We start from the raw sequence: 72,089 nt of genomic DNA, 5'->3' as shown, positions 1-72,089 counted from the left end.
GAATTTCCAGCCTGGGGCAAGATACGGAGGTTGAGTCTAAAAATAACAGTTAAATAAAAAAGAAAATATATAGGATTGCAAAAGGAAAATAATTATGCTGAAATATTATTGAAATTTACAAATTAAGTTCATGGATGCCAGGTTAAGAATACCTAGTGGTGGCATCTTTCTTAATCCTTCAAGGTTCACCTCAATTGCAATGTTGCTTCATTCATGTTAGCAGCCTTAGCTCCTTCTCCCACTCCCTTCCCCCAAATAGGAAGAGTAATTCCTACATTGAATCTCTCAGAGCACCCTATTTGACCATGCCTGAAAACTTAATAATTGTCCAACTGTACAAATTATTTGAGCATATTTCCCACCCCATCACCCAATTTAAGTAGCCCAGTTATCTTCCTGCATGATGGATATTAGTTGCCTAGTGGAATGGGAATGGCACTTTAAAGATCTCCCTTCAATTATAAGCTTTTTGAGGCCAAAGATGGAATTGCAATAAGCCTGTGCACCCTGTACCTAGCATAGTACAATGCATACAATTTGGGGAAATTAAATATATGCTGAACCAAAAGATCCTTTCTGTTTTATAGGTTCCATAATAGGATGGTGAAAATGGGAAATAAGACAAATATTGAAGAATTCATCTTAGAGGAATTTCCTGCTGTTCAGCACCTTAGGAAACTCCTCTTTGTGGTCCTTCTACTGCTATACCTTGTGTCTGTCATAGGAAATATAGTCATCATCACAATCACCTGGATAGACCAGAACCTCCAAACACCAATGTACTTTTTTCTCAGTGGTTTCTCTTTCCTGGAATGTTGTTTTACAACAAGTGTTATTCCCAAATTGCAGGCAATCTTTCTCTCAAGTATGCAAACCATTTCCTTTGCTGCCTGCCTTGCTCAAGACTTTGTCTTTCTTTTTTGTGGGATCTCAGCCTTCTTCCTCATGGCTGTGATGTCTATGGATCAATACATGCAATTTGTAAACCTCTGCATTATCCCAGGATCATGACAATGAGGGTCTGTTTTCTTTTGATCCTGTTCTGTTGCAGTATGGGAGTCATCGTGACAACTAGTGTGGTTGTAAAGGTGTCTCAGCTATCCTTCTGTGACCCAAATATCATCAAACATTTCTTATGTGATCTTGGTCCTCTGACCCAACTTGCACGCTCTGACACAAGTTTTATTGACTCATTGGCTTTTTTTCTTGCTGTGTTTATGATTCTGTCCTCTGTTGCTGTTACAATCATATGTTATATCAACATTACAATCACAATAATGCATCTCCCATCAGCCAAGGAATGTCAGAAAGCTTTCTCCACCTGTTCTTCTCACCTCATTGTCCTCTTTCTAATGTATGGCAGTTGTATTTTTATATATATAAAGCCCAATCAAGTCAACAGATTAGACACCAACAGAGAGGCTGCTCTCATGAGCACTGTAGTTACCCTTGTACTGAACCCCTTCATTTATACTCTATGAAATAAGCAGTTCAGACTGGCTTTGAGAGATGCTATTTACAAGATGAAATTGTTGAGATAGTCAACACCTTAAAGTTGGAAGACAAATTATTTCAGCTAATCTTGCATACATTCCATTAAATTTCAAATGATAAGAAATTCATTTCCTCATTAGACAGCCCACTGTTGGTGACTTCTCATGAGATAAAACAACCTTAATTTTTAAAGCAGGTATCTCTGATAAAAGCCTCATTTCTCAAATATATACAGAATGCCGTCCAATTCATAAGAATGCAAGCCATTCTCTAATTAATAAATGGGCAAAGAATATGAACAGGCAATTTTCAGATGAAATCAAAGCTATCTATAGTCATATAAAGAAGTGCTCTAAATCACTTTTGATTAAAGAAATGCAAATTAAAACAACTCTAATGTACCATTTCATATCTATTAGACTGCCTGAAGTGAAAAATGGAAGGAAAATAATACAAGTTGGAGAGGATATTGGAAAATTTGGACACTGATATACTGTTGGTAGAATTCTGAACTTGTCCAGCCATTTTGGAGAGCACTTTGGCACTATGCTAAAAGGGCAACTAAACAGTTCATACTCTTTGATCCAGCAATGCCACTGTTAGGTCTATATCCCAAAGAGATCATGAAAAAGGAAAAGGGCCTACATGTACAAAAATATTTATAGTAGCCCTTTGGGTGGTGGCAAAACATTGGAAATTCAAGGGATGCCTTGTCAATTCGGGAATAGCTGAACAAGTTGTAATATACGAATTTAATGGAATACTATCATGCAATAAAAAACGATGAGCAGATTTCAGAAAACCCTGAAAAGACTTGTATAAACTGATGCAAAGTGAAATGAGTAGAACCAGGAGGTACACAGTATCTACCACATTGTGTGAAGATCCACTATGAATGACTTAGCTCTTCTCAGCAACAAAATGATCCAAAATAATTACAAAGGACTCATGATGGAAAATGCTATCCACATCCAGATAAAGAACTGATGGACTCAAAATGCAGATCATAGCATACTTTTTTCCCACTTACATTATTTTTTTGTGTCTCTTTTCCTTTTGATCTATTTCTTCTTCCACAACTGTGAGTAATATGGAAATACATTTTACATAATTGCACATATGTAACATGTATCAAATTGCTTACCATTTTAAGAAGAGGGAAGGGAAAGGAGGAATAGAGAAAAATTGGAAAAGAAAATGTTTTAAAATAAATACTAAAAATCATCTGTTGATATAACTGGGAAATATAAAATACTGTTTAAAAAAGATAGAAGTGCCTTATGTTAAATAGAAATCCCAGGCTCACATATTTTTAGATGGAATAGACTCCAGAACATCAACTCCCTTATTTTATAGTAAAACTGACATTAACTCACCTAACATTACTAATATTTTTTTGAAACTAACGTATTTATTACATGTATATTTTTTTAAAATATAAAGATGTAAGCAATAGAGTTACAGTTTCATATCCAATCCTCTTCTGTTTTCTTTAAATAAGGAAATGTTAGTGCTTGTTAGCATTTGTTAAATTTTTTAAAAAATTATTTATTTATTTTTAGCTTTCAACATTCACTTCCACAAGATTTTGAGTTCTAAATTTTCTCCCCACCTCCTTCCTCCCCCTGCCCCAAGATGGTGTGCATTCTGTGTACCCTTTCCTCTAATCTGCCCTCCCTTCTATCTTTCTCCCCTTCTCTTATCCTCTTCCCCTTCTATTTTCCTGTAGGGCAAGATAGATTTCTATACCCCATTTCCTGTATTTCTTATTCCCCAGTTGTATGTGAAAACAATTTTTTTAACATGTGTTTTCAAAACTTTGGGTTCCAAATTTTCTCCTCTCCTCTCCTCCCTCCCTACCCACCCTCATTGAAAAGGCAAGCAACTTGATACAGGTTATACATGTGTAGTTATGCAAAACACTTCCATAGTAGTCATGTTGTGAAAAACTAACTCTATTTCCCTTAATCCTATCCCGTCCCTTCATTTATTCTATTCTCTCTTTTGACCCTGTCCCTCCTCAGAAGTATTTGCTTCTGATTACCCCCTCCACCAATCTGCCCTCCCTTCAATCATCCTCCCGCTCTCTTGTCCCCTTTCCCCCCTATTTTCCTGTAGGGTAAGATAGATTTCCATACCCTATTGAGTGTGTATGTTATTCCCTCCTTAAGTCAAAACCTGTGAGAATAACATTCACTCATTCCCTCTCACCTTCCCCCATTTCCCTTCCACTGTAAAAGCCTTTTCTTGTCTGTTTCATGTGAGATAATTTACCTCATTCTACTTCTCCTTTTCTCCTTCTCCCAGTATAATCCTTTCTCACCCCTTAACTTTATTTTCCAGACATCACCCCTTCATCTGCAACTCACCCTGTGCCCTCTTTCTATCTATATACTTACATATAATTTTTTCCCTCAAACTACCCTAAAACTGGCAAAGGTCTCATGAGTTACACATATCATCTTTCCATGCAGGAATGTAAACAGTTCAACCTTAATAAATCTCTTATGATTTCTCTTTCCTGTTTACCTCTTCATGTTCCACTCGAGTCTTGTATTTGAAAGTCAAATTTTCTATTCAGCTCTGGTTTTTTCATCAAGAATGCTTGAAAGTCCCCTATTTCACTGAATGACCATTTTTTCCCCTGAAGGATTATACTCAGTTTTTCTGAGTAGGTGATTCTTGGCTGTAATCCTATCTCCTTTGCCCTCTGGAATATCATATTCCAAGCTCTGTGGTTCCTTATTGTAGAAGCTGCTAAATCCTGTGTTATCCTGATTGTGTTTCCACAATACTTGAATTGTTTCTTTCTGGCTGCTTGCAATATTTTCTCCTTTACCTGGGAACTCTGGAATTTGGCTACAATATTCCTAGGAGTTTTCCTTTGGGGATCTCTTTCAGGAGGTGATTGGTGGATTCTTTCAATTTCTATTTTGCCCTCTGTTTCTAGAATATCAGGGCAGTTTTCTTTGATAATTTCTTGAAAGATGATGTCTAGGCTCTTTTTTTGATCACGGCTTTCAGATAGTCCAATAATTTTTAAGTTCTCTCTCCTGGATCTATTTTCCAGGCCAATTGTTTTTCCAATGAGATATTTCCCATTGTTTTCTATTTTTTCATTCTTTTGGATTTGTTTTACAGTATCTTGATTTCTCATAAAGTCACTAGCTTCCAATTGCTCCATTTTAGTTTTGAAGGAAGTATTTTCTTCAGTAAGATTTTGCACTTCCTTTTCTATTTGGCCAATTTTGCTTTTTAAGGCATTCTTCTCCTCATTGACTTTTTGGACCTCTTTTGCCATTTGAGTCACACTATTTTTTAAGGTGTTATTTTCTTCAGTATTTTTTTGGGTCTCCTTTAGCAAGCTGTTGACTTGTTTTTCATGATTTTCTTGCAAAACTCTCAGTTTTTCCTCTACTTCCCTTACTTGCTTTTCAAAATCCTTTTTGAGCTCTTCCATGGCCTGGGACCAATTCATATTTTTCTTGGAGGCTTTGGGTGTAGGAGCTTTGATTTTGTTGTCTTCTTCTGGTTGTATGTTTTGATCTTTTTTGCCACCAAAGTAAGATTCTATGGTCTGACTCTTTTTGTGCTGCTTGCTCATGATCCCAGCCAATTACTTCAGTCATAAACTCTTTGTTAAGATAGGAGTCTGCTTCCAATGTGGAGAATGTACTGTCCCAAGCTTCAAGCATTTTGTGCATCTGTTTTCAGAGGTACTTCTAGGGATCTGCAAATTTTCAGTTTTTCCAGGGTGCTATGATCAAGGGCAAGGTGTTTACTCCTTTCTTGGCCTATGCTCTGGTATATGAGTAACCACAAGCACTCTTTTCTGCTTTGGAACTGTGAGGAGGATTTCCTCTCCACCACCACTACAAGCTCCACCATGCCAGCACTCCTTTTTGCCCTAGAACCGCCACCCAGAACTGTGACCCAGATCCAAGCATGGGCAAAGCAAGAGAATCCTGTACCAGCAGAGAGATCTCTGCAATCCTCTTCTGATCAGCCACTGGATTTCCCCTCAGTCTTTGGGCCAGAGGCTCTGGAGGCAGCCACCCCAGGGCTGCGCTTGGGAAATGGGGCTGGAACCCCACTCTTCTCTCTCACTGTCAACACAGATGTTTCCCACTCACCTTCTAAGTTGTTTTTGGCATTTTTGGGTTGAGAGGTCTGGAAATTGCCACAGCTGCCCACGATTCAGTCCTCTGAGGCCTGCTCCAGGTTGGCTGAGACCTGCCTTGCCTGCACACCCATGGGAACTGCACTCCTCTCCCTGGTGCAATATACCTTTCTGATCAACATCCAGGCTTTCTTGGGCAATAAATTTATTTCACTCTGTCTTTTTGTGGCTTCTCCTGCTTTAGAATTTGTTTAGGGCCATTTTTTATAGGTATTTGGAGGATTTTGGGGGAGAGCTCAAGCAAGTCACTGCTTTTACTCTGCCAACTTGGCTCGGCCCACCCAATTACTAAGATTTATAGAGCACATTAATGTTTGCATAAACAATCTCATTTGAGTCTTATAATAACTCTAAGATAGGTGTATTAAGTATAATTATTCCAATTTTTGCAGATGAGGAAACTGAGGTAGAGACAGACTTAGTGAATTATTTAGCAGGCTATCCAGGGTCAGAGGCAAGATTTGGACCCAGATATTCCTGATGCTACAAGTAACACTCCATCTGCTTCACTATTCACAACTCATACTCACTAAGTATAGACCACTAGTCTTTGGACTGCTTTCCTAAAATAGAGGTGGCTTAGATAGTATATGTCTTCTTTCTCAACCAGGGTAATTTTACTGTTGTGTATTTGCTCTCAACTAGGGAACCTAATAATGGCACATGTGTTTGACAGAAAGCCTGGAAGCATTCTCTGATCTGAGAATTAGAGAGTAAGCTATAAGAAAACTTTAGGAATACATATCCAAAACAAATGTTAGTGTCATTTGTGGGACTAGACAGAGAGACTTTGATTAATTGTTTCTAATTCAGAGTAAATAAAAACCTGAGAGAATGAATTTTCTCTGAAACCACTTTGTACTCCTCTTGTAATGCTGTTCTACTAAACAGAGGGTTCTTGAAAACTTAATCACAAGGAAATAGAAAGCCATCTCCCCAGAAGGAAAGAAAGTTAAACAAACAATAACCATAAATCATCACACAATGGGTGATGTGCCTGGGGGAATTATAAAAAGGATGAATATGGGTTTTGGTAAAAATGTATCATCACTCCTTATCAACATGATTATTCAGTTTAACAGGTAGTTCAGTTCAGTTCAGATTTGTTTGGAAATAGTCTCATATGAAACTTCCATCTAATTTTGCTCTTTAAAGCCATACAAAACCTGTCTACCTTTTGAATACACAAATTAAGAGGCAACGAGATACAATGGAAAACCTGCTGGATTTTGAGACAGAGGAACTGGGTTCAAATCCTGCTTTATGAATTTCTACCTGTGTGATCTTGGGTAAGTCATTAACCTCTCTGGGTCACTGTTTCCCTCTCTCCAAAACAAACAATTAATCAATATACTTTTTAAGCTCTTATGTTCCAGACATTATGCTAAATACCAGGGAATATAAAAAGAGGCAGAAGATAATCTGTGCCCTCAACGAACTTACAATCTAATGGAGAAGATGACACACAAACAAATATATATGAAGCAAGTTATATACAAGATAAATATGAAATAATTATCAGAGGGAAGGCATTGGAGATGACTCCTTGTAGGAGGTAAGGATTTTAGTTGTGAGTTAAAGGAAGTCAGGGAGGTCAATAGTTGGAGTAGAAGAGGAAGAGCTATCCAGGCATGGGAGACAGCCAGAGAAAATGCCCAGAGCTGAGAGATGGAGGGTCTTGTTCATGGATCAGTCAGGAGGTCAGTGTCAGTGGACTGAAGAGTACATGTTGGGGAGTAAGATGTAAGAAGACTGGAAAGGTAGGAGGGGGATAGTTTATGAAGGGCTTTAAATATTAAACAGATCATTTTGTATTTGCTCTTGGAGGCAATGGGAAAATGGAGTTTCTTAACTGTGGTGTGTGTGTGTGTGTGTGTGTTGATGATCATTTAAGATCATTTGAGCCCCAAAAAGAGCCAAAGCCTGAACTAATCAACCAAAAGAAATACGCCAACATAATAGACATGTTTTTTCTTTGTTCTCTGAGTGAACTTAGAATGCCCCTTCCTGTGTCAGCAACTATAAGACTAGATGAAGTTGACCAGCATTCTTCTGTTTATGACGACAAAGGCACCTTAGACTTGGACACTATCTTGAATAATGGGATTTTTCTTATCTTGGTATTTTGTGGACATATACTATGCTATGTCATGTTAATTGTAAAAGAAACACAGATATGCTGGATCTATAATTTCAATCAACAATTTGACATTCTCCTGTCTTATTGTATTTACAACCTATTCAGTGAAGAAAATTCTTTTCTCATGCTATGGTTAAAAATATATGGAGACCATAAATCTGAATAACACAGACATCCTGAGTTAGGGTTTAAATGTCCTCCTAAAATTGCTTGATTCATTCAGAGTTAAAACTCTGACTCTATGTACATGTCACTATCTTAAAGGAATAAGCAAAATGAATTTACTTGTCACCAGCTTGTTACCTCTTTAATCAACTTTCAGGTCAACAGTGTGTGTGTGTGTGTGTGTGTGTCTGTGTCTGTGCATGTGACATTATTGGATGTTTTTGGGGGAAAATAATTTTAGTGACTGAATGGAAGATGGACCAGAGTAGGGAGAGACTTGAGGCAGGCAGTCCCACCACCAGACTATTGGCAATAACCAAGGTTTGAGGTGATGAGGGCCTGCACTAGAATGATACCAGTGTCAGCAGAGAGAAAGGGGCATATCTGAGAGGGACTTATACTAAATTACCTCTACATTTTGAAACAATTGTAAATCTATAGTGCTAGGGATGGAGAAAGAAGGGTCTATGAAAGCAATCATACTATCCCTAAATTTCGTCCTTTACAGCATAACTATTGTTGGAACCTTTCTTCATGTTGCAATTTATTGATCATTGATCATGCTCATATGTCAATATCATTCCTTAAACTCAGGCCTAAACATTGTATTCCAGATGCAGACTGAACAAGGCAGTGCACAGTACAATTCTCCCTGCCCTTAAGGAGGATGTTTTTGCATCTATTGATATAAATAGAGTTTGCATTATCTGTTGGGAAGCTACATTGTACTGGTGAGACCCTCCCTCCATTCACTCTCATTTATTTGCTTATTCCAGTCTACTCTGTCCTCTACTCTCCTCTATACTGTTGATTCACGTTTAGTAATCTGAAAGCCCTTTGCAAACTCTGACCTGTTAAATCAACTTTCACACCATAATTATGCAGTCTTTTAAACCTAAAAAAGTCACCCTATTGAAAGACATCTTATCATTTGTGGCTCCAGAAAGGTATTGCTCTGATACATGTTCATTGTATGGGGGTGACCTTGGGTTCTGAAAGATTATGACAGGCAAGAATCACTTTGGAAGATCTTACAAAGATCTTCAGGAAAGTCTTTCAGGTATGAGCCTGGCCATGTTTGGGGAACCTGCTATCCAAGAACTAGCCTTGTTTAGTTGGAAAAGATACATCACCAGAAGGCTAGTCATGAAGTAATGACTTTTTTTGGTCCACAGCAATGCATGTATCAATTGACTATGACAGTGAAGGAATTGGATCATCACTAGAGTGAGATATCCCACACTGAGGAAAGAATAGGCCTTTGGCAATATTGAAGTAGTTTCAGCTCGTTGTTCTGTCTCAAATTCACTGTGCCAAATTGAAGAATACTTAGAGGATAGAAGATAGTAGGATGTGCACGTGTGTATGTTCACAAGTGTGTGTAGGGGAGGGTGCTAAGCAGTCTTTAGTTTTGTGCGTGTCAACACATTTTAAGCTCAATAGAAGAATTGTGCTACAACATGACTATTATGGATATATTTTACATGACTACACATGTATAACCTATATCCAATTGCTCGCCTTCTCAAGGCAGGGGATGGGGAGGGAGGAAGGGAGAGAATTTGGAACTCAAAGTTTTAAAATTGGGGAAAATAAAATACTAAATAAAACTAAAAAAAGAATTGTGCTGTATGCCATTTATTGTCCTTCAGGACACAGTTGATGTTACTTAGTCCATGAAACCTTTTCTTCTGCCTCCTGTAATTAATCTTTTCTCCTTACTCAAAATATCTTGTATTTTCTTATTTTTGTACATGATAGCGTTTCCATCTCTCATTACAATTAAGATCTCCAAGTTCAGGGGCAGTTTTATCTTTTGTCTTTGTATGCCTAATGCCTAACAAGTGTTTTTCATATGGTAAATTAATAGTGCTTAACAAATATTTATTGAATTGAATGGGAAATTTAACTTCATCTTCATTTGGAAACCAGAAATGACAATCCTGATAATCACTTATCCTTTCCCTACTTCATTACTGAAGCTTTCCATGCAGAACAGTGAAAGTTCTTTTCTTCCTTATTTTTTAATACATTTATGCACGCGCACACACACACACACACACACACACTCACACTCACACTCATTATCATCACCATCATCATCCCAATAATTTAGGACTAGAAGAGAACTCTGTAAACAGAGAGACAACCCTGCAACTGGCTAAGGCTGGGATGGTTAGAAAGGAGGCCTGTCCTTATGTATTGGACATATTGTCCAATAGCCAACTAGTTATCCAGTTTTCCTTCAGGTATGATACTCTACATGTTGATGAATGTACTTTTACCACAGTAAAAAAAAAAAATCACAAATCTATTCTAATCACACGTCTATTTTAGTTCTCTGGATCCTGGGCATTGACTGCTCTCGTACTCTCAGTCTGGTCTATTCTGCTGTTCTCAGCCGCATTCTAGTCTACGCTGCTTTGCTCGGCTATGTTATGGTGTAGTCTAGTATATTTTGTATAGCTGCGTTACAGTCTACTTCTCTCTAATCTAGTCTGCTCGGTGGTACTTTCTATTCTGGTTTACTATGGATATCTATATTCTAGTCTAATCTGCTCTGGATATCTATGTTCTAGTCTAATCTGCTCCAGATAGCTATGTTCTAGTATGTTCTAGACCTGCTCAGCTATGCTCTAGTCTAGACTTCTCTGCTCAGCTATGTTCTAATCTAGTCTACTCTGTATAGCTCTGTTCTAGTCTACTTTGCTCTAATCTAGTCCACTGTGTTCTCTGTAGCTATAATCTAGTCCAATCTTTTCTGTTCAGCTATGATCTAGTGTCATTCACTCTGCATAGCTACATGCTAGCCTATTTTGCTCTTTATAGCTACATTATAGTCTAGTCTACTCTGCTCTGCTCAGCTATGTTCTAGGCTAGTCTACTCTGATTTTCTCTACCCTTTCAACTGTATTCAATTCTCTAGATGAATGGTTCTTATTCTTATTCTATGTCATGGATCCCATTTGCAATGTTTGGTGAGAACTATGAAACCCATCCCAGAATCACGTTTTTAAGTTTATAAAATAAAAGGAAATTCATTATATTGAAAGAGCTATCAAAATATTAAAAAAATAAAACAAGTTCACAGACTCAAAGTTAAAGACCCCACTAGACTGACCTGAAACTCTGTCCTTCTTTAGACTCTACTTATGTCTACTTAAATGTCTACTGACACAGGAATTGTCACGGGGCTGCGCCCTGCCTATCGGAGTCCTGGCTTCTAAGCAGGAAGTTGAGGGTCACAGTCTGTTGTGTGAAAGCAAGGAAGTCTTAACTGACCTCTCCTCTGTGGACACGCAGCAACCATGGCTGGTTCGGCTCTCCTCTGAATGGCTAAGCGTTCCCCTGCACATCCTGTGCACAACCCTGACAAGAGGCATGCATGCTATGAGGGGATCTATTGACTGGCTGTAGGGCTCTGATCACGCAATCCCAAGGTGCCTTGAGGGCTATAAAGGTCACACCCAGCTTACAATAAACAGGAGCTTCTGCCACCTTGCTGTCTCCCGCCTCATCCATGCGTCTCTGGGTTGCTGAGCACTGAGCTGGTCTCATGCTCACCACTGCAGCGGCCGCGACAGTCTACTTAGATGTCTACTTAAATAGACATATTTTGTCACCCTTCCTCCTCATCCTCTTGCTGACCTCAACGTTTCCAAATGTTGCCAATGGATATGGATTATATCATGGATCCATATGCCATTATCAGAGACATTTTGAGGGTCTGGATATAAGGTTGGGAACTTTCCAGGTAAGAATATTCAAGGTAAAGGCAATGCATTGTTCAGGGTAGTCCAATAATGCTTTGAGAGGTAACTTGCAGCTTAGAAAGTATAAACAATATTTGAGGTTCAAAAGCTCTGGAATAAATGCTTAAGAGGATTTGTGGATGCATCATTGTGGGTGCCTGACACAAATCACAGTCCTTTCCATTTTAGTAGATTGGTTCATGAGTTATTGTGGCCAGTTTCACAATCTCATGGTCAGTCTCCCCATTTGGCTAGGCTGGTTCTTGAATATCAGATGCATATTCAAATCTTTTCCAGTTTTATAGAATCTATTAAATATTGTACTGTGAAAGTACAGTCTTTGGGAAAATAAGGTCCACTCCTTTGCATGACAAGATGTCAGAGTAAGACATTAGTGGAGATCTGTAACCAAATCCCAGGGAAATAAACATGCCTGAGTAATGCAGATGAAGGAAAAGATATTTCTTCCTCTCCAGGGACCTACATATAGAACAATGTGAAGTTTACTTCTAAAAAGGAATGGTAAAAGAGTAAGTGTTGAGGGCAATATGCAGGTGACTGCTCAAGGTTACCTTGAGGGCAACATGGTTTACAAAAAAAAAATAAACTCACTGTTTTTGCAGATTAAAAAAAAAGTACACAGGAATCTCTGTAGTATTCGATGATAGAGGACATCCAAAATGAGGTCTCAGGATAATGTCCCTAGGAGACACCTTCCAATAAGAGAAGGGACCTGAGCTGCCAGAAACCAGAATTCGTCTTGATGAATTTAATGCTGAAGAAGGAATGGTCAGCTTTCTCACTTTCTCCAGCCCTCAATAGAGTACCAAAATTATATTCTCTATTATTTTCATGACCCATTCTTACTCTTTCAGCATTAAATAATTATTTTTTTCACTGTAAGATTGTTGTCAGCCCAGTATGAACATGCCTGGTGACCTTGGGTAAGTCACTTATCCTCACTGGGCTTAAGTTTTGTCATATATAAAATGACAGGTTTGGATTAAATATCTAAAGTTCCCTCCAGTTGTATGAAGATATTGATTTTATTAACTCTACGTCTATGTTGAAAGAATTTTTTTTTTAAATCTTTGGAAGCAATGAAAATAATTTTCATACTCAGAGGCAGAATGGCAACAGAAACAAGAAGCAGAAAAATTAGCACAGAGAAAAGGAAAATATTTGGAGACCTAAAAAAAACTACTGGAAGTTTCAGAAATCGATTGAGGGAGAATATGGGAATTAATAGATTTCTGTAAAACTGAAGAAGGAAATAACTTAATCATTCTCTATGGAAATTGTGTGATATCATTTCTCAGAGGTATTAAAACAGATATAGATTATAAATATATCCATCCTTCACTACAAGTAGAAAAGGCATTCTACAAATCTAGAATAAGAAATTCATTGTATTAATTTTTCTTTTTTTTTTTTTTTTTAGGCAATTGGGGTTAAGTGACTTGCCCAGGGTCACACAGCTACTAAGTGTCAAGTGTTTGGTCTGAGGCTGAATTTGAACTCAGGTCCTCCTGACTTCAGCGCTGGGCTTGATCCACTGCACCACCTAGCTGCCCCATTGTATTAATTTTAATGAAGAAAATTATATTGCTATCATATCCCCCCCCAGAAAATCCCTGTCCATCACCATCAACATCATCATCATCATCATCATCATCATCATCATCATCATCATCACAAACATTCATACAGCATTTACTGTGTACCAGGCACTGTGTTAAGTGCTTTACAATTATTATCTCATTTGATATGCTAAAATGATAAACACCTAAATGCCTCTGTAATTGATAGCACTTGCCAAAAAGGAGAAAAAAAATGATATGTGTGCCTGTATGTGTGTCTATGTGGAGAGAACAGTTTGGCCAAGTGAATAATTCTGCTTCCAAGGATTATAGAAAACACCAAATTGAAGATAATATCTAAGAACTGCTTCACACGAACTTTCATAGACTCATCTTCTTTCCCTAATTCTGAATTAGTTTATATTAATGCGGCAGGAGGAATTTCAATTCCCAAAGCACCAGATACAATTTCAGTGTTAGTTCAAACAGCTTTGCCTATGATGTCCAGGTTGTGAAGAAATACTTTGCTTTTGAATCTTACAAATGAGGCACGGCCACACTTGAGTCAGAACTCCTTTCTATTGATATCTTCCTGCTTTGTCATCTTCTATAGTCACCTGTGAATGTGTGTGTGTCATGCTTACAATATAGAAGCATCTGTGTAGTGATGGATCTGTATCTTTAGAACTTGAAGGGCAACAAAAGTGAGAACCCTAAATGAGCAGAACCAGGAGTGCACTGTACACAGTAACAGCATTATTGTATGATGCTCAACTGTGGATAGCTATTCTCTGCAATATAATGATCCAAGATGTGAGAAATGAATATTTCTCTTGTATTTAATAGCTAATTATTGAATCAAGATGAAAGTTTTTTTCCCCCTTTTCTACATCCTCATCCAGAAATCAATCAGTGTGGGAAATCTCTCTTAAAGATTTACCCAGGCTAATATCTAATCAGATAGTAAAAGAAATTCCAATTTTAGTCTAATGGGTGCATTCTTTCTCCTTGTGTTTGCTGAGACATTTCTGGGAAGTGTTGATTCTCCCTTTTGTCAGACATATGATATGGAAATTGTTAAGTTTCCTTGAGTCAAGATTTGGGTGATCCAAGTTACATACTCTAAGACCTTCATTTTAATATATTGCCCACCTTCCATTATAATATTCATTGTCTTGTTGAGCAATCAGAGCTGATTTTAACCTTTTGTGTATTCTTTTTTCAAAAGACTTCATAAATACCAAAAGTTCAAGAGGTTTGGTCTCCGTGGCTACCGAGGAGAAAATGAGCCTGTTTTCATTGACTGCTTTCTAGATGTAGTCAATAAAACTGATTTTAATTCACCCAGAAATCCAATCTTTTGCATTTTTTTAATCGTCACAAAGATAATTCTGAAAGACTAATGATGAAAAATACTATCCATCTCCAGAGAAAGAACTGATGGATTCTGAATGCAAATCCCAGAATACTTTTTTTAAACTTTCTTTTACTTTTTTTTTTGGTCTGTGTTTTCTTTTGCAACATGACTAATATGGAAATATGTTTTGTATGACTGCACAAATATAATCTCTATCAAATTGCTTGCCTCATCAATAAGGGGGGAAGGGGTAGAGGGAGGAAAGGAGAGAATTTAAAGTTGAAAATTTTTTAAAATGAATATTAAACATTTTTACTTCTACTTGAGGGAAAATAAAAAATAAATATAGAAATAAAGCATTTATCCATTTTGACCTACAAAAAAAAAGGTTCCATAAGCTTCTCCAGACTGCTATAAGTGTCTATGACACATACAGAAAATTGTTAAGAACCCCTGATGTAGAGCATATCATTAAATTATTACCTCTACATTTTAAAAAGACCAAAAATAAACTAGAAAGTTTTCAGATAGTAGTGAACAAGGTGGTGAGGGTACTTGAGGTTGCTAGGTAAGGATCAGTTCATGGAACTAGAGATGTTTGCCTAAAGTTTAGGGAGGTTATGACCACTTCCTTCAAATACTTAAAGAGCTAAAATATTGAAAAGAGATTAGATTTGCTTTCCATGACCCTTGAAGTCAGAACTAGGAATAATAGCAATAATTTGTAGAGTAATAACAGCATTTTCCATTATTAAAATTTTATATACATGGAAAAAATTTGCAAACTGAAAGACAAATTGATTTTCAAGATCATGTTTCCAAAAACATCCTTAGTACATTTTATATCATTTGATATACATTCAATCAGTGTAAGAAAAAAAATCAAATGGATTCTGGGAGATGATATTCTAATAGCTGCTTCACAGACTCTTAAAAAGCAAAGGGTCAAAGGACAGTAATAACAATGGAAAGTGTCATTCAAGGTTTCCTTTCCTTCCTTAAGGCAGTGCATTAATCTGGCATGGGGGACGTTTGCCATTTTCTGCTTCAATAACCACCATTTCCTTTCACTTTTTCCCTCTCCTTTGCACTGATTAGGACTGTAGTATCACAGATACATTTGTAACTGTCCACTGTCAGACATCTATAGGCAAAGTAAGAGCTGACTAAGGTTTTGACAAAGATAGTACAACATAGGGAGAGATCAGCTATTTATTGAAAAAGGAAGACTGGATAAAGCTGGAGATATCTAGGGACTATGATGACAGAGAAGTGAATAAGCAACTGGATGATAGAAATGACCTTAAAGTAGCTTGAAAATGACAATAAGCAAGGTTCAAAGGGTAAAGGTCAGTAATATTTGGTTTGCTAGTGCTAGTTGGTTTTATTTAAGCCATTGCCCACCAAGAAAAGTAGTTGGAAGCACCAGTTTATTTATTTATTTATTTTTGTTTGTTTGTTTTTGGCTGGGCAATGGGATTAAGGGACTTTCCTAGGGTCACACAGATAGTAAGTGTTATGTGTCTGAGGCCAGATTCAAACTCAGGTCTTCCTGAATCCTCCAGGGCCAATGCTCTATCCACCGAGCCACCTAGCTGCCCCTGGAAGCACTAGTTTTTAAGGTCAAAATGGTACTTTATTGGGCAGCTAGTTGGCACAAAGGATAGAATGCTAAGCCTGGAGTCAGGAAGACCTGAGTTCAAATCCAACCTCATTTTTATTGAAGCATTATTTTATAGTTATTTGGAAGGGAATTTGAAACAGCTCAGTTGAGTCCCTGCCTTTACTCTGCCATCTTGGCTCTGAAAGCCAATACAACATTAAACACCAAAGGAGCTTTTCTCTCTGTGCTTCCTGTGGGAAGGCTGCTGTTTCTTTGCCAGCACCATGCCTGCCCTCCGACCCCTCGTGAAGCCTAAAATTGTCTAGAAGAAGACCAAAAAGTTCATCTGACACCAGTCAGACAGATATGTCATGATCAAGAGAAACTGGCATAAACCAAGAGGTACTGACAACAGAGTGTGAAGACAATTCAAGGGCCAGATCTTGTTGCCTGATATTGGTTATGGAAGCAATAAGACAAAACACATGCTACCGAGTGGATTCAGGAAGTTTTTGGTGCACAGTGTCAAGGAACTAGAAGTGCTCCTGATGGGCATTAAATCTGAATTTGCTGAGACTGCTCACAATGCTTCCTCTGAGAATCAGAAAGCCATTGTTAAGAGAGCAGCACAGCTAGCCATCAAGATCACCGACCCAAATACTAAACTGAGGATTGAAGAAAATGAATAAAAAGCTTTGCACATATTTATTTGTGTTAAATAAACCCTCAAACTACTAAAAGATGAAAGAATAACAAAATCTTGTTATTTCAATTGCCAGTTTCTACAAAAGAGACCAATTAGTCATGTAAAAGAAATCTCCACTGATTTTTGGTTCTTCTATTCTTTGTTCTTATTTAACATCGTTACTTCTCTGCATATTTTGAATTTATCCAATGGCCCTAATATTTTCAGCCTCACTACAATGAATAGATTAGAGGGAGACATGTCCCATAGGCCATTGATTTCTAGTAGAAAAGGACACATCTCAAATCAATGGCTTGAGAATGTAATTCTGGAAAAGTAGGGCATAAGATTAGAGAAAATAATTTGATTGGAGAAATCATGGAAAAGAGAAAGAAAACAATTGAACTAGGAGAGGCATAATCTCCCTTTGAGACATATACAACACTTGAGGTCTTCTCCTTAGTTCTGAGCAAGTGAGGCTGGGTATTGCTCTAAGTATATATGGAGTGGGGGAGAAGGGACATTCCAAATGTGGGGGAGGGAAGCTAGTCTTTCCCATTAAAACTCCAAGATCTTTAATAGTTTATTTGAGCTATCTTTGGAACAAAACCTAAGGCTTAAATGTGATTAAAACCCTGTGATTTTGGTCTTTCCATCAACTGTAAATTGCCCTGGCTATGTAGGAATGACTGAAAAAAATTGGCCATCATTAGTCTTTGTTGTTGAGAAGATGTATTGCATGTTACTCTCAGACAAGTAAGTATAGGGACATCTCAAATGCAAGGGTTCGCTCCTTTTCCATATCTCCCAGCACAGGAAAGGTACTTGATTTGGTGGAAGATCAAAGAAACGATAGCATGAAGCTCTAACTCCTGGGACCTGCCTCTGTGTGAGGACCTTCCCTCTCTCTCAGTCTAACTTGTTCTTGTACTGCTCCCATCTCTCTATATTAAAGAGTCAAAAAGCACCTATGATCTAGGTCTAACCTATGACTTCAGTGGCAAATTAGAGTGGTATGATGGATCAGGATGGATTAGGCAGCAAGTTCAGAGGTTGCAGCCTAAACCAATTTATTTTCCATCATACTGTCCTAACACAACACATTTCCAGTTTAATATCAGTATAATGATATTATAATATGAATTTGTATTATGTATCATTATATATTCTAATTTGTATTATATAGTGAATTTAAAATCAGCATAATGATAAAAGTGACTAGCTGGCTAGGTGTTCCAGTGGATAGAGCACCAGGCCTAGAGTCATAAAACTCTTATTCCTGAGTTCAAATCCAGCCTCAGACATTTACTAACTGTGTGAATCTGGTCAAGTCACTTAATCCTGTATACCTCAGACCCTCATCTGTAAAATGAGCTGGAGAAGGAAAGGGCAAACCATTCATTATCTTTAACAAGAAAACGCCAAATGGGGTCATGCAGAGTCAGAGGCGACTGAAAAACAACTGAACAGCAACAAAAACAATTGATAAGAGAGGATATAAAACTATTTGAATTACATTTTTTGTTTTTTCATTATATTTTAAGAATAGGAAATTGAACTTTACCTGAAAAAAGGGGGAGTAGAGAAGAAGGAGGGTCTACATTTTGTTTTCCTTGAGCCAGGTTATCTTCAGTCTGAATAGAAATTTGACAAATCATCTTTTTTCTGTATCTATGTTTAGGCAGATTGAAGCAACTTGCACACTGAAGAGTCAGGATCCAGGTCATGGTGCCCATTTTTCGATTAATTGAAGTAGAAAATTAGCACTGTCACTTAATCTAAATGGAACACAAGTTCCAGGATGTAGAATGAGATTTGTTAAATCCCAAATGAGGTTTCCTTTATGTCAATTACTCTAGCCTGAGCAAAGGATCGGACAAGATAAAGTGTTCCATAGACCTTCTTAAGAACAAGATAAGCTGAAGAGCAGCAAACCATAAGCAGGCAGCATAGGAACAAGAATGGTGCTGGATTTGGAGTTCCAGGTCTTCATTTCACAACCCAGCTAAGCCACTTCCTACTTATGGGACCACGGGCAGTCACTTAACCTCTTGAGGTATTCAATTTGAGTTCAACTAGACCTCTAAGATCCCTTCTTCTAACTATAAATAAGTTGATCCTATGTAGTAAAGAAATCTGTAGACTGGAGAAGGTTCAACGAACAATGAATGTGTAGCTGCTGAGAAGCTGTGATGCTGTGATGATTTTGGTTTAATGATATTTTATATAGGAATAGAATAAAGTATTATTTTGTTCCTAGGTCTTGTTGTATACAGTAACTCTTGCTCAAAGTCAGGATCTTATTTATTGAGAGACATTCTGGATCCATAGAAAGAATACTGGGTTTTGCATGAAAATTTTTGGGTTCAATTCTGTTACTCCCTGAATGGGTAAACTTGAGCAAGTCATTCAATATGAATTTTTGCATTTCTAAAATGAAAATAATTCCAATATACCTCACAAGGTTCTTCAGAAGAATTAACATATTCTGTCGTTCCACTGAAATATATTTTATATTTTGCAAAGAAGATGCTTCCATTCCTCTAGGATATTGCCAAGGAGTTGATGTGGAGAGGTTCCCTGCTGTCCTCTTTGCGTATCTGGTTTCCATGAGAGAAAATCCAGTCATTGTCATTCTCACATGAACTAACCACCATCTTCAAGTACCAATGTATTTTGTCAGCACTCTCTCTCTTCCAGAAGGTTGCTGTATAGCAACCATCGTCCCCAAGGTGCTGGCCAGCTTTCTCTCTGGTACACAAACAATCTTTTTTGCTGTGTGCCTCACATAATTCTTTGTCTTCATTTTTTTTGGCATCAACAGGTTTCCTGCTTCTCACTGTATTGTACCTTGATTGATTTATCTGTAACCCTCTTCATTACTACAGCATCATGAGCTTCAAGAGGATCTGTTTCTGGATGGTTTTATCCTGCTGTATTTAGCATTTAATCCTTGTCTTTAGTCTGACCTTAATGATTTCTGAGTTATCCTTCTGTGGCCCTAATGCCACAGTTTGTTTTCTGCAATCTAGGTCCTCTGACTCTTGTCTCATGCTCTGATGACAATGAGGTGGAATCACTGGCCTTTTATTTTCCTATACTTATCCTCTCCTCTCTTGCTATATGTATCATACCATACATCAACATGATAAAAACAAAGCACATCTCCCTATAGCCAGGGAACTACAGAAAGCTTTTCCCACATGTTCTTCCCATCTCATTTTCCTCTGTGTAATGTATGGAAGTTCTTTTTTATTTATGTGATGCCAAAGCAATTTAGTCAATTAGATGCCAATGGAGAGATAATGCTTGGGAGCACTGTGGTGATCCCATGCTAAATCTTTTCGTTTACACTCTAGGAAACAAGCAAGTCCAAAAGACCTTTAGAGAAGCTTTGTTCAAACTCAAATTACTGAGGCAGATTTCTAGAATCTTTGAGTAGGCCATAGTCTTATTTTGCCCAACCCGTTATCTGAGGAAGGATCTCTACAAAATCGCTAACAGTTAGGTCTATCTCCTCCATGAAAACCTCAAATGTGAGAAAATTCATTTTCGCTGGACAGACCATGAGCTGGTCTGTCCCCAGGCAAATCTGAACTGGTTCTACTTTGTTCTCCATAGAATCTCTCACTGTTTTCCCCAAAAAATGACTATCTTTGTAATCAATGAAAAATGACTCATCCTTTGCCCCAAAGATAATAGGACCTTCAATCATGGACCTTCCTTCCTTACAATCCCTGTTTTCTATCAAAGCTCACCTCAAAAGTCACTTCTTCATGGTGTTTTACCTATTCCACCCAGTGATAAATGCCACAGACTTTCCCCAATATATTCCATGTGCTTCATTTTCTACATTTTTTGAATATATTTAAATGTGTATGGGTTGAATCTCCTGATAGGATATAAGCTCCTTGAGATCAGAGATTGTTTCATTTTTTGTCTTTGTATCCTACTCGGTTTAGCACAGTGCCTGACACACACTATGTAACCATGGCAGGAACATTGGATTTTGCATGAGAAAATTTGGGTTCAGTTCTGTAACTCTCTGAACACCTAACCTTGAGCAAGTTACTCAATGTGAGTTTTTGCATTCCTAAAATGAAAATAATTCCAACACATCTCACAAGATTCTTCAGAACAATAAACAAATTATATCATTACTATGGAATATATTTCCTTAAAATGCTTGTTGATTGATCAGTGAACTACTTTGGAAAGGTTTCATAGTGGATCATTTTTATGACCAAAGTGCTAGAAATGAATGTCTCTCCAGGGAAGGATAGCATTTATTCAAAGCCTATCATGTCTCAGGCAGTGTGCTGAGCACTTTACAAATATTATCTTCACTCAAAGAAGAAGTAAGGAAACTCATAAAAAGTTATTGCAATACTACAGGTTAGGCGCAAGAGAGAACAAAATTAGACTGTTGTCAGTTGAAGTGGAACAAATAGAGGAAATAGGTTTTTAACCTGAGGTCCATAAACTCATTTTTATATACCTTTAAAGCTGTATTTCCACGGTAAATTATAGAGTGGCCAAATAAGATCTTTTTTTTTAATTTTTGGAAAGCTACACGTCTACCTCCATTAATTTCTATTAACCTTTTTTTTGTGTCATAGGCCTCTTCAATAATCTAATGAAACCTATGGGACATTTCTCAGAATCATGTTTCTTTTGCAATCCTGTGTGTTTTATTTTATGCATTTAAAAACATGAACATTGAGAAGCTGAGGAAGAGGACAACTGGAATTATCAGGTTCTCAATGCTATTATATATAAGGACTGGTAGGAAAAACTGGGAATGTTTTGCCTGCAGAAAAGAAGGCTCATGGCATCTATGACAGCTAAGTTCAAGTATCTGATAGACTGTTATGTGGAGGAGAGACAAGAACTGTTCTATTTTACCCCACAGGACAGAACCAGAAGCCGGGGCTGTATATTGCTCAGAGGTCAATTTGGACCATTATTGAACTGAAAGACCTAAGGAGAAATAAGACCAGAAGATCAGGCATTTAAGAATGGTTCAGGGAAAAAACTAACAAACAGAAGTATGTATAGAATGATTTACATACATCATACATACATACATACATATATACATGCATAAATGCATACACATATGCACACATATTTGTGGGGGAGAGGAAGAAAAAAAGAAATTTACATGATAACTTTATTATATATTTAAAAGTTGTACATTATAGATTAACAGTTTCATGGGCAATCATCTTTTTTTTGTTATACTATATTATGGAGAAATGCTTGTTTTGTTCCATAAAATAAAATAAACGAAAAATTTTAAAAAGAGTGATTCGGTTCACTGAAGAGTTCAGGTAAGTTGAAAGAAGTTCAAAGAGTCATTTAACAGAATAACTTCAAGCTTAAAGAGAAGACTTTGTTTCAGCCTCAATGTCTGTATATTCTGAGACAGCTTGACTAACGATAAAAAAGTTGCCAAAATACTGTATGAAAATGCCAGCTGAGAAATAGGGGTAGCTAGATGGTACAGTGGATAGCGCACTGGCCCTGGAGTCAGGGGGACCTGAGTTCAAATCCAGTCTCAGACCAGACACTTGATACTTACTAGCTGTGTGACTCTGGGCAAGTCACTTATCCCCAATTGCCTCGCCAAAAACAAACAAACAAAAAAAAGAAAATGCCAGCTGAAGAGAGTTTGTAGTCCTCTCTGGATGGAAGAGGTTTACTAAGATTCTTACCTCCACTAGGTGGAAGACTGGATTATAGGTGGACTTGACCTCAGAGCAGAACCAAAGCTGAGGCACAAGTGAAGTCTGAAGGAGCTATAGTTTCTCTTCTGCTGAAAAAGGCATATTAACCCCAGACCCTACTAGTAGATGGTGAAGGTAGCTAAAAGAGTTGTAACTGCAGCTCCCATAGGTTATATAGGGTAGTAGATAGCCCTTTAAAAATTCACAGTTAATGACCAGCTGGATTGAAGAACACTTGAGTGCTAGAGAAGCAGAAAACATCACATGGTGGGGAGTGGGTCCAGCTGAAAGCAGTAAGTTGACATCTGTAGAATACACCAATAACTTTGCCTTGTTAGAGGCATGAGGTGTACATACATGTGGTTCCCTTGTCATACATGTTCCCTGTCTGTTGATACTCTCACGTAGATATGTCATATTTCCTCAGTGTGACTGTTCCACATATAATTTGTCAAAAAGGCCATTGTTCTTTTCATAAAATAAATACTTAATAAATGCTTGTTGATCAATTAGTGGATTTTTCTCAGTCAGTGTATTTGCATTTATGAGAGAGTAATTTCAAGGTACTTGTGGTAAGTAATATATTGTGTGCTCTGGGTATGGCTAATCTAGTGTATCTATTTGTTTGTATGTTTGTCTTCCCCATTATAAGATCCAGGTGGTTAAGGACTATTATTTGTTCTTATTTTTTCTTAGCATAATGCATAAAGTTTAGAAAGTTTTTAATAAACGCTTGGTGATTGGTTGTTTGGTTCAGCACAGGGTTATGTGGCATCTGATGGGTGCTGATATACCTTACAAATAAATAACTGTATGCAAGAAGAAACATTGATAACATTTCTCATTTGGTTCTGACTTCAAAAAGGAGGACCTAAGAATTTTTACAGCCAAAATCTCTGATAAAGGCCTCATTTCTCTAATATATGGAGAATGGAGTCAAATATATAAGAATGTAAGTCATTCTCCAATTGATAATTGGTCAAAGGATATGAACAGGCAGATTTCAGATGAAGAAATTAAAGTTATCTAAATTCATGTGAAAAAATACTCTAAATCACTATTGATTAGAGAAATGCAAATTAAAACAATTCTGAGATACCATATCACACCTATCAGATTGGCTGATATGACGAAACAGGAAAATGATAAATGTTGGAGAAGATGTGGGAAAATTAGAATGCTAATGCATTGTTGGTATAGTTGTGAACTGATCCAACCATTCTGGAGAGCAATTTGTACTACACTTAAAGGGCTTTAAAATTATATGTACCCTTTGATCTAGCAGTATCAGAACTAGGTCTTTATCCCAAAAAGATCATTAAAAACGGAAAAGGACCCACATGGACAAAAAATATTTATAGCAGCTCCTTTTGTGGTGGCAAAGAATTGGAAACTGAAGGATGCCTATCAACTGGGGAATGGCTAAACAAGTCACGGTATATGAATATAATGGAATACCATTGCTCCATAGAAATGATAAGCAGGCAGATGTCAGAAAAACCTGGGAAGACTTACATGAACTTGATGGTGAGTGAAGTGAGTAGAACCAGGAGAACATTGTCCACAGTAACAGCAACATTGTGTGATGACTAACTTTGATAGACTTAGCTCTTCTCAGCAATGAAAGGATCTAAAACAATTCCAAAAGACTCATGATGGAAACATTATCCACATCCAGAGAAAGAACTATGAGTCTGAATGCAGATCGAAGCATACTATATTTTCCTTTTTTTCTTTCTCATGGTTTTTCCCTTCTGTTCTGATCTCTTTTCACAACACGACTAATGTGGAAATATGTGTAATATGATTGTACATGTATAGCCCATATCAGATTGCAGGCTGTCTTGGGGAAAGAGGAGGGGAGGGACGGGAGAAATTTTGGAACTTAAAATCTTATAAAAGTGAATGTTGAAAACTAAAAATAAATAAAGAAATAAATAAATATTTTTCTTAGAAAGATCACCTGGCAAGATAAGGTACTGGATATTGAGGTCTTTTCTCAAGCTGAACTGCCAAGCACTCAGTCTACTGCAGAGAGCACAACTCCAATGGATTGGCCAAATTTTTCAGTTGTCAAACATATGTTTGCCTAAAAGGGTGTTTTAAGACAACTCACCAAATGCAAGTGCTCACACAGAAGCAATACAAAGTCACTCTTAAAGTGTCTCTGAAGAGCTTTGGAATCAATTGTGAGGCATGGGAGATACCAGCACTATCCATAGCATGTCCTCATCAAAGACGGTTCTGTACTCTATGAACAAAGCAGAATTGCAATTGCTCAAAAGAAACATGAGATGTGCAAATTTGGAGCCATCTCCATTCCTAATGTTCACATGAGCTATTTGTGCCTAACCTGTGGTGGAACCTTCCAAGCTCATAATGGTCTGATCCTCCATGGTCAGATACACTGTATCTGAACCCCAATTATGTCATTTTGGTCATCTTCAAGAACAAGAGACAAACACCATCACTGGATTTAATTTTACATAACATTTCATAATCTACCCACTTATAGAAATATTTCTATACCATTCATAATAGGTATAAGGAAATTTTTCCTTACTAAAATTTCCAAAAATGGAAACAACTCCATTTGGACATAGTGATTTCCCTATAACTAGTGGTCTTCAAGGGGCAACTGGATGGCCATTGAGGGGGAGAAAGTGGTTGGGTTTCTAGGATCATAGATTTGGAATTGGAAGGAACCTGGAAGAACATGTCATTCAATTCCACAAAAATTAATGTAATTTGAAACAAATGCTTGTTGATATATAAACATATTTTATTTGAACAATATAAATATTTAAAATTTGGGGTTCATAATTTTTACTTCTCCATGTACCTATAGTAGGAAACTTGAGAAGATGATGGTTCAGAACTTTTGAGTTCCTTCCTCAGTTAAACACAAAAGCAGATATAGCTTTGAATCAAAATAGTTATCATAGTATCTATACTCTGAGAATATTCTATAAGTAGAAAGGGCACAATGAGGGCAACCAATTCCCATTCAAGCAAGTTTCACCCTGAATCTATAATGATCTGTGAAAAAGATTCTCCATTCTCTGTGGCAGACATTTGGAAAACTGTACAATGTTTCATACTGTGTAGCATCTAAAGGAGTAATTAGGTGAAATGTTTTCTTCGTTGGGGCCTATGCCATAAGCTGTGTTCATGTGAAAGCCAGGCCTGATTCAGGACTCTCATACCACATTCTCCTTAGAGATCTTTAAACAGACATAATATCAATGAGCAGTCATTCCTCCTGACAAATTCTAATGAGTCCTATATATAACTAGTAACTTAACATAACCTAATAACTTCTTAGGATGCCAGACAGATTTATCAATATTTCCTTGACTTTTCAAATATTAAGCCCTTATTTTCATATCTTGTAAGTTGACATTAGTATCTCATGTATTTTGTCTCCTTTTACTTCCCTACACAAAGGATATGCTATAAAAAAAAGAAATTGTTCATGACCCCATAAACACAATTTGGTATTTCTACTTCTATACCCTCTCAAACTAGAGTACATTTCAGGGTATGCTATGGCTAATGGATTAAGTGATTTACCCAGCATAACATAGATGCCCTCAAAAAAATATTTTCCTTCTTTTGGTTACAAGTTTTGATGTTCCTGAAATTCCCATCTGCCTGATGTTGAAAAGTCAGAAGTTAATTCCTATTCAATTCTAGGCCAATCCTAAATCACCCAGTGCAGAATAATTGGCATCATAGACACTTATGGTTGACCATTGGCTTATAAAAATAGGGCTTCATATGTCTCTGAAGTGCAATATCAGAGTCAAATTTAACTTCATTAATGGCTCAGACTTTCAGAAGAAAGTCATTGTCATTGACTGACTAGACACAAGTGCTGTGTGGCAAGACTCACACTGACTTGGGGGAGTTTCAATGGAATCCACTGTTATGTTTTCTAAATTGCTCAGTAGTCTGGGAACATTGATAATCCCAATTCAGCATGATAAACTTGAGGATAACGTTTTGCAGAATGATGACGAGGATAAAAAACAATTCCATCTTAGACATTCCCTCTCCCAGAAAGGCCTATATTCCTTAAAGGAGATAAAATTTTACTCAGTGTTTCCCTTGTAAAAATCAAATTTTATACCTCCCCACCCTCAGGATGATTGCTTGGGCTATGTTTTGACTTAACAATCCCCTTTGCATATTCTTAGTATTGAGTCAAATTATTAGTAGTTATTGCTGTCATCTCTGTTTTGAAATGCCAGTTTGCTACTGGACTCTAACTGATACTTATCTCAGAATTTTTCATGCCATGTTTCTTCAGTCTCAAACCATCTTCTCCTTTTAACATCAAGATAACATTCTTTAAAAAATACATCATGGTGCACAGTGAAGTCCAATGTGAATAAACGTATCAGCCTTTATTGAACTAAAAGTTTCTAAACATGCAGTGAGGTTTAAAGCCTGAAGATGATCAGGGTGTCTTCATGCCATTCTATAATACTACTCCCTGACATGAAGGAGATTTTTAATCTATTGCTTTTCATTGAGCTTGTGTAGAAGAATTGGAAGCTGTTAAAAGACAATGATAAATATTGCATTTCTCTTCAGTAGAGTTGGCTAGTTTCAAAATATAAGAGAATTAGGATCTGGTTGAGAAAGCAATAGGGTGGATTTGAAGTGTGACTTGCAGGGAAAAAAACAGAGTTGGAACTTTGGAATAGAAGTGTGAATTCCATTAAAATATGGCTTGATGTTAATTTCCTTTGAATCAATGATACCCTTAAGGGTAAAGTTTTGCAGAATGGTGACCAGCAATAAAAACAATTCCATCTTAGCCAGGCCCTCTCCTAAACAGGCCCGTTTTCCTGAAAGAGAACAGGATTCTCTTCAATGACCTTCACGAAAAAATCCATTGTTATACCACCATTTCCAAAAATCTTATCTGAGACACCTCCCCTCCACCCCAATGTAATAGTACTTTGTTAGTACTTATTTAGGAAGTATAGTGGCACAGTGAAACAGAGTGCTAGAATTGGAACCATGGAAACATTGTTATCCAATTTGACATCAGGCCCTTTCTAGTTATGTGACTTGGCACAAGTCACTTAACCTCTTTCAGTCTCAGTTTTCCCATCTGTAAAATGGAGATATTTTTGTCATCTATTTTCCAGGGTTGTTGTCAGGATCAATTGAGATAAATGAGATATAGCACTTTAAAATTTTAAAGCACATACATTAAATAAATATTATATTATTAACTATTATTGATACAGCCTTCATGCATTCATGCTGTTCTCTTTTTGAAATATAATTATTTATGCTCATATTTTCTTTCCCGTACTCAATTTTTTTTATAACTTCCTGGAAGTTACAAATTATGTCTCATTTATCTTTGAGTATCTTTATTTTGCCATACAGAATGACTTCTTTTTATTTTTTCGTCCTCATCTATGATTTTATCAGTATAAGGATTTCCCAAGTAAAGAAATTTCTTCTACTACTACAAAAAAGTAACTATTTTGTACCTTACAGTTTTAAACACAAGGATGGTTTGCACTATATTTGTTATTGGAATGAATGAATGAATGAATGAACAGATGAATAATCCAGGATGACCCTCTGATAAACATGTCAAGATGGGTGTAATGAGAGAAAGTGGAAGGAAACCTGCCTCAGTTAAACCCAGCTCAATTATGCTCATTAGGCATAGGCATGAATAAATCTTGTACAACTGTTCACTCTTCCCACCCATGTACTCTAATTTCCATAGTGTGATGTGAGTTAGTCACTCAATAAGCATTTATTCAGCACCTATTCTGTGTCAGCCCTATTCTTAGAGATAGGGATACAAATAAAGACAAAAGAAAGGAGGCAAGAGGTACTCTGAGAGGCTAAGCTAGCTTGCTGAACTGTTCAGAGATAATACCCAGTCATGTTGGTTACAGAAACAAAACTGAATCATGTGACCATCGCTGAGAGATATAGAAAGAAGCCAGAAATGACTACTCTCAATCCATTAATAGGAACAGCTATATGGGGAAGAAGTTTTTGAGGTGTATTCTTTTCCAATTTAGAGGTAAAGATGAAAAAGAAAATTTACCCATAGAAAAAGCCACAAAGTAGTCACTCTTCTTAAAACCGCCATCCTCATGTAGGAAGTGGCCTGGGTCAAATTGATGTGGGTTGGGGAATTTTTCTGGGTCAAATAAAGCAGAGGAGAGCAATGGCAACACTCTTGTACCCTGAAAAAAAGAAACAATAGTGATTGGATTAATGTATTGGTACAATGCTAAGCATAGTGCTTTGCACATAGCACATGCTTATTGACTAAGCAAGTTCTTTAAGCTTTCCGAGAAGAGAGAAAATTTTGATAACTCACCCCAGATTTTAATGTTTACCCCAATTACACATAAAATAATTTCACAGTACATTCTGTTTTCTAAGTTTTGAGTTCCAAAATCTATTCCTCCTTCTGTTTTCTCCCTCTTTCCTCCCTGAGGTGGTAAGCAATCTGATATAGGTTATACATGTGTAATCACCTAAAACATTTCTGTATTAGTCATTTGGTGCAAGAAAACTCAGAGAAAGGAAGAAGGAAAGAAGGAAGGAAGGAAGAAAGGAAACAAAGGAAGAAATAAGTTAAAAATAATATGCTTCAGTCTGTATTTGAAAAACATCAGTTCTTTCTCTGGAGACAGCATTTTTTATCAAGAATCCTTTGAGATTTTCTTGGATCCCTGTGTTGCTGAGAATAGCTAAAGTTATTCACAGTTCTTCACCATACAATGTTGCTATAACTGGGTATAATATTCTCCTGGTTCTGCTCACTTGACTTTTTGTTATTTCATGTAAGTGTTTCAAAGTTTTTTTCTGAAATCATCCTGCTTGTCATTGCTTATAGCACAATAACATTCCATTACAATCACATGCAACAATTTCTTCAACTATTGCCCAATTGACGGGAAATGGAAGATGCTACGAGTCTATGACTGAATAAGGTAGGCAAGGAGGGACAGCAGAAAAATTGACAAGAAAATTGCTCACAGAAGCCAAGACATTGGAAAGCAGACCACAGGAAAGTAGAATTGAGAATCTAAAAGAGCTGAGAGGTTGACAGAAGCTGAGGCTAGATGGTTAGAAGTTCTCCTGTCATAGTGGGGAGCTGATTTGATTGGAGAAAAGCCTTATAGTTTAAAAAAGCTGATTGGCAGAAAGGAGGATCTTCTGCTCCAGGTAAAAGAGGAAAGTCTTCCTTGTCCTCTACTACATCTACAACTTGTTAGAGGTGAACTCTTTCAAAACCTTGACTAACTTGTTCTTTACTCCTGCCTATGACTCGACAGGGAAAATCTCAGTTTTTATAGAGTAAGACCTGAATAGCTTGAAATGTTCTAGGGGTAAAGGAAATGATTATCACTGAAACAGGGTCACATTGCTTCAGTACTATGCTAAAAGAACAGGCCTGGGAAGATCTGTAGAATTCTGGCTTAAAGCTGATGTTAAAAAGAATCTAACACTATTTTAGCAACTCAAGAGTTGTAAAGAAACAGTGTTATCCAGAAGTACAGCTATTTCCCAATTGATGGGCATCATCTCAATTTCTAATTCTTAGCCACTGCAAAAAGAGCTACTATAAATATTTTTGGTTGAATAAGTTATTTTCCATTTTTTTATTTCTTTGGGATATAGACCTAGCAGTGCATCATTGAACCAGTTTCCCCACATTCCCACCAACATTTATCATTTTCCTTGTTAGTCATATTATCCAGTCTGATAGGTGTGAGGGATTACCTCAGAGTTACTTTATTTTGGATTTCTCTAATCAATGGTAATCTAGAGCATTTATTCATATCACATTTCTGTCTTCTCCCTCTTTCTTAGCTTAGGTATGAAGTATTGATGGAGTTGGGTGTCACGGGTTACTTCTGGGGCAAACTGAAACGAGAAATATTAAGGTATCTCTGTATCTCATGAAGCACAGCCTCCGTGTAGGGCATCTTCAGTTTGTCTTTAATGGAAGGAATTCTGTGTTGTCCAATCACTTGTTCAATTTCTTCTTGAATTTTATCTGTGTTGACATAAACAATGATTAATTTTGTGTTGTCTGAATAACTAAGAACACAGAACTGGGCACAAGAAATACAGTTAACACTTACTATAGACATTATAAAATATTTAGGAGTCTACCTCCCAAAACAAACCCAGGAACTCTATGAACACAATTACAAAACACTTTCCACACAAATAAAGTAAGATCTAAATAACTGGAAAAAATCAGTTACTCATGGGTAGGCTGAGCTAATATAATAAAAATGACAATTCTACCTAAGCTAATTTACTTATTCAGTGCCGTACCAATCAAACTACCAAAAAATTATTTTATAGAATTAGAAAAAATAATAACAAGATTCATGTGAGAGAACAAAAGGTCCAGAATATCAAGGGAACTAATGAAAAAGAAATGCAGGGGAAGGTGGCCTAGTCATTCCCGATCTTAAATTGTATTATAAAGCAGCAATCATCAAAACTGCTTGGTACTGGCTAAGAAATAGAGTGGTGGATCAGTGGAATAGGTTAAATATGCAAGACACAGTAGTCAATGACTATAGTAATCTATTATTTGATAAACCCAAAGACCCCAGCTTCTGGGATAAGAACCCACTGTTTGATTAAAACTGCTGGGAAAACTGGAAGAGTATGACAGAAACTAGGCATAGACCAAAATCTCACACCTTTTACCAAAATAAAGTCAAATTGGGTTCATGATTTAGATATAAAAGCTGATACTATAAGCAAACTGGGAGAGCAAGGAGTAGTTTACCTATCAGATCTACGGAAAACGGAAGAATTCATGACTAAACAGGAGATAGAGAACATTACAAAAAGCAAAATGGATTACTTTGATGACATTAAATTGAAAAGTTTTTGCACAAACAAAGCCAATGCAACTAAGATTAGAAGGAAGGTAGAAAATTGGGAAAGAATTTTTGCAACCACTCTTTGTGATAAGGGCCTCATTTCTAAAATATATAGAGAATTAAGTCAAATTTATAAGAATACCAGCCATTCCCCAATTGCTAAATGGTCAAAGGATATGAATAGGCAGTTCTCAGATGAAGAAATTAAAGCCATCTCTAGTCATATAAATAAATGCTCTAAATCACTATTGATTAGAGAAATGCAAATCAAAACAACTCTGAGGTACCACATCATACCTATCAGATTGGCCAACATGACAAAACAAGAAAATGATAAATGTTGGAGAAGATGTGGAAAAATTGGAACACTAATGCATTGTTGGTGGAGTTGTGAAATGATACAACTATTTTGGAGAGCAATTTGGAACTATACCCAAAGGGTTATAAAAATGTGCATACCCTTTGACCCAGCAATAGCACCTCTAGGGCTATATCCCAAAGAGATCATACAAATGGGAAAAGGACCCACATGTACAAAAATATTCATAGCAGCTCTTTTTGTGGTGGCAAAAGAATTGGAAATTGAGAGGATGCCCATCAATTGGTAAGTGGCTGAGCAAGTTGTGGTATATGAATGTAATGGAATACTATTGTGCTCTAAGAAATGACGAACAGGCTGACTTCACAAAAACCAGGAAACACTTGCATGGTCCGATACTGAGTGAAGTGAGCAGAACCAAGAGAACGTTGTACTCAGGAACAGCCACGTTGTGCGATAACTAATATTGATAAACTTAACCCTTCCCAGCAACACAAGGATCTAAAACATCTCCAAAGGCCTCGTGATGGAAAATGCTACCCACATTCAAAGAAAGAACTATGGAAGTTGAATTGCTATTTTATTTTCTCTTCAGTTGAGTTTTGTTTCCTCTTTCTGATGGTTCCTCCTATTGGTTCTAATTTTTACTTACAACATCACTAATGTGAAAATATGTTTAATAGGAATGTAAATGTATAGCCTACATCAGATTATGCACCGTCTTGGGTAAGGTGGTGGGGAGGAAGGGGGAGAAAAATTTTCAACTCAAAAGCATATGGAAGTGATTATTGATGAATCAAAATAAATCAATAAAAAATTTAAAAAAAGAAAAAAAAGAAATACAGTTAACAGAAAGTAAAATAAGCAAAATTCCTAGAAGACCAATAGAAAGATCTTGTTCTTACTATTGAATTATATAATTTATAGCTGAAGCAAAGACTTAGATATTACTTAGTCCAAATTCTTCATTTGTCCAATAGGGTAATTAAAGACCAGAGAAAATAACCACAATTCAAACCCAGGTGATCAGACTCCAAATCCAGGTTTTGTTTTTTGTTTGTTTGTTTGTTTATTTTCCCCATTATATCATACTGTAAAACCAAGTCCAAACTCCTAAAGGTAGAAGGGACAGACTTTCCCATTCTTGTAAAAAACAATTGATTTGACAATGACCATACAACTGGATATGTTAACCTTTGGTTAATCATACTACAGGCCAATTATACTCCTTGGTTCTTTGACTGTGAAGTCTGTAAGTGCTTTGCTATAGTACACACATATCATGCTACACACTTATAACCAGTGAGTTATCTGAGTTAAAGGCTATATCTTTTCTATCATCTGTATGACTTTATGTAAACTGAGAGCATGGAGGAATCAGCAATTTTAGGAAAATTGAGGGTATCTTTTAGTCCTAAATATTCTTTTTTCTTAAGAAAAAAAGTAATATATCATAAATGTAAATATTACAACTTAAATACAAAATAAAAAAAGAAAAAGTCATTGCCATGTGCATAGCAGAACTTAAGAGAGGATTCAAAATATACAGGAATAAATTCACATTTCAAGAAAGCCTATATAATAAATAATACACTTTTTATTCAGAGCTGTCCATATTTTCTTTGCTTCCTTGTAAGTTTTCTTTCATTCTTTTGTTCTCTGCTTTTGTTTAACTTAGTTCTTTTTCCTCCCCCACCCCATCCTTTCCCCAAGAAGGTACAATTAAGCATGCATACACACACACATATACACATAATACATGCATACATGTATACATACATATACACATACAAACAAACACACATACATACACATATACACAAAGATATATATGTACATATACATGCATAAATATACACACAATTAGATATCTTTAATCATACTCATATATAGACATATACATTTGTATGCCTCTATGCAAGACTGCACAATACTTACTTGTCCTCTGTTTCTCTGAGGGTAGATAATCTCTTCCTTCATAAGTCCAAGTCTTTCCGTATTTTTCTAAGTCCACCCAACTTGTCATTTCTTATACCATAGCAATATTCCATCCTTACACTGTCTAGTTATTTTAAATAATCTTAAACAGTATTGATTGATATGGCTGATATATAGTATAATTTCTCTATTTTTCTCATGATTAAATCTATTTTAGCTTTAATTTTGTCTGAGATCATGATTACTATTCCTGCTTTTGTCCCCTAATAAATTCTACTTCTAATCTTTATTTTATGTTTATTTCCTATCCCTCCTGACTCCTCTACTTTACTTTTACCCTCTCCCTTGCCTTCCTGTTACTTAACCTATCCCCACTCCGAGGATCCCTCCCTTATCCTCCCACCTTCAATAATCTAAACACCTTTGTATTACTCCCCTTTATCCTAATCCCTCACCCTCCCCTCTAGAAATCTCTCCTTTATCCTCCCCCTCCTTCTAAGGACTAAGGAGACTAAAGACCAAGGAGTCTTTTATTTCTTTCTGAATTTAGAAGACTTTTATACCCTTCTATTGTCTTTAAACACATTCTTGATGAAAGTGGGCCCTCCTCCCCCATCTAATTCCTCTGTGCTAGCTCTTCCTTTCGGACCTCATTTGTATAAAATAATGACTCTTTTTACCCATTCCTGAACAGTTTTACTTTTTAAAGTAACATCACACTCAGGTCTACCCCAATCTTTCTTATGACTTATCCAACTACTAATAAGAATCTTGGACATATGTTGTGCATTTTCTCATACAAAAAGGCAGAGAGCTATCCCATATAAAAAAGACACCAAATAAGACACATGCCCAATTCTAATTTTCAAGGAGTCATTTTCTTCCTTAAGATTTCAGATCTCCTTTTCTAGTTATTTGACTTCTTTTTATAATCTCCTTGTTTTTTCTTTTTTCTTTTGGTTTGTTCTTATTTCTTTAAAATGTTTTTCTCAATCTCATTGGATTTTTAAAGTCTTTTATGAAAATCTTCTATGAATTCTTTTTGGGCAGGTGACTAACATTATTCTTTGGGATAGCAGAGGCTTTATTTTTGCTTCAATATCCTCCTCTGAAGACAAACACTAGACTTCTCTATTCCCATAGTAACTTTCTATGGTTGGATTCTTTCTCCTTGGCCTGCTCATTTTTTTTTTTTTTTTATACGTAGCAGCTTATTTTTTTGTAACCACTTCTAGTGCTGCGGTGTGGGATGGTGCCTCTGGCATCAGATCCTCCAGTTCTCCCCTCTAGCTTGGAACTGAAACCAAGAATTCTGCCCTCTTGTCAGTGCCCATAGCCAGTGGCATTCCTGCCTCAGTGCTTCAGTACTTACTGGGCATGTGCTGGTTCCTTCATGCCCAGGACAGAACAGCTGGGGCTGGAATTCCTTATTAGCAGAGGTTCCCTCAATCTTCCCTAACTCAGACATCCAGCTCCCCACACTGTCTGGAAGGTAAAAGTTCCTGTAGCTGAGGCTGAGGTCACCTTCCAACTCACCTAGCCTCAGGGCTCACCACTTTTTTTGGCAGAACCAGCCTAGAGGTGTTTACTCTTCACAGGGCTCAAATCTCAGTCCTGGGATTTCTCTTTAGATCTTTTGCAATTGTCCCAGGAGGACCATTGTTCTGACTCAAATATTGTTTGTCTTTAATGCTCAGTGTTCACCCTCAGGCACTATTTTGTCTCATTTGGGGGGGGGGGGAATCTGGAGAACTTGGAATTTTCTGACCTATTCCACCATCTTTCTAGGATCCTCCTAGCTATTCTTTCTGAATGTTCTTAAATGGTCAAATTTTTGGTCAAATACGGTCAAAAGATTTGGACACATTACTCCTCTACTTAATAAATGTCAATGGCTCCATATTGCCTTTAGGATAAAACAGAAACTCCCATGCTCAGTGTTTAAAGCTCTTAAAAAAACTATTTTTTCAGCCTTGTTTCAGTCTGCAATCCAGTTAAATTGCTGTTCTCTGTTCCTCTCAAATGGCACTCCATCTCTATTGTCCCCCCCCTTTTATTTTTTGCCATCTCCATACTTGGAATGCACTCCCTCTTTTTTTTTTTTTGCCTCATATAATAGATCTCTTCTTCCAATATGAGTTCAAGCATCACAATTTACATGATACCTTTCCTGAGCTTTCCAGTTGCTACTTTGTATTTACATTTAGTTCAAATGCAGTCAGTTACTCAAAGAGCATTTATTAAGTTCTATCCCAGGCACTGTGCTAAGTACTGGGGTTACAAAGAAAAGTCAAAGACAATCTCTGCTCACAAGGAGCTAATAGATAATGGGGGCAACAACATGGAAACAACTATGTACAAGCAAGATATATACAGGGTAAATTGGGGGTAACCTCAGAGAGAAGGGACTAAGATTAAGGAGAATTGGGAAATGTTTCTTACAGAAGGTGAGATTTTAGCTGAGATTTGAAGGAAGCCAGGAAAACCAGGAGGCAGAAATGAGGAGGGACAGGTTTTCAGGAACAGGGGTGGGGGAACAGTCCATGAAAATGCCTCGAGTCAATAGATGGAGTTTCTTGTTCATGGAATAACAATGAAGCCAGTGTCACTGGATAATAGTATTTATGAAGGGAAGTAAGATTCAAGAAGACTGGTAAGGTTTTAAGTTATGAAGAGCTTTAAAAAACCAAACAGATGATTTCTGTATTTGATCCTGGAGGAAATAGGGAGCCACAGGAGTTTGTTTAATAAGGGGGTGACATAGTCATAGTTGTGCTTTAGAAAGACCAGTTGTACAACTGAAGAAAGGATCGATTGGCACGGGGACTTGAATCTGGGAGAAAAATTAGGAGGATACTGAAATAGTGAGGATTTAAAGTGATAAGGCCCTGAAACAAAGCAGTGGCAATGTTGGAGGACATAAGGGATATCTATGAGAAGTTAAAGATAAAAATAATAGTATTGACAATTTATTAGATATAGGAGTAAGAAAGAGTGTGAAATTGCACACATGGTACCTAGTTTTGAGCCAGGGTGACTTGGACAATGGTAGTACTCTCCACAATGATAGGAAAGTTAGGAAGTTATGAATAGAGGAAAATTTGTTGGACAAAGACAAGGATTTTAGTTTTGGACATATTGAATTTAAAATTCCTTGTATCATACAGTTTGAAATGTTTAATACACAATTAGAGTTGCAAGACTGGGGGAGGAGAGATTAGGCTTGGACAAGCATGTCCGAAAGTCATCTGCATAAAGATGAAAATTGAAATGATGGGAGCTGATGAGATCACCAAATGCAATAATCTAAAAGGAGAAGAGAAGGTGACTCAAGACAGAGATTTACAGGATGCTCGTAGTTAGTGGATGAGACCCAGATGGAGTTCCAGCAAAGTCAGACGATTTGAGAACCAGCAGAGAGCAGTGTTAGGAACGTATAGAAAGAAGAGAGTATCAGGGAGAAGAAAGTAATTAAGGTATCAGATGATGCAGAAGAGAGAAATTCTCAACTGAAAAATTGAATGGCTTTTTTTCTTCTCAATAAGGATGAGGATTATGAAAAAAGCCATTAGGTTTGGAAAATAAGAGATCATTAGTAACTTTGGGTTGAGTAGTTTTTTATTAGATGAACGGTTTAGAAACCAGGTTGCAAAGAGTTAAGAGCAAAAGAGGTAAAAAGAATTAGAAGCACCTATTGTAGATGGCCTTTTCAAGACTCTAGCCACAAAAGGGAGGAGAGATGTAGGACAGTAACTAAAGTCTCTACAATTATTCTGTATATACTTTTATGGAGCACCTACAAGGTATAGTATATAGAAGATGGGGCCTGCAGTCAGGAAGACCTGAGTTCAGATCTACCTTCAGACACTTACTAACTGTGTGACCCTTGGCAAGTCACCTAACCCTGTTTGCCTGATTTTCCTCATCTGTAAAATCAGCTGGAAATGGTCAACCACTCTAGTACTGATGGAGATGGGATCTGAACCCCTAGAAGGAAGAGACCTTGTCTTTGGGATCTGGACCCCAAAAAAGAAAATTCCTGGACTTTCCCAAATCTCTGGCATTTGCCTGAGGCTGTAATCCTTTCAATTGGCCTTTCATTGTGGCTATGCCCAATCTCCCAATTCTCTTCTGTTACATTGGCCCTGGCCACTTCCCACCCTTATTTCTATCTAGACTCCATTCTCCCTTGGCCAAGTGGTCCAGGTCCCTGGTTTTCTGTTCACTTCAGCTTACTGGCCACTCCCATCCAGATCCTCCTTAGATCCCTCCTCCAGTTGCTCCAGACTACTTGGCCACTCCTGGATCCCTCCCACAGTCTTTCTGTATGTAAGATTCATCTTGTCTCCATTACGGTGCTCAGATTCTTAAGATCTGGCCTGCTTGCATTAGCAATACAAATGCTTAGATTCTTTAAGAGTCTGGCCAATATGGCAGATGTTCTAATAAACCTTGTCTTTGGCTGAAAGAAGGCTTGGGTCGAATTCATTCAGGCAAGATCCGCGTGTTGTGATTTTGGGGTCCTACCACCTCTAAATCTCTAAACCTCAACTGTAGCTCTGCCAAGAAAATCCCCAAAATGGTCATGAAGAGGCTGACACAACTGAAAATGACGAAGCAAGTATGCTTACATGTGCACTTGATGCCCTCATTATCATGTAATAGCTTTGAAAGAAGACATTATTTCATTTTTTTTTGTTTCTGTGTCCCCATAACCTAGCACAATGTCTGACATATGGTAGGTGCTTAATAAATACTCATTGATCAACTGATTGTGTACATACAGAAAGCATTCAATGTACTTTGTTCATCCTTTGGATGAAACACATTCCAGACATTTCTGTTCTACTTTTTCAGTTTTGAATGGGACATTTTTAAAAGTGTCCGATTCTAGTGCAAGCTGCCACTTAATAGGAGTGCCTACTTCAGGAACAATCTAACTTTTTGTGTGGTCATGGAGAGCTAGAATAGTTGCTTTGGTGTAAAATGTAGTTGTTGTGGTAAGTGGAAGGGTCTGCTGCTATGCCCTGAGTCCTGTGCCCATCCTCTCTTATTCCTCTTTTTTTCCTCCACTCAGCCCATTCCTTTTTCTGCTTCCCATTATTATTGGACTCTAACCTATATGCTATAATCTTGTTTGAGAGTCAATCACAATGCTAAAGTGTTGGGCCACTTTTTGCATAAAACTGAATTAGACAACAGGTTGGAATCTTGGGTTTTGATATCAGAGCATTTTGGATTTTTCCCTTTACCTTGTATTTCTGGGTGCTTCAGCATGATAAGCAAGCCATATTTCAAAGTCTTCCTGGGTGTTGAAATTCCAGCACCTAACAAGTCCATTCCCACCATTGCCAGATTTTCCAGGTCAAACACAGAGTCTGGATTTTTTCGGTCCTGTGGATTGTTCAGGCAGAAATAAAGAAATGAAATGAATGATTTAATGGGTAGATAAAGGATTAAAAAAATAAATGGAATTGCAATAATTAAGAAGGAAAAGTCACAAAGCCAGCCATAGATAACAATTGGTAGGAAGGAAGCTTTACTTTAGTTCCCTTCCCCCTTTCCCAAACACTTCAGGCATTCTCTCTTTTGTAGAGGATGAAAGCCAATGTAATAATTCTTGCTTGTCAGGACCTGGACACAGTTCTGCCCTTGTCAAACAGTGTTCAAGATTTCTCTTCCCCTTTGAACTTGATTTTAGTTTACTGTGATATTGGAAGGGGTATGGCACAATAATGCTTCCTAAGGTCTCTATAGAGAAGGTCGAAGAGGATCTTTTTGGTATTCTATGAGGGTTTGTGGGCCTTTGTTATAAGAATGGTCTTGGCTTGTTAGTATTTCCTTAAAACTCACTCAAAACAAATTAAGCTTCATCTCACAGTATTGTCAGAGAGCCCCATCTGGGACTGGCTACAAATCATAGGTTAATTGAGATTATGCTTACTCTTTCACTAATCAAAATGCTAGCCTAGCGTAACAATTCTAAAGCTGAGGGGACTCTTCTGTATTATATGCTATGAAAAATGGTCAATTAACCTTTGTTTAAACACCTTTAGTGGGGCAAGCCAAGATGGTAGAGAAAAGGCAGAGACTTGCCTCAGCTTTCCCCAAACCCATTCAAATAACTTTAAATATGTCCTCAAGCAATTTCTGGAAAGGCAGAACTCATAAAAAAATGGACTGAAAAAAAATTTCTAGCCCAAAACAATGTAGAAAGTCAGCAGTAAAGCTCTGTTGCACCAGGGGGTGAGTGGAGCATAATCTAACACAGGCTGTGCACACCACAGTTTGCAACTGCAGGGGAAGTGGGAGCCTGGTCACAGTTCCAGGTGGAGAAGAGTGCTTGTCACTACTCACTAAGCAGAGCACAGGCTGGGAGAGTAGTCAACATAACTCTCCCTAAATCCTACCACATTTGAAGAACCAAAAACTTACAGAGGCACCAGGCCCAGGAAAAGCTCAGAAAGGATTTTAAAAATCAAGTAAGAGAGGTAGAAAAAAAATTTGGGAAGAGAAATGAGAGTGATACAAGAAAATAATGAAAAAAACAAAGAGTCAACAGCTGAGTAAAGGAGGCACAAAAAATACTGAAGAAAATAACACTTAAAAAAAAAGAATAGGGAGAAGATTCTAGGAAGGTGGTGAAGTAGGTCCGAAAACGTTTGGCTTTCCAAATTTCCTCCACAGAAAGACAGAACATTGCTTCAGACTGAATGTAGAGCAGTAAAAACAAACAGGAGTCAGGGTAAAGCAGTTGGCCTCCTAGGACAACTTGAGAACATCCCGGAAGGACTGGATTTTCAGGATCAGAGGTTGGGTCTAAGTGAAGTGCAAACTTCAGACTCTGCAGAATCAACAAACAACAATCCCTCTGGGCAGCTGGGTTGGAAGGCAACCTCAGCCTCAATAACTTTTGCCTCCTGGATGGATAGTGTGGGGTGGGATGGCTGAGAAGAAGATTGAAGAACCTACCACTATCAAGGGATACCAAGCACAGCTGTGTTGACTTAATGGGTTCCTGGGCCGTGGCTACAGGGGAGAAGAAACTAGTATACCCCTGGTGAGTGCACTAGCAGAAGGGTAGGGACCCTGATGACTGTGACCACCTGCAGGAGAACAAAGTTCCTAGTTTCAATTCCAAGGCAGAGAAGACAGCTGTAGTTTGCAGTCTCCAGAGGAACCCCAGGGAGCAAGAACATTAGTGGAACAGTATGCTGGAGGCCCTAGCCATGGCTTCAGGGTGGCGAAAAATGCCCAAGTTTGGGTACTCAGACAGAGGTCAGAAAATAGCAATAAGAAAGACCTGAGGCTTGGGGCACCATTCCCCATACCTTGGGATTAGAACTTGATTATAATAATAGCTACTAAAAACAAAACAAAAATAAAAATAAAAATGACTATGCAAAAGAGACAGAACCCAGCCATAGATAACCACAATGGGATAGAAAAGATCTGGATTCATATTCAAAGTAAGATAGTAGAGCTTAAAAAGAAAGCCATTCCTTTTTCAATGAGAAATGTTAAATGGTCCTAAAGAAGAACTTAAAAAAGGACTTTAAAAATCAAATAAGACTGATTGAGGAAAAATTAGAAAAAAATAAGAGCAATCTAAGAAAATCAAGAAAATTATGAAAAGAAAGTCAACCAATTAGAAAGAGAGAATAAGGAGCTCAAGGAAGAAAATAGTTCCTTAAAAACTAGAATTGTGCAAGGGGAAGCTAATGATGTTTTAAGACACCAAGAAACAATAAAACATAATCAAAAGAATGGGAAAAAATACAAGAGAATGAGAAAGATCTCATCAGAAAAACAACTGATCTGGAGAACAGATCAAGGAGAGACAATATAAGAATAGTCAGACTACTTGAAAGTTACCATACAAAAAAGAATCTTGACACACTATTATAAGAAATTATCTAGGAAAATTATCCTGAAGTTCTAGAACAAGAAGGAAAACAAATAGAAAAAAAAATCCCACCAATCACCACCTGAAAGAGACCCCAAGAGGAAAATTTACAGGAACATAATAGCCAAGTTTCAAAGGTTAAGGAGAAAATATTGCAAGCAACAAGAAAAATAATTAAATATCAGGGAGCTACAATAAGGATTACAGGAGACCTAGCAACCAATACGTTGAAGGATCTTAGGTCTTAGAATACTATTTGTAGAGCAAAAGAGCTGGGGTTACAACCAAGGGTAACTTACCCAGCAAAGTTAAGTATAATCTTGAATGAAAAAAAGGATGTTTAACAAACTGAAAGACTTTGAGGTATTTACAGGGAAAAAACTCTAGAAGAACTTAATGGAAAATTCAACACATAAAAACTAGGAAAAATATAAGATAAACATTAAAGAACAATTATAAGAAACTCATTAATGTCAAATTGCTTACTTATACATGAACATGACTGTCATCATTAAGGTAATTAAATGACCTGTCCCAAGGTTATACAGCCAGCATTTATCAGTGACAGCACTAGAACCCAGGTCTTGACTCTAAGGTTGGTTCTCTATTTGTTATGCCATCCCCAATCTTGGATTGTTCTTGTCATCTGCCTTCTCTTCTATTCATGTTCTGCTGAATGGTGCTGAAGGAAAGAATACAATTCTGTGGTTGAGTATAGTACTATAAATTAATGTTATTTAGTTTTAAGTGAACCCTTAAGGTGGTAAGGCAATATTCCTCTCTAATTGTTTTCCCTATTTTACTCATCCCAGGAACTATTCCAAACCTTCTCTTCTCTCTTCTAGCCTTCAATGCCTCCCCCACTCTACCCTCATTCTCTTAGTGGAGGACCTCATCTGTTTATTTACTGAGAGAATTAAGGTCATTAGGTTTGAGCTTGGGGGCAGCTAGGTGGTACAGTGGATAGAGCACTAGACTTAGAATCAGGAAGACTCATCTTCCTGAGTTCAAATCTGGCCTCACATACTTACTAGCTAGTGTGACCTTGGGTACCCTCAGTTTTCTCATCTACAAAATGAACTGGAGAATGAAATGGTAACCCCCTCCAGTATCTTTGCCAAGAAAACCCCAACAGGGGTCATGAAAAGTTGGACACAACTGAAAAGTGACAAAGATTTGAACTTACTCTTCTCCCATTCTCTTCATCTCAAAATCCTTTGACATCATTCCTTACTCTCTCCTCCACTCCAAAGTTTCTAATACTGAAGTATTCCTTTTCAGTATGTTTAATATGTTTGTACATCCAAAGCCCACATCAGACTGCACTCTGTTGTGGGGAGAAGAGAAGGGAGGGAGAGGGAAAATTCTAGAACTCAAAATTTTATAAAAGTGAATGCTGAAAACCAAAAACAAATAAATAAACAAAATTTAAAAAATTAAAAATTAAAAATGAAGTATTCCTTTTTGTTGTTAAGTACAAGCGTTCTCAATTCCATCTCTTCCTGTCTTCTCTAACTTCTCTAATTTTGTCTCCTGCCTCCTGCACCCTGTTATCTTCAGTCTCTAAGTTCCTTCCCTTCTACCTTCAGACATACATATGTCCTTCACCCTTAAAAAAAAACAAACAAACCTTACTACAACCTATCTCCTGTCCAGTTATTCTTCTATATCTTTCTTCTCTTTCCCAGCCATGCTACTAGAAAAAAAAGTTTTGTTTGCTGTTTCTTTCTCTCCTTTCACTTATTCTTCAATGCTTTAGTTTGACCCCCAACTTTATAACTTAATAGAAATTGCTTTCTCCAAAGTTACCAATGATGTCTTAATTACTAAAAATTATGATCTTTTTTTAGTCCTTAACCTTCTTGACCTCTCTGCTTCATTTGACACTTTGGACCATTCTCTTTTCCTGGATTCCAACTTTTCCCTGAGTCTTCATGGCACTACCTTCTCCCTCTTTTCCTATATGTCTGGCATTCCTTCTTAGTCTCTTCTGCTGATTCATCATCCGTAGTCTTCCCCCAACTGAGGGTTGTCCAAGGTTCTGTCAGCACAGTACAAAGCATGAACACTTTCTGAGATATCCTTGAGGAGTCATCATTTGGCCTTTACTTTAAAAAGTGTTAGCCAGAATGAGATAAGCAACAGCAACTACAGCAAATGTTCAAGGACCATACACATCTCAAGTCCTCTGCTATCTCATCATTGAGTAGAGGTGACCTTTAAATCCATCTCCTCACCTCCTTCAAATAAGATCTACAATTTCACCTCTTGCAAGAAGTCTTTTCCAATCCCTTTAACTGCTAGTGACTTCCCTCTGTGACTATATTCAATTTCTCCTGCATATATCTTTCTTGAAAAAATTATTTGTGTATTGGTTTCCAGCTCTCACCACTCATTTCCATAAGATACCGAGTTCTAAATTTCACCTCTTCCCTCTGCTCCTCATTCCTCAAAATAGTGCACAATCTGATATAGGCTATACATGTACAATCATACCAAATATATTTTCACATTAGTCATGTTGTAAAGAAGAATTGGAACCAAAGGGAAAAAATCATGAGAAAGAAGAATCAAAAAGAAAAAGAGAAAACAGTATGTTTCTATCTGCATTCGCACTCCTAAGTCCTTTCTCTGGATGTGGATAGCATTTTCCATCATGAGTCTTTTAGAATTGTCTTACATCCTTGTATTGCTGAGAAGAGTTAAGCCTATCAAAGTTGGTAATTGCACAATATTGCTATTACTGTATACAATGTTCTCCTGGTTTTGCTCACTTGACTCAGCACCAGTTCATGTAAGTCTTTCCAGGATTTTTTGAGGTCTGCCTGCTCATCATTTGTTATGGAACAATAGTATTCATATTACGTTCATACACTACATTCATATACCACAACTTGTTCAGCCATTCCCCAATTGATGCACATCCCCTCAATTTCCAATTCCTGACCACTCAAAAAGAGCTGTCATAAATATTTTTGTATATGTGGGTACTTTTCCATTTTTATGATCTCTTTGGGATACAGAGTGATATTGCTGGGTCAAAGGGTATGCACAATTTTATACTCCTTTGGGTATATTTCCAACTGTGCTCTCCAGAATGGTTGGATTAGTTCACAACTCCACCAACAATGCATTAGTGTTTCAATTTTCCCACATCCTCTCTAACATTTATCATTTTCCTTTTGAATGCAATCTGAAAAGAGGCAATTTTCAAAGGAAGAAATTAAAGTTATCTATAGTCACATGAAAAATGTTCTAAATCACTATTGATTAGAGAATTGCAAATCAAAATGACTCTGAAGTACCACATCACACCTACAAGATTGGCTAACATGACAAAACAAGACAATGATAAGTGTTAGAGATGTGGGAAAATTGGAACGCTAATGCATTGTTGGTGGAGTTGAGAACTGATCCAACCATTCAGGAGAACAATTTGAAATTATGTCCAAAGGCCTATAAAATTTTGCATACCCTTTGACCCAGAAATACCACTTCTAGGTATGTATCCTGAAGAGATCATAAAAATGGGAAAAGGATCCACATGTACAAAAATATTTATAGCAGCTCTTACTGTGGTGGCAAAGAATTGGAGATTGAGGGGATGCTCATCAATTGGGGAATGACTGAACAAGTTGTGATATATGAATGTAATGGAATACTACTGTGCTATAAGAAATGATGAGCAGGTGGACTTCAGAAAAACCTGGCAAGACTTATATGAATTGATGCTGAGTGAAATGAGCAGAAACAGGAGAACATTGTACACAGTAACAGTCACACTGTGCGATGACTGACTTCTATAGACTTGGCTCTTCTCAGCAATGCAAGGATCTAAGACAACTCCAAAAGACTCATGATGGAAAATGCCATCCAAATCTAGAGAAAGGGCTTAGGAGTCTGAATGCAGATGGAAGCATACTATTTGCTCTCCTTTTTCTTTGTTGTTTTGTTTTATTGCTTCATTCTTGTGGTTCCTCCCATTAGTACTAATTGTTTTTTATGTCATGACTAATGGGAAAATATGTTTACTATGAATGTATAAGTAGAGCCTATATCAGATTACACACCATTTTGGGCAGGGCATAGGAAAGGGGGGGGAGAAATTTTAAAACTCAAAATCTTATGGAAGTGAATGTTGGAAACTAAAAATAAATTAATTATTTAAAAAAAGATAATTGTCTTTACATGCAGTTGGGGAAAATAAAATACTATTAAGTGAGAGAAAAACATCTCATTTTAGTATATCTAATAGACAGACCTATTCAGATATTAGAGGCACAAGTTTATGTTCCTGATTGGCAGTTAAAATTTAGGATGTGGTCAAAGGTTTGATGAAGCCACAGTGCAATAGAGACACCTCAGATTGTAGATGTCTCCATCTGGTGAAACACTTGAGGGAAAAAGCTGATGTTGTCATGATAGAAGACTACAAAACCCAAATTGCATAAAGATGTGAACTTATGAGAGAATTTAATTGTCTTTTTCTGGAAAACAGTTTAGAGATAATACCTCAAGTAATTGTAGATGACTACAGATATGGTGTCATGGAAGAGTTACATACCTGGAGAAAAGCAGGAGAAATAGCATCAGTACAACTCATTGAAAAGAATGGATAGCTAGAGCAGCAATGATAGGAGCCATACCCTGAGAGCTCTAGGGAGAAGCAGAAGGTATTAAATGCTGAAGAATTAAAAAAGGAAATGTCTTCTAGGTGATAGATTATTGCATGAATGTCAGTAACAGACAACATACAAATTTCTGAGCATGGATTATTTACTTGTGAATGTTGATATTTTAGTAAATTTTGATAAAGTTTTCTATTTATTTTCTTAAACCTATCAGAAATGGAACTACAGACATATTCAACTATTTCATTGTTGTGTGGAAATGATATTGGGTCCCCAAAGCCTATGTCAATGGAATTCAAAGTCTTATGTATTCCACCATTTATGGGAAGCCTTGTAGTAGGGTTCCAATGCCAACTATGCTTTCTAAGGTCCAACATAAAGAATTCTAGAGATACTCATTACATTTAGACTTGCCACTAGGTACTTAATTCCTTGGCCACAGCAACCCATGAAGCAAAGAAAAACAGAAAATGGCCCACACTTCTGTTTCTTCTCTTTCTCTTGTGATCATGATAAAATGAATGAAAAGCAGGTTTTTTCATGTATTGATCATTGTACTAATCAATCAATTACTGATTGTTTCTCTTCTTTTTCTTTATTTTCTTTGCTACTTTTTTTTGTTATAAGGGATGGTTTTCTGTATATTGGGGAAATATAGAATTAGTTAAAATATTAATATTAATACTGATTCTCTAAATATATGGTCCTTACCCAGGGACTAAAAAGTCAAAACAATACTAAAAGAAATGAATTATGCCAATGTTGATAGTTTTACTATAAATGTAACTAAAAGACAACAGGAAGTTGAAGGAAAATAGAAATATGAATCAGGTCCTTTCCTAGAGAAGCAAATAAAGTAGAAAGTGAATTTACTTTTATAGTATATTCATAGTAAATCCAAAGACAATAAAAATAATAGAGAAGAATTTAGAACTGGAAGGTAGAGGTCTTAGAAATAATCAAGTCATAGAATAATTGAGCCCAGAGAAAGTAACCAAATTACCCAAGGTCACACAGGTCAGTAGTGAAACTCATATCTTCTCAAATGCAAATTAAAACTCTAAGGTACTACCTCACAACTATCAGATCGGCTAAAATAACAGAAAAGAAACAATGACAAATGCTGGAGAAGATATGGAAAAATAGGGACATTAATGTACTTTTGGTGGACTTGTAAACTGGTACAGCTATTCTGAACAACATGGAACTATGACCAAAAAACTATAAAACTGTGCATACTCTTTGATCCAATAATACTGCTACTGGATCTGTATCCCAAAAAGACTAAAGGAAATGAAAAAGGACTGAAATGTTATTTATGCACCCACAAGTATATGTATATGCATATGTATATGTATATGTATATATATGCATGTAACATAACATAAAACAATTTAATATAATGTAATATAATATTACATTTAGGTCCTTTTCCATTAAATAAATAATTAATTAATTTTATGTATTTATTTATTTATTATTAATTATGTATATGTGTGTGTGTTTATGTGTATATATCTAACTATATCTATCTATATCTATATACATGTGCATAAACATACTCTGTGTGTGTGTGTGTGTGTGTGCGTGTGCATGTGTACATGTATCAGCTCTTTTTTGTGGTGGAAAGGAATTGGGAAATTTAGAGGGTGAATATAATTTAGGGAATGGCTAAACAAGTTGTGGTATATGATTGTGAGGGAATGGTATTGTGCTTTAAGAAATGATGATGGTTCCAGAAAAATCTGGGAAGATCTATATGAATTGATACAGAGTAAAGTGAGCAGAATCAGGAGAAGATTGTTAACAGTAATGGAAATATTATAATGATGATCAACTGTGAAAGACTTAGTTACTCTGATCAATACAATGATCTAAGACAATTACAAAGCACTCATGATGAAAAATGCTATCTCCAGAGAGAAAACTGATGAACTCTCATTACCAATTGAAGTATGTGTTTTTTACCTTTTTTTTTACATCTTGACTAATATATAAATATGCTTTCAGTGATTTAATATGTATAATTTATGTTATATTGCTTGTCTCCTCAATGGAGGGAGGAAGGGAAACTATTTGGATGTCAATTTTTTTAAAGAATATTAAAAACAAATAAACATAAACAATTTCTAAAAATCTCACATTATCTGAGATATTGAAAAGCAAAGATAAACTCTGACTCTGTGCAGATGAAAAGATGGTATAATTAGCAAATCCTAGAGAATCAATTAAAAATTAGTGGAAATAATTAACAACATTAGCAAAGTTGAAGGACATAAAATAAACCCACATATATCTTCAGCATTTCTATATATTACCAACAAAATTTAGCAGCAAGCAATAGAAAGAGGAATTCCTTTTAAAATAAGTGTAGATAATATAAAACCCTTGGGACTCTACCTGCAAAGACAAACCCAGGCACTGTTTGGATACAATTACAAAGCACTTTTCATATAAATAAAGTCAGATCTAAACAACTGAAAAGGTATTAATTGCTTATGCACCAACAGTGCATTAATGTCTCATTTTTCCTATACCCCCTTCACCATCCATCATTTTCCTTTTCTGTACCATTAGCCACTCTAATAGGTATGAGTTAGTACCTCAGAATTGTTTTACTTTGCATTTCTCCGATCAATAGTGAGTTAGAGCATTTTTACATATGGCTATAGATAGCTTTGATTACTTCATCTGAAAACTTTTCATATCTTTTGATCATTCATCAATTGGGGAACTGATCTTACTTTCTTTTTGAATAAATTTGACTCAGTTCTCTATATGTTTGAAAAATAAGGCCTTTATCAGAGAAACTTGCTTCAAATTTTTTTCACAGTTATTACTACTAACTGTGTCTTCCTCTATTTTATTCCTTCTCACCTATGTATTCTATTTTCCCTCCTTTCACCTTGTACCTCCTCAAAAGTGTTTTGCTTCTGAGCACCCCTTCCCACAATCTGCCCTCCCTTCTATAACAACCCCCCCCCACTTCTCTTATTTCCTTTTCCTCCTACTTTCATGTAGGGTAAGATAGATTTCTATACCCAATTGAGTGTGTATGTTATTCCCTCTTTGAGCCAATTCTGATGAAAGTAAGGTTCATGTACTCCCCCTCCATTCCCCCATCTTCCTCTTTACTATAGAAACTTTTTTTTGCCTTATGTGAGATAATTTACTCTACTCTACCTCTCATTTTGCCTTTCTCCTAGTACATTCCTCTCTCACCCCTATATATATATATATATATATATATATATATATATATATAAATTTTTTAGATATCATCCTTTCATAATCAACTCAAACCTGTGCCCTCTTCTATATATTCCTTCCCTCTGCCCTAATGATGAAAAGGTTCTTATGAGTTACAAGTATCTTCCCATGTGGCAATATAAACAGTCTAACCTTATTAAGTCTCTTATGATTTACCTTTCCTGTTTACATTTTTATACTTCTTTTGAGTCTTGTATTTGAAAGTCAAATTTTCTATTCAGCTGTGGTCTTTTCATCAAGAATGCTTGAAAGTCCTCTATTTCATTGAATATCCATTTTTTTCCCTTAAAGAATTATATTCAGCCTTGCTGGGTAGGTGATTCTTGGTTGTAATCCTAGCTCCTTTGCCTTCTCAAATTTCATATTCCAAGACCTTCAATCCTGAATTGTGGAAGCTGCTAAATCTTGTCTTATCCTAACTGTGGCTCCAAGATACTTGAATAATTTCTTTTTGGCTGTTTGCAGTATTTTTAATTTGACCTGAGAGCTCTGGAATTTGGATATAATATTCCTGGCAGTTTTCATTTTGGGATCTCTTTCAGGAGTTAATTGGTGGATTCTTTCATTTTATATTTTACCCTCTGGTTCTAGAATGTCAGGGCAATTTTCCTTGATAATTTCTTGAACAATGATATCTAGGCTCTTTTTTCATCATGGTTTTCAGGTAGTCTAATAATTTTTAAATTATTTATCCTGGATCTATTTTATAAGTCATTTTTTTTTCATTGAGATAATTCACGCTGTCTCCTATTTTTTCACTCTTTTGGTTTTGTTTTATTGTTTCTTAATTTCTCATAAAGTCATTAGCTTCCATTTGCTCAATCCTAATTTTTAAGGAATTATTTTCTTTACTTAGCTTTTGTACCTTTTTTTACATTTGGCCAATTCTACTTTTTGAGGAGTTTTTTCTACATTGAATTTTTGTGCCTCTCCTTCTATTTGGCTAATTCTGCTTTTCAAGGCATTCTGCTCTTCAATGGCTTTTTGTACCTCTTTTACCATTTGGCCTAGTCTGTTTTTTAAGGTGTTCTTTTCTTCAGTATTTTTTTTTGTTTTTTAACTAAGCTGTTGACTCATTTTTCATGACTTTGTTGCATCATTCTCATTTCTTTTCACAATTTTTCCTCTACCCCTCTTACTTGATTTTCAAAATCCTTTTTGAGCTCTTCCATGGCCTGAAACCAATTCATATTTTTTTCTTGGAGGCTTTAGATGTAGGAGCTTAGACTTTATCTTCTTCAGAGTGTGTGTTTTATCTTCTTTGTCACCAGAATACTTTTCCGTGGTCATGTTTTTCTGTTACTTGCTCATATCTCCAACCTATTACTTGACTTTTTAACTTTTTATTAAAGGTAGGTCTCTACTTCCAGGGTGGAGGGTGTGTCATCCCAAGCTTCAGGGGGACCTGTAAATTTTCAGTTCTTCCAGGGTGGTACGATCTAAGGAGAAGTGTTTGCTATTCTTCTTTTGCTCAAGTCGGTGAGTGACCACAAGGTCTCTTTTCTGCTCTGGAACTGTGAGGAGAGTCCCCACGGCACTGCAGCAACTCTGGTGTTTTTGTGCTCCTCCTCACCCTAAGCCTAACACCCAGGACTTGACTCACATACAAGAATGGGCAAAGCAACAGAGTCTTGCCTCAGTGTTAGCAAAGAGACCTCTGTAATCACCTTCTAACCAGTTTGTCTGACCCCCTTATTATCTATGGACTGAGAGCTCTGGAAATAGCTCTTGCTGCTGCCGATTCATTGGCTTCCAAAGCATTCTCCTGGTTTGCTGGGGTCAGAGCTGCGCTGTTGTGGCCTGCACTGGACTGCTCTCCTCTCCCACCCTGGTGCAATAGACATTTCCCTCTAACCTTCCATGGTGTCTTGGGATGGACAACTTTTTTACTCCATCTTTTTGGGGGTTCTGCTGTTCTAGAATTTGTTTAGAGTCATTACTTAAAAGTATTTGGAGGACAGATCAGGAGAGTCACTGCCTTTACTCCTCCATCTTGACTCTGCCTCCAAAACTGAGTCTTAAAAAATAACAATGAAATAGATAAGTCATTCACTTATTTGATTAAAAAAGAAAACCAAATTATCGATATAATAAATGAAAAATATGAATTCAATCAATAAATAAGAAATTAAATTATTTAGAACAATTTTGATTAAATATATGACACTAAAGCTGATTATCTAAATGAAACTGATGAATATTTACCAAAAATGTAGATTGCCCAGAATATCAGAAGAGGAAATAGAGTACTTAAATAAATCTATCTTTTAGAAAAATAAATTAAACAATTCAAAAATGAACTTCTCGCCCCCCCAAAAAAAAACACCATGACCAGATGGATTGACAAAATTCTAGCAAATATTTAAAATGATTAGTTCCAGTACCATATAAAGTGTTTGGGAAAATGGGAAAAGAAGAGATCGTACTAAATTCCCTCTGTAAGTCAAATATATTTTTGTTAGCTAAAGTAGAGAGAGCAAAAAGAAAGAGATAAAAGTATAAACCAATATCCCAAGTGAATATTGATGCAAAAATTTAAATAAAACATTAGCAATGAGACTACAGCCATGTATCACAAAGATTATATACTATGACCAAGCCTGATTCATACCGGGAATACAGATACAGTTCAATATCAGAAAAGTTATTTGTAAATGGTCATATTAATAATAAATTTTTTTTTAAATGATTATATCAATGCAGGAAATGCTTCTGATGAGATACAATAGTTATTCCTATTAAAAAGAAACAATGGAAAGCATAGAAATAAATAAGATTTTTTTTTTTTTAGGCAATTGGGGTTAAGTGACTTGCCCAGGGTCACACAGCTAGTAAGTGTCAAGTGTTTGGTCTGAAGCCAGATTTGAACTCAGGTACTCCTGACTTCAGGGCCTGTGCTCTTTCCACTGTGCCACCTAGATGCCCTGAGATCTTTTCTTAAAATGATAAGTAGTATCTATTAAGAAGATTGCATTGATCCTGTATCATTTTATTATTGATCCTATTTACAATTAATTGCCTTTGTCTTCTAACTGCTTGTGTCATGCCTCTTTGTCTCTGAACTTGGTTCAGAATTCAGTTGGTATGTTAAATGTAAAAATTCAGCTTTTCTGCTAATCAGTAATCTATTTTTGCCTCAAAGAATTTAGCTGACACTGGGGGATGAATATGAACATAAGATAGTTGTGTCTAATATTTTTACACGACCAAGCCATCCTTCGCAGATGTCTGATTTGCTGTCCAAAAATGACGGGTCCATTATCTTTTAACCTTGGACCTGGACTCTAGCGATGAGCTCTTCTTTGGAATAGGGTAAAAAAAAGTGGGTTGCTGCTAGCCTCCTTCACCCAAACTTCTAATCAATCATGTTTGTTCCCTGACTCAGCTCTGTAATCAATCATATTGATCTCAATCCCATGATTTCCCCTATCCTGCCTTGTTCTTTGTTTTGTACTTCCCAAAACCTATAAAAGAGGAACTGTGCTTTTGCTCAGGGTTTTTGGCATGACCATTGATTACTTTATTAGTGGGCAGCAGACCCCTGCTAATAAATGTTATCTTGCTCAGAGAATTCCACTAGTGTGCTTTTTTGTTAAATTTCATTCATGATACTATCAAAACCAAGAGTTATAATTATCTATAATAAGGAACATTTTAGCACCTTTCCAGTTAGAGCAAGGGCAAAGCAATGATGTTCATTACCATCACTGATATTTAACATAGTGTTAAGAGAAGAAAAGGAAATTGAAGAAATTAGAATAGGCAATGGGGAAACAAAACCATCATTCTTTGCAGATGATATGATGATATACTTAGAGAATCTTAGAGTATCAACTAAAAAAACTACTTGAAGTAATTAACAACTTTAGCGAAGTTGAAGGATATCAAATAAACCCACATAAATCATCAGCATTTATATATGTTCTTAATAAAGTCCAGCAGCAAGAGATAGAAAGAAAAATTCCATTTAAATTAATTATAGCCAATATAAAATCCTTGGGAATCTACCTGCAAGACACACTTAGGAACTATATGAACACAAGTACAAAACACTTTTCATGCAAATAAAGTCAAATCTAAACAACTGGAAAAAATATTAATTGCTCATGGGTAGACTGAACCAATATAATAAAAATGACAGTTCTACCTAAATTAATTTATTTATTTAGTCCCAAAATAACGAAGTTTATCTGGAAGAACAAAGGTCAAGAATATGAAGAAAATTTAAAAAAAAAAACATGAAGGAAGGTGGTCTAGTCATACCAGACCTCAAACTGTATTATAAAGTAGTAATTATCAAAATAATCTGGTGCCAGCTAAGAAATTGGTGGATGAGTAGAATAGGTTAGGTACACATTACATTATAGTAAAGGACTATGGTAATCTAGTATATGATAAAATAAAAGATCCAAAATTTTGGAATAAAAACTCATTATTTGACAAAAACTGCTAGAAAAACTGGAAAACAATATGGTAGAAATTAGGAATAGACCAATATCTCACACCATATGCCAAGACAGGGTCAAAATGGGTACATGATTTACACACTAAAAGTGATACCATAAACAAATTAAGAGAGCATGAAATCGTTAATTTGTCAGATCTAGGGATAGGGGAAGAATTTAGGACCAAAGAAAATATAGAGATCATTACAAAATTTAAGATAAATAATTTGATTATCTAAAATTAACAAAGTTTTTTGCACAAAGAAAGCCAATACAACCAAAGTTAAAAGGAAAGCAGAAAAGTAGGGGAAAATTTGCAAGAAGTGTGTCTAAGGTGGAGGGAAAGCAGTGACTTGCTTGAACTCTCCCCAAAACCCCTCCAAATACCTGTAAAAATGGCTCTAAAGAAATTCTAAAGCAGAAGAACCCACAAAAAGACAGATTGAAACAAATTTCCAGCCCAAGACAATCTGGATGGTTGATCAGAAAGGTATATTGCATGGTGGGGAGATGAACACAGTTAGGCTTGGGTGCACAGGCCACAGTGAACATGTAGCAGGCCTCAGAGGACTGAATTGTGGGCAGCTGTGGCAGTTTCCAGACTTCTCAACCCACAAATGCCAAAGACAACTTAGAAGGTCAGTGGGAAAAGTCTGTGACTGCGGTGAGAGTTAAAAGCTAGGTTTCAGCCACAAGTCCTGAGCATGGGCCGCAGCTTTTTCCTGAGCTTCTGGAACACAGACTGAAAGGGAATCGAGTGGCTGATCAGAGGGGGTTTACAGGGATCTCTTTGCCAGTGCTGAGACAGGAATCTCTTGCTTTGCCTGTGCTTGGATCTGGGTCAAAGTTCTGAGGGGCGGTCCTGGGGCAAGGAGGAGCACTGGCGTGGTGGAGCTTGTTGTGGTTGTGGAGATGAAACACCTCGCCCCTTATCATACCACCTTGGAAGAACTGAAAATTTACAGGTCCCTAGAAGTATCTCTGAAAACAGCTGGACAAACCCCCAAAGCTTGGGACAGTACATTCTCCACATTGGAAGCAGACTCTCACCTTACCTTAACAAAGAGTTTAAAACTCAAGTAATTGGCCTGGATCATGAGTAAGCAGTGCAAAAAGAGAAAGACTATATTATCTTACTTTGGTGGCAATGAAGATCAAAACATACAACCAGAAAAAGACAACAAAGTCAAAGCTCCTACACCCAAAGCCTCCAAGAAAAATATGAATCAGTCCCAGGCCTTGGAAAAGCTCAAAAGGGATTTTGAGAAGCAAGTAAGAGAAGTAGAGGAAAAACTGGGAAGAGAAATGAGAGTGATGCAAGAAAATCCTGAAAAACAAGTCAACAGCTTGCTAAAGGAGACCCAAAAAAATTCTGAAGAAAATAACACCTTAAAAAATAGTGTAACCCAAATGGCAAAAGAGGTCCAAAAAGCCAATGAGGAGAAGAATGCCCTAAAAAGCAAAATTGGACAAATAGAAAAGGAAGTCCAAAAGATTACTAAAGAAAATGCTTCCTTAAAAATTGGAATAGAGCAATTGGAAGCTAGTGTCTTTATGAGAAATCAAGACACTGTAAAACAAATCCAAAAGAATGAAAAATTAGAAAACAACATGAAATGTCTCATTGGAAAAACAACTGACCTGGAAATTAGATCCAGGAGAGAGAATTTAAAAATTATTGGACTATCTGAAAGCCATGATCAAAAAAAGAGCCTAGATGTCATCTTTCAAGAAATTATCAAGGAAAACTGCCCTGATATTTTAGAACCAGAGGGCAAAATAGAAATGGAAAGAATCCACCGATCTCCTCTTGAAAGAGATCCCCAAAGGAAAACTCCTAGGAATATTGTAGCCAAATTCCAGAGTTCTCAGGTCAAGGAGAAAATATTACAAGCAGCCAGAAAGAAACAATTCAAGTATTGTGGAAACACAATCAGGATAACATAAGATTTAGCAGCTTCTACATTAAGGGACCGCAGGGCATGGAATATGATATTCCGGAGGGCAAAAGAGATAGGATTACAACCAAGAATCATCAACCAGAAAAACTGAGTATACTCCTTCAGGGGAAGAAATGTGTCTAATAAAGGCTTAATTTGTCAAATATATAGAGAACTGTGTCAAATTTATAAAAAAAAAAATACACACTCATTCCCTCGCTGATAAATGGTTAAAGTATATGAACAGATAATTTTCATACTAAGAAACCAAAGCTAACTATAGCCATATAAAAAAAAATTGTTCTGAATCACTATTGATTAGACAAATGCAAATTAAAACAACTCTGAGGTACTACCTCACACCTACTAGATTGGTTAATATGACAGAAAAGAGAAAGGAAGAGATGTGGGAAAATGAGGACACTAATGCATTGTTGGTGGAATTGTGAACTGATCCAACCATTCTGAAGAGCAATTTGGAACTATGCCCAAAGGACTATAAAACTGTGCATACTCTTTGACTCAGCAATACCACTTCTAGGTCTGTATCCCAAAGATGTCAAAAATAGGAAAAGGACCCACATGTACAAAATTATTTATGGCAGCTCTTTTCGTGATGGCCAAGAATTGGAAAATGAGGGGATGCCCATAAATTGGGGAATGACTGAACAAGTTGTGTTATATGAATATAGTGGAATACTAGTGTGCTATGAGAAATGATGAGCAAGTGGACTTCAGAAAAAGACTTACATGAACTGATGGTGAGTGAAGTGAGCAGAACCAGAAGACTGCTGTACACAGTAACAGCAACACTGCGCGATGACTAACTTTGATAGATTTATCTCTTCCTCAGCAATGAAAAGATCTAAGACAACTCCAAAAGTCTCATGATGGAAAATGCTATCCACATCCAGAGAAAGATCTATGGAGTCTGAATGCAGAATTAAGCATACTATCTGCTCTCTCTCTTTTTTTTTGTTTCTTATTTCTAATGGTTTCTCCCATTGGTTTTAATTCTTCTTTATAACATGACTAATGTAAAAATATGTTTAACATGAATGTTTATATCAGATTTCATGCCATCCTGGGGAGGGGGAAAGGAAATGGGAGAAAATTTAAAACTCAAAATCTTATGGAAGTAAACATTGAAAACTAAAAATAAATTAATTAGTTAAAAAAAAGAAATGACAAGTGGAATGATTTCAGAAAAACCTGGAAAGACTTACATGAACTGATGTGAAGTGAAGTGAGCAGAACCAGGACAATGTTGTATACAGTAAAAGCAATATTGTATGATAAAGAGCTGTGAATAACCTCAGGATAATGGACTTAAACAGAGTATAATGGCAGTAAGGCATGGGAATAGGAAGTAGGGACAACTATGAGTCACAGTGGATAGAGTACCAGGCAGACCCGAATTCAAATCCAGTCTCACACATTTATTACCTGTGTGATCCTGGGCAAGTCACTTAACCCTGTTTGCCTTAGTCTCCTCATCTGTAAAATGAACTGAAGAAGGAAATCGCAGACCATTCCAGTATCTTTACCAATAAAACACCAATAATGGTCACAAAGAGTCAGACATGACTTAAGAACAACTAGATAACAATCTGAGTAGAGAACACCTGTGGTCAATGTGTGAACTAATATAATGGATTCTGACCTCATCCTTCAACTGAAACTGTTCCCATAAAAGTTACTAACAATCACCAAGTTGCTAATGATCACATAATTGCCAAATCTAATGACCTTTTCTCAAAATTCATCTTTCTTAACCTCTCTGTAGCCTTTGATGTTATTCTTTGTGTTCTTCTCAATGATAGTTTTTTTCTCTAGGTTTTCATTATACTCTGGCTGGGCTCTCCTTCTACCTGTCTAACCACTTTTCAGACTCCTTTGCTTCATCTTCATCCATGTTATGCGGACTAACCTTGAGTACTGAACAGGGATTTTTCTTGGGACCCCTTTCCTTCCCTTCCTGCCTCTCCCCTTTTCTTCTCTATGTATATTATTTCACTTAGTGATTTTGTCAGCTTTCATGATTCAATTGTCATGTCTATGCTGAGGATAAGATCTACCTATCCCAGTCCTAAAATCTCTGCTGAACCTCCACTCTCGCATCTCCAACTGCCTATTGAATATTTTGAACTACATGGCCTATCGACTCACACCAAATATATCCAGACCTGAGCTCATTATCTTCCTGCCCCACACTCTCAACCCTCCTCCCTCACAAACTTCTCTTTCATTGTCAATAGCACCACCACCCTCCAAAATTATCTAGGCTTGAAACCTTACTTTCTCACTCTCCCTCACCCCATCCCCATATACAATGTTTTCCCAAGGTCTGCCAATTTTATCTTGGTAACATTTCTCAAATATTCCTACTTTTTTACTCTCACATTGCCTCCACCCTTGTTGGTCCCACACCTCATCTCAAAGACATGAACATTAACATTCTGTCGGTAGACTGAATTATTGCAATCATTCTAAAGTTCAATTTGTAATTATACAAGGCAGGTAACTCAACCATTCATTTCTTTTATTACACTAATGCCACTGGTAGAAAAATATTTCAAGGACATAAAATACTTTGTATGTAGGTATGCATGCATGCATACACATGTATATATATATATATATATACACATATAACTCTACATGTATGTATATTTGTATCATATATCCACATGTTTGTATAAAATGTATCTATTTCTTTTTAGTCATCACAGCAATTTGTTTTGAGAGCAAAGAATTAAAAATACGAGTTCCATCAATTGAGAAATGACAGAATAAAGTATTTAATTTTGGTATCCAAATAAAATAGAATATTATTAGATAGTAAAAAAAAATGGTGAAAGTGGGGAATTTGAATGTTGGGAAGATTCATACGATTTGATAAAGAGTAAAATGAGCAGAACCAATGTGGCAATAGAGACAATTACTACTGCAAATTAAAAGAAAATCTCACTAAAATACGATGAATGATGCATAATTGACATATTACTAATCACCCCAAGTATTGTTAATAAAACATTTCCTACCTCACTTACTACAGACAAAAGGCAGAATTCTGTATACTTTGTCAGACAGGATCATTTAATATAGTTGATTTTTTTCTTTCTTCCACACAAAAGCCACGGTACTAAGGGAAAAGAATTTCTAGAAATAATTATGATTAGGAAAAAAAGATTTTCTATGAAATCCATTTTAAAAAAAGTAGAAATAACCATTTCCCATAGGCCCATTTCCCATGTGTACATTACCTGCTGCATTTTGTAGAGGAAGCAGTCAATAAAATTCTTAAGATTGTTAGGATCCAGGGTCTCTTGGCCTTTCTTTATATAATCCAGAAGAAATGTTTTAAGTATCTTCATATTTGAAAAGAATTTCTTGTGAGATCCAGGAAAGTAGCAGACAAGCCAAGGGAAATTATTATAGAGCTACAAGAGGGGGAAAGGGAGAGGAATGTCATATCTGTATTTACTATTGTTCACAAATCTCTTATATAGTCATAGATTTACAATTGTTTAAAATTATATTTTTTTTGGAAGGGAAGAGGGCTTATTCCCCTTAACGACATGATAGTTTAGGACAGTAATTGCTTAGAAAGTTTCTGAGTCTTGTACCTACAAATACTTAAAAAGGAACACTTTCAATGCAGATTAGGAAAAAGGTAGCAGCTAGTGTGATTTAGGGAAATGATGCTAAACATCTTAATTAGTGGTACAGAAATGTGTAAGATGGCTATCTAGTCCTCACCTAAGTACCTGTTCACATATAAGGAAAAAAAGTAATATATGTATATATATATATATATATATATATATATACACACATATAGTTGTTAGAGATATCAGGTTTAAGTAGTGTCTACTTGGCTGATCTCAAAACCAGCAAACCTAGGTTCAAGTGCTACCTTTGACATCTACTAGTTTTGTGAACCTGGTCAAGTCACTTAGTCTTCCAATGTTCTAGGAAAGAGGGGTCAAACATGGCAAATGGCCCAATCAGATTACAATGCAATTGGAAAATATGTGACAAATGTATAAAGATACAATAGAACATAGATAACATTAATATGTGGTTTTCTAAGTTAGTATGCAGCCTACAGAGATTTTTATGTATGAATTAGTGGCTGCTCATTTCTATTTGAGTTTGACACTACTGTTCAAGGTATATCTAACTCTCAAACCTTATAATTTGCTGAACAGTTGCTGGCCTACTTTTGTCAAAGGAATTTCCTCGTCTAGGGTTTACCTATACAAGTGAAATCATAGATTCTCTACTTATCCTAGTACTTATCCCTGATATAGATGCATTCTTTCCACTGCTTATATGTGTTTCTGTAGATGAGTGTGCTTCAGGTTTATGCAAGGGATGTTTTACTACTAAATTATCACCATGCTATATCATTAATTGTATTATCAAGATAAGTAGCAAAATTGAATGTCACTGGTGCCTTGTACACTAGGACTTTAATTAGATGCAAAAGTAGAAAATATAGGATCTTAAACCTAGCATAGTTTTTCAGGGAGGGGTAGGCTCTCAAATGTGATAGAAGGACACCCCAGGTGTTAGATGTGTAATTATTCTTACACTGCCTACAACATAGTTTTAATTAATTTGCTTTATAATCGTTAAACTATTGTATGAATTTAAGTTATTACTCCTACCATCACTACTACCACTACTGGGAACTTCAACTTCTTTACTGAAAGTTGCCTTTACCTCAGATACTCATAATTTTATATATAACACAACTGTTTCTAGAGCCTACTAATACAAAATTCCTGCAAAGGACCATGTTGAAGAGAAAATGACTTTACATAATGACCTTATGCTTTTGTGGAAGTTTTCTGTTAGGAGGCATTACTGAAGAGCCTACTTCCTCACTGTGTTGCAAAAATGTGGTGACCAAGTCCACAACCAGAGGATGATTCTGGCCTTACCAGAGTCATTGTAGTGCACAGTTGAATCAAGTTTTCATCTAATAACTTTATTATAGAAAGAATATTCTCATTAGCATAGTCAAAATGCTGATGGAAGAGGAAGGAGCCAATAATATTGCAAAAGGCATATCCAAGGATTAAGTCTGGGTCCAAGGGTTGACCTAATGATAAATTTACAAAAGGGAAAGAGCAAGTTTAATGATAATAATTTGAATCAACCAGCATTAGGATGGCAAGGAAAAGGCTTCAATTAAGGTCTGATCTGAGCGTGGGATTCAATTCCTTCAGTACTGATCTAGGGCATTTCTGCTGGACTGTTTCTGTTCTCTATATTTAGGACATAAACAGTGTACTAAACCTAAGAAGAATTGGAAGAAATCTGATCCTGATGCCATACGTTTCCACCTGGTCACAGAGATAGATAGTGGTAAAAAGAGTGACTCCCAACCCAGAGAGATTTAGCACTGGTGATGTGTTATTATACAGGACCCATGTATCCAAGAAATAATCAATTATAACCAACTATTTGTTTTCCTCAGTTCCTCCAAAAGGAACTGAGCTTCCTTCTGGACACAATTCTCAATGCTCCTCTTCCCCATCCCAAAGTTCCTCAGTGTCTTCAGGGAGAATTGGTGGATTTGTTTCCACTTTTCTCCATGGCTGAAAGTAATTCCTAGGAAAAGAAAGAAACAATCATAAGGTTAACAATTCTCCTTTGCTTAAAACAGAATTTTGATTTTAATCATTATTTCTAGCTAGCTTAAAGATCTTTGTTAAATTTTCCTTCTACTTCTAATCTTTCCACCTATACCATAATTTTTTTGAAGAATCTGAAACTTACCATGTCCTTTGAAAATATCATCAAATATTGGTATTTTTCCCCTGCCTCCAAAAATGTCTCCCTGGTAAATCAGAGCTTCCTTCAGTGCCTTGTAACCATGTAGAATCACCACTGGCTGAGACCCAAAATACATGGTAAACACAGAACCATACTTTTCAGAAAGCTGGGAAGAGATAAAAGAAGCAAAAGAACAGTGCTCACTATGAAAATAGGTATACCTGGGCTTCTACATTAGTCTGATGGGGAGAGAGACAACATTAAAAGAACTATGTAAAAACAAGATATACACATATGTATATACATATACATATGATAAATTGGAGATAATAACTAAATGTCACTAGCATTGAGTGTGTGTGTGTGTGTGTATGTGCATTCATGTGTGGAGAGGGGCCCGCAAGAACTGCTTCTCATAGAAGATGGGATTTTACTTGGATCTAGAAAGAAACCAGGAAAGCAATGAGGTAGAGATGAGGAAGGAGAGTATTCTAAGTTTTAGGAATAGGCAGTGAACATGCCCTGGGTATGGAAATGAAGAGTCTTGTATAAGGAACAGCAAGGAGGCCAATGTCACTGAATCAATGCATACTTAATGAGGGAAAGGGGTGGGGAATTAGGTACATGAAGACTGGAAAAGTAGGATCTGACCAGAATATGGAGGGGTTTGCCAAAAAAAAATTAGGTGAAACACATTTAAACATCAATATTCTCCTTGAAATAATGTGTGTGTGTGTGTGTATGTATGTGTGTGTGTATGTGTACAAATATTTCAGTACCACAATGTTGGAAGGATCAAAGTTATCAACAAGTCAAAAGTTAAAAAATAAATAGCATGTTGAACTATCAACATAATTGACCACATCAAAAACAAAACCAACAGATGTCATGATTATTCAATAGATGCTGAAAATTTTTTTTACACCTATTCCTGTTAAAAACACTAGAGAGCATAGGAATAAATGGAGCTTTCTTTAAAATGATAAGTAGTATTTATTTAAAACCATCAACAAACATTATCTGTAATGGGGATAAGCTAGAGACCTTCTCAGTAGGATCTAGGGTGAAGCAAATACGCCCACTAACACCACTATTATTCAATATTTTACTAGAAAAGTTAGCTAGAGCAATGAGAGAAGAAAAAGAAATGGAAGGAATTAGAACAGGCAATGAAGAAACAAAACTATCACTCTTTGTAGATGATATGATGATATTCTTAGAGAATTCACCAAAAAAACCTACTTGTAATAATTAACAATTTTAGCAAAAGTAAAGAATATAAATAAACCCACATAAATCTTCATCATTGCTATATATTACGAACAAATTCCAGCAGCAAGAGATAGAAAGAGAGATTCCATTTAAAAGAATTGTAGACAATGTAAAATACTTGGGAGAATACCTGCTGAGACAAACCCAGGAAATGTTTGAACACAGTTACAAAACACTTTTCTCACAGATAAAGTCAGGTCTAAACAACTGGAAAAATATTAATTGTTCATGGGTGGGCCAAGCCAATATAATAAAAATGACAATTCTATCTAAATTAATCTATTTATTCAGTGCCATACCAATCAAACTATCAAAAAGTTATTTTATAGAGCTAGAAAAAATAGCAACAAAATTCATCTGGATGAACAAAAAGGTCAATAATATCAAGGAAATTATGAAAAATGCAAAGGAAGGTGGCCTAGCAGGACCAGATCTCAAGCTATACTGCAAAGTGATAGTCATCAAAACTATCTGGTACTGAATGAGAAATAGTGAGGTGGATCAGTGGAATTAATTAAGTACACAAGACACAGTAGTAAATGACCATCATAATTTAGTGTTTGATAAATCCAGAGATCTAAGCTTTGGGGATAAGAACTCACTATCTGACAAAAACTTCTAGGAAAACTGGAACACAATATGGCAGAAACTAGTTGCAGACCAACATCTTACAACATATACCAAGATAAGATCAAAATGGGTACATGATTTAGACATAAAGGGTGATTCTATAAGCTAATTAAGAGAGCAAAGAGTAGTTTATCTGTCATATCTATGGAGAAAGGAAGAATTTATGATCAAAAACAGGCAGAGAGCATTGAGAAATGTAAAATAGATAATTTTGATTATACTGAATTAAAAAGGTTTTGCACAGACAAAATCATTGCAACCAAGATTAGGAAGAAAACAGAAAGCTAGGAAACAATCTTTACAAGTGTCTCTGATAAAGGCCTCGTTTCTCCAGTGTATAGAGAAGTGAGTCAAATTTGCAAAAATGCAAGCCACTTCCAAATTGATAAATGGTCACAGTATATGGTCAGGTACTTTTCAGATGACAAAATCAAAGCTATCTATAGTCATATGAAGAAAAGCTCTAAATCACTTTTGATAAGAGAAAATAGTCTGCTTAGATCTGCATTGAGACTCCATAGTTCTTTCTCTCCATGTGGATAGCATTTGCCATCATGAGTCTTTTAGAATAGTCTTACATCGTTGTATTGCTGAGAATAGGCAAGTCCATCAAAGTTAGTCATTGCACAATGTAGCTGTTACTGTGTACACTGTTCTCCTGTTTCTGCTCACTTCACTCAGTGTCAGTTCATGTAAGTCCTTCCAGGTTTTTCTGAAATCTGCCTGCTCATCTTTTCTTATAGCACAATAGTATTCCATTACATTGATATACCACAACTTGTTCAGCCATTCCCCAGTTGATGGACATCCCTTCAATTTACAATTCTTTGCCGCCACAAAAAGAGCTGCTATAAATATTTTTTGTACATGTGGATCCTTTTCTGGGTCCTTTTCTAGGTCGTTCTGCCTCCTAGAACAGTTCTCTGTGCCTTAAATCAGAGTTGACTAGATGAAATTCATAGAAGCAAAATTTCCTGGATAGGGAAGATGCCTGTTCTGTTGTACTCTGTTCTGGTCAGACTACATTTGGTTAGTGTGTCTTCAATTCTGAGTGTCAGAATTATGGATGGATGTTCATAAACTGGAACATGTTGAGAGATTATTCAAGTTGATAAGGCAACTCAAATACCAAGCAGTGCAAAGATTAATTGAAAGAAATAAAGATTTTTAGCCTCAAAGAACAGATTTAAGAAGAATATGATAACCAGTTATTTAAGAGGCTATCATATGTAAAAGGTATTAAACTTATTTTTTCTAGGCCCCAGAATATAGCATAAGGAACATTGGATTGGAGGCTGAAAGAGGCAATTTTCAACTGTGTAGAGAGAATTGATTTCTTAACAATTCAATCTGTCTAAAAGTCAAGCAGCCATCTCCCAGGAAGTACTGAGTAATCCCTTCACTGAATATCTTGAAGGAAATTTGAGATCATCTTGTCCAGCACCCTTAATATGGAGAGGTGGAAATTGAGCTGTACAGAGTTTCAGTTACTTGCCCACAGTCACACTGATTTTAAGTATGAGATCTAGGTTATGAATCCATATTTTCTGATTCCAAATCTAGTGCTAATACCTGTTTAATAGGGGATTTTGAACTTTTTGTGAGTAAAGGATCCCAATGACAATCTGATGAACTCTATCAACCCCTTCTCAAAATAATGTATTTTTAAAATTCATAATTGATAGACAGACAAAATTATACTTAGAGGGTAATTAATTTTTTCCCTTCCAAGGTCATGGATATCTGGAAATCTATCAATGACCTTGTGAAAGGCCATGGATCCCAGGTTAAAAATTCTTGGTTTATAATACCCTTCCTACTGAAACAGATCAAATGATTATACAATAAAAATAGATTGGCCTAGATAGCCTCTATGATGATGCAACTCCAACTCTGAGATTCTGTGACTCATTAATTTTAATGCTATAAATACTGAACATGCTTGACTGCCTGGTTAAAGCTCCAAATATACTGATTTAAGGTGAGTGGGGGTGGGGGGAGAAACAGGGCTGGACTTTCCATAGTTAATCTGTCACACTCTTCTCCTGTTCACTCAACTAAAATAATACCATGGAACAGACACACAGTGTGATAGCAGAAGCCAGAGCAGAATAAGCATGCAAAGATCTATTGTCTTATCTAAATGCATAAGCATTTAAAATAATTACAAAATGAAAATTAATATTAATATCCATACTTATTATTTCCCAGTGCAGTTGATACACTTGTAAATCCTAACCCCTATTCCCCCCCATGTCTTCTTTTTTTTATTTTTTATTTTTGGAAACAAAATTTTTCAAAGTGAAGCTTATTGTTCTTATGTACTCCCATTCTTGGGATTAACCTGTAGACATCCACAAAGATTTAAGTGTAACCATGAAATATATATATATACACACACACACACACACATATATAATATACATACACACATACATATAAACATATACATACACACATTTATACATATATACATACATACACATATATACATACATACATATATACATAGTCAGCATTCAGTTTTGTCTACAACTTATAGTCCTTGAGATTTATCTGACTTGTTCTTTAAGACAACATCATCCTAATTCTGGGTCTAATAATCATGCCATCACTGTCCCTCATTATGTCATGAGAACCTTTATAGGGTCTTTGTTGCTAATACCCAATAGCCCTAGAATCAGTGATGAGATGCCATTACTAAAGGACTTTGTGATGGATATTCCACTTGATTGACTCAAACTACAAGATTCAATCTCCTTACCTTGCAAAGAGCCATGGAGAGGTCCTTTCAGTCTAACTGTAGTATATTCCCAAAGATAGGGAGAGGAGTTGGGCCAGGAGGCAACTTCTTTCCTTTATGGTTTTTTTCTCCACAGTGACAAAAAGCCCAAGAAAGAGATGCAAACCACAAGGGTGAGAGTGGTGAATCCTGAGGGCTCCATTGCAGCAATCTGGTCAAAGGCAGAAGAGGTATCAGTTTAAAAACTCAAGCTTAAAATGCCTGATTTATTTTTTTAAAGTAGGGGTGGAGCTAAATAACCAATAAACAATCTCTAGTTCTACAAGGAAACAACATATATTACTGTTCACTCAGAAAGTCAATAGAGTTTATTGAGCAATGCTCTGGCAACCATCTCTGAACCTGCACCCTATACTTCCCTGAATGCTTCTTACAGGAAATCTTACAGGGATGAGGCAGGTAGTGAACGCAGAGGATTCATAACAATTGCATTTGTTACACTTGATTCTTGTCCTCTGCACTTGCTCTACATTTTCTCTTTGGTTAAGGTTGTCAGTTCCTTATGGCAGCCAGACTGAGTTACATTCTCACTCTCATTTTAGCTTAAGAAGAGTAGACCTTGCCCAGTTCATAATACAACATGAAAATGTAGAATAGAAATTTTCCCACTGAGGTAAGAATATGATTCAGTAACCCAGGAGGGATTCTCTGTGAAGCTTCACAGAACAAAACACTAATTACTTCTTTAATTATTTTTATTCCTAAGCATTATTCTGACCAGCATTGAATCCAGCAAGTAGGTTTGCAAGCTTCAAAATAGACCCTTGACCAATAGACTATGACCTTAAATTCAAGTAACAAGGAACAAGAATCATCTCCAGAGGGTTCCAGTTTTACTTCTTTAGTATTTTAGAGGGATTTATTTACCAGTTATATGATTTCTGACATGCAGCCCTGAGGCAATCAAGAAAAAGAATTTCCTAGGCTCTAGTGGTCAAAGATATGTTAGTTGTCATAGAATCATAGGATTATAGAATCATGGAAGCTGGCTCACCTCTCCCTATTACTTAGAGACCCTTTACCTGAGGATCTACCTTATTCTGATCAGAAATCCAGGGAGAAATCTAGGCAAATCTGAAGATTAATACAAGTTATCTCACAATTACATATTTCAAGTAGCCATATGTCTTATCTGAAAATTGGCATCATACTGGGGAAAGTTACTTCATTTAAGGGAATGCTAAGGGTAGGTTTATCCTCACTCTGAAGATTGGATAAGGATTACTCTCTTTAAGGGAATAATGGTTTCTGGCAATATTAAAATACCTAAGAATTCTACCTTGGATAAAATTTGGATAAAATGTCTTTGAGCATGAATCCAGGGGATTAAATTGATACTAAAAAGCTACAGCCAAAGAGTTTAGAATGCTGGGGAAAATTAATGAAGTGTCATACTTGAAGCAGGTCTTCCAAATTAGTGTTAAACTCAGTCTCACCCCTCTGCTTCTGTACTCACCCGGCGTGTGCTGGTCTGGTAGAAGGGTCTCACTGTGTGCTTCATTTCTTCATTACTAGAAGCAGGGCAATAGAAAGAAACTCCATATTTGGAAGCAAAAGCTTCAGGTTAAGTTGTTAGGTCACAACTTACTAATAGTGTTACATAAGACCAGACACTTCACCTCTTTGGGACTAAGATTGGACTGGATCATGTCTAAGTTTATTTTCAGATCTAAATCCACCCGCCCAAAAATAATTCATTGAAGAACTTAAACAAGACTTTAAAAATCAAATGAGAGAGATTGAGGAAAAACTAAAAAGAAAAATAATACAAGGAAAACAAGAAGGTTATGAAAAGAAAGTCAACCAATTAGAAAAGGAGATCCAGAATCCTGAGGAAGAAAATGACTCCTTGAAAATGAGAATTGGGCAAGGGGAAACCAGGGAAGTTATAAGAGATGAAGAAATAAAAAAAAATATAAAGAATGAAAAAATAGAAGAGAAAGTGAAACATCTCATAAGAAGAGCAACGGATCTGGAGAACAGATCAAAAAGAGAAAACATAAGAATAATTGAACTACCTGAAAGTTCTGATCAAAAAAAGAATCTTGAAACAATAATACAAGAAACAATTAAAGAAAATTGTCCTGAAACATTAGAACAAGATGGGAAGTAGAAACAGAAAAAAAAATCCAGCAATCACTACCTGAAAGAAATCCTACAAGGAAAACTTACAGGAATGTTATAGTCAAGTTCCGAAATCCTCAGATCAAGGACAACATATTATGAGCAACAAGAAAAAAAAAATTACATATGGCCATACCACAATTAGAATCACACAAGACCTAGCAGTCGTGACATTAAAAGATCTCAAGTCTTGGATCACTATATATCAAAGAGCAAAGAACTGGGCTTACAGCCAAAAATATCATACCCAACAAAGCTAAGTATAATTCTGAATTAAAAAAAAAAAACAGACATTTGATCAATTGTCAGACTTTCAGGTCTTTGTTAAAAATAAAAAACCTGAATTCAATAGAAGATTTAACATATAAGAGCCAGGAGAAATATAATAATCAATTACAAGGGATTAAAGACAGATAGAATATTTACTTTTTGTGTATGAAAAATATAAAACCTATGTCTAAGATTGTTACTGGTAATTAAGTAACTTCAAAAGGAAGATTGGGGTAGACCTGAGTATGAAATTACTTCCAAAAGTAAAACCATTCAAGTATAGCTAAAAGAGTAATTATCTTTTACAAATGGGGTGCAAGAAGAGCCAATACAGAGGAATTAGGTGGGGGAGGGGAGCTGTTAATTCTGTAAACCTATTCTCATTGGGAATGGGCTTAAGAAGGGAAAATACATATACATTTAGAAGAGTATAAAAATCTTTTAAATTTAGAGAAAAATAAAACTCTGAGGGGATAAGGAGGGGGGAGAGGATAAAGGAGGGATCTTTAGAGGAGAGGGTGTGGGAATAGGTTAAAAGGGGGGTTAGACTTAGGGAAATGGGAGGATAAGGGAGAGATTGCTGGAGTGGGGGGTAGGTTAAGTAATAGGAGGGTAACGTAGCAGGTAGAAGTAAAGTAGAAGAGTTAGGAGAGATAGGAAGAAAGAGATATGTACAAACAAACACAAAGATTAGCACTAGGATCTCTTAGGGGCAGGTATATGTTTATATTTGTATGTATGTGTGTATGTATATATATATGTGTATAAGAGTATGTCTATATCAATACCTATATATAAATATATCCAATGCTCAACTATGGCCTTGGGGTGTTGGGGTACAGGGAGGGAGAGGGAAAAAAGAACAAATAAAAAGTGTATGGCAGAGAACAAAAGAATACCTACAAGGAAGCAAAGAAGAGATGGCCAGCTTTCAGCATAATGCACAGTATTTAATATACAGGCTTTCTTGAAATGAAAAGTTTTTGCTATATATTTTGAATCCTCGCCTATGTTCTGCTGTGCACATGACTTTTTTTCTTATTTTATATTTAAGTTTATAATGTTTCTTTTTCTTTTCTTATTGTGTATTTAAGTTTTAGCATTTGTCTAACATAAAAATTAAAAAAAAGAAAAGAAAAGGAGCAACTCAGATGATAGCCCTCAAGTGAGGGAGTACGGCTGTGCCAAATAATCCCCACAGGAGATGATATTCTCCTCTAGGAGCAGACCTGCCAACACTTTGGACAGAATTGAGGAGGTACAGATGATGTCCATCTTAGCCAAATTGAATAAGAAAAAGTAGATGGGCCTAGGAAGATTTGTGTTAAGCGTGATGGCTCTGAGTATCAGGACATTGGCTGTGAGGGCCATCATACAGAAGGAGAGAAAACTTCTGAATAAGAAATTGCAGAGCCTGGGGTTCTCAGAAAAAGCCTTGGAAGATGAACTCAGTCACCTCTATCTGGTTTCTTTTGGCCTTTTGGCCAGCAACATTTTCTGAATGAGATAGGAGACGCTCAAATTGTAGGAAATTAATTGCTTGTGCTATTTGAACTTGAAAAATAAATTAAAGATTTTGATTAAGGACTAATATAGCTTTTCATAATAATTGACAATTTCAGGAGCAATACAACATAGATATATTTTCACACACTGGAGCAGACTTTATTTTTCCACTATACTAATTTTGGAATGTGGTTATTAAACATAATTCCGTATTACTTCATGCTTAGAATCACTAATTTTCCCTGAGAGAATACATGGTAGAGGGGAAGGATGACTGGAGTTGGGAGTCAGAAAGATCTGGGTTCAGATGTTTACACTTTACTAACTCTGGACAAATCACTGAACTTAGCATCTCTCGTCCTCATTTATAAAATGAAGATAAAAATAGAACTTCTCTAACTGGGGAGTTCTGGGGGCCACAGAAGTTAATTTATGTAAATGGCCTTGCAAGCCTTGAAATACTATATGCGTGTTACTTAGTATTATTGTATCAGAATCCCTTTCTAAAATCTTATTTTTTTTTAGATCTCACTTTCATTTTTTAATTCTTTTATTTATCAACACATTTTCCTTTTCTTCACAGATACTTTGGGAACAAAACAGCGCTAGAAAAGTAATCTGTAAAGTCACGTAACTGTAACTTTGGTCAAAGCTGTAAAATTCCTCCTAGAGCCTCATTTCCCACATTTGGGGCTCCAGGCTTCTATAGCACTGTGCTCTACCTCTGCAAGCCTATTAACGCTTGTTATACTGCTGTGGGCAAAGACGAATTTCTTCAATTTAACTTTAAGTAAACATCTCCCCTCAATATTTCTACTGACTTCCATACAATAAATAATTACTTAAGATCTATTACATACACGGTGTTGTTCTAGGCATTGGAGACACTCAAATGGATCTGCATCTCATCATTGCAGGTAACCTAAAGCCATCCAACCCTGTCATCCTGCGGAATCTTGTACATTATCCTTACATTTTCTGTTCAGATGTCTAAACCCTCCAGGCAATGTCAACTGACTTGCCAATATACTTTTTTTTCTTTTTTTAAAATTTTATTAATTTAGTTTTAGTTTTCAACATTCATTTCCATAAGCTTTCGAGTTCTCAATTTTCTCCTCCTCCCTCCCCACCAACGTACTCTTAAGGACTCCTGGCTCCCTCAACAACTTCACTGCAGTTATATTCTTAGCACCACTGTGCCCTTCTATCTATCTATCATGCAACTGTGCCTTTGTCTACCCAACTAGAATGTAGTTCCTTGAGAACAGGGACTATCTCCCTTGTCTATTTGTATCTTCAACACCTAGCTCAGTGTTTGGCAAATTGTGAGCGCTTAACAAAATCTTGCTTCATTCATTCCTTAAGTTCAACAAAGGGGATCACTTTCAGAATGGAAAATGAGGTAACAAACTATCCCTTTTTGCAGACAATATGATGATATATTTGGAAGATCCTAAAGATTCAACTAAAAAGTTGGTTGAAATAATAAATTTTGCAAAATAGTAGGTATAAAATAAACCCACAAAAATCATCAGCATTTTTATATATTGTGAACGAAAACCTCCAAGAAGAGTTAGTAAGAGATATCCCATTTAAAATAACTGCAGATAATATAAAATGCCTGAGAGTATGCCTGCCAAAAAAGACCTGG

General features: G+C 36.4%; 3 pseudogenes; 2 read left to right on the top strand and 1 right to left on the bottom strand.

Moving 5' to 3' along the window:
- Positions 1–600: 600 nt before the first annotated feature.
- LOC114028454 lies at positions 601–1,541 on the top strand (annotated as a pseudogene).
- Positions 1,542–16,555: 15,014 nt separating this feature from the next.
- LOC114028436 lies at positions 16,556–16,960 on the top strand (annotated as a pseudogene).
- A 10,138-nt stretch (positions 16,961–27,098) lies between these two features.
- LOC114028499 lies at positions 27,099–66,680 on the bottom strand (annotated as a pseudogene).
- Between the last annotated feature and the right edge of the window lie 5,409 nt (positions 66,681–72,089).

This window comes from Vombatus ursinus, unplaced genomic scaffold (assembly GCF_900497805.2).
Source record: "Vombatus ursinus unplaced genomic scaffold, bare-nosed wombat genome assembly UNPS02004915.1, whole genome shotgun sequence".
In the NCBI taxonomy this organism is placed as follows: domain Eukaryota; kingdom Metazoa; phylum Chordata; class Mammalia; order Diprotodontia; family Vombatidae; genus Vombatus; species Vombatus ursinus.
The sequence above is the reverse complement of the archived record's forward strand: the minus strand, read 5'-3'. Positions and strand labels throughout refer to the sequence as shown.